At 44.5% G+C, this 60,948-nt stretch overlaps 2 protein-coding genes across 5 annotated transcripts; one reads left to right on the top strand and one right to left on the bottom strand.

Annotated features, from left to right (window-relative positions):
• Window positions 1-723: 723 nt before the first annotated feature.
• On the bottom strand, window positions 724-38,756 carry msi1b (musashi RNA binding protein 1b; the record flags this gene model as incomplete). Of its 4 annotated transcripts, none has more annotated exons than XM_083643942.1 (14): window positions 724-765; window positions 1,665-1,819; window positions 1,992-2,060; window positions 2,198-2,254; window positions 3,081-3,161; window positions 4,976-5,093; window positions 5,182-5,264; window positions 6,421-6,469; window positions 24,117-24,209; window positions 26,135-26,176; window positions 37,493-37,577; window positions 37,721-37,802; window positions 38,433-38,473; window positions 38,698-38,756. In XM_083643942.1, 14 exons carry the CDS (start codon window positions 38,754-38,756, stop codon window positions 724-726), a joined length of 1,056 nt encoding a protein of 351 aa, XP_083500068.1. The 4 variants fall into 4 exon arrangements, with proteins under 4 accessions (XP_083500068.1, XP_083500066.1, XP_083500069.1 ...); XM_083643940.1 differs by having other exon boundaries at window positions 1,665-1,864; window positions 1,998-2,060; XM_083643943.1 differs by lacking the exon at window positions 2,198-2,254.
• An 8,046-nt stretch (window positions 38,757-46,802) lies between these two features.
• hnf1a (HNF1 homeobox a) lies at window positions 46,803-55,577 on the top strand (the record flags this gene model as incomplete). The annotated part of the gene is made up of 10 exons (XM_083644721.1): window positions 46,803-47,101; window positions 48,371-48,570; window positions 49,129-49,309; window positions 49,934-50,103; window positions 51,652-51,791; window positions 51,887-52,028; window positions 53,283-53,468; window positions 54,090-54,205; window positions 55,272-55,356; window positions 55,447-55,577. The coding sequence occupies 10 exons, from the start codon at window positions 46,803-46,805 to the stop codon at window positions 55,575-55,577; spliced, it is 1,650 nt and encodes a 549-aa protein (XP_083500847.1).
• Window positions 55,578-60,948: the final 5,371 nt, after the last annotated feature.

Here is a 60,948-nt window from a genome sequence, read left to right as displayed (position 1 = left end):
TCATACAGCACACAAACTATGTGACTGCGACTGGGTTCATGATAACAATGACCGTTAGCATCTGATCATTATTAACGTAACAAATTCTTGTTAAAAACCTACCAAGATATACACTTTGTGACACCTTTTGAAAAAATAGTATTAATCAGAAATGTTCTGTTAAATTTCAGTAAGAACTAGTGACAAATATACACGTACTCAGAACAGATTACAGCTCCCGAGCTTCAGACGGAGATTGTTCTCCTTTGTCTCAATGTCAAATAAACCAATAAAACAGACCAAGAAAATAACACGACCATCACAAAAAAACAACAGCAAAGTGAAATTAAACAACAGAATAAGAAAAACAGCTAGAAATACAGTATGTGTTGCTATTACATGTACTGTAGTCATAAACATTTTCAAAGATTTTGCTCCTGCTTGTGAACTAAAATATATAATTTTTTTCTGACAGGAGGTGGAGTTTAGTGGGGGGGGGGGCATTAGTAGGGTTGGCTGGGTTCAAAGGTCAGCTGCCCCAGCCGGAGAGGTGGACTGGACAGAGTCAGGCCAGACCAGCTCCGAAGCAGCTTCGACTCCTTCCAGCTTTCAGCTGACAGCACTGCCCTGACACAAAGATCAGCAGGATTACTCACAGGGTAAATCAATCACACCCATTTTCTAGACAGATCGGCCTTCGGCCACGCCCTAAAAACAGGTAAGAAGATGGACTCACTCTCTCTCTCAATGGTAGCCGTTAGTGAAGGCAGTGGCGATCAAAGGGCCCTGAGGGAGAAAGCAGACAAAGTTAAACTTGACTATATTGTTCTCCATGTCTGTGGTTCCATCAGGACTCATGAGCTTATGGGCATCTGGGTAGTGCAGCGGTACATTCCCTGCCTACCAACACAAGGGTCGCAAGTTCGAGCAACCATGTTGCCTCCGGCTTGGTCGGGCGTCCATACAGGCTCGATAGATTACATGCACATGCAACTTCTTTACTTCCTGGAATTAGTACAGCTTCTTTATTTCCTGTCCTACACTATTGGATGAACTGATTAATCAGGTGTGCCTGATCATTGTTGTGACTGCAGCACACCTGACATTAATCAGTTCATCCAATAGTGATGACAGGAAATAAAGAAGCTGTACTAATTTCAGGAAGCAGTGGAGTTGTGCATGTAGCCCATTGGCCATGTCTGTGGGTGGGAAGCTGGATTAAGGGTATGTGTCCTGGTCGCTGCACTAGCAGCGCCCCCTCTGGTCGGTCGGAGCCGCCTGTTCGGGGGGGGGAAGGGGAACCGGGGGAATAGCGTGATCCTCCTGTGCGATACGTCCTGCTGGTGAAGCCCCTCACTGTCAGGTGAAAAAAAGCGGCTGGCAACGACTGCACGTGTCGGAGGAAGCGTGCACTAGTCTACAACTCTCGGCAGAGGGGGTGGAGCAACAGGGGGAATTGGCCAATTACAATTGGGGAGAAAAGGGGAGAAGAATCCGAAAAAACTTGATCAAGAAAAAAAAGGACTTATGAGTTGATAGGTTTTCATTCATGCGTTAGCAGTTGATTCGCGGCTCTAACTGTCAATCAATATTTCAACAGACACAAAGCTGCAGCTTTAACGACTGTAAGCCAAAACACAAACAAATGCTGCCTAGATACATCTTCATTAGAGGCGGAGTCTCACCCCCAAACTATGGCTGAATCCAGCGCTCGGGGCGGGGCTTGCAGCACTGAGGTAACTGCTGACAGCAGAGTCCTGACTGGCTGCTCCATAAAGGTCTGCCATTGGCCCGGGGCTGCTGGTACCTAAGAACCCAGCTGCGCTGCGCTGGTTGGAGCCTAAAGAGGTGGAAACAACAACGTCAATTTTGTGTGTGTATCTTACTAATCTTAGTATCCGCTTTGTCAAAATCAAGGTGTTGAACTGGGATATCACTAAGCCCACTATAAAAGATGCCCCAGCATGGTCAAATCAAAACCATGGAGTCAACCAATGACAGCTTTTCCACACGCATACCTCTAACTACTGCTGCTGCCGCCGCTGCTGCCGCCATTGGTCCGTACGCTGTGAGAGGAATGGCTACAGAGACAGAGAAGAGAGGAGGAGGTCCAGGTGAAACATCTCCAACACGCAGCGGAAAACACATCAGTTCAAAACTGGCTCCTCGTTCCAGTGACTTTGATAAGTTGTAAAGTAAAGAGGAGGGACTGACTGACCTGTGAGCTCAGGGGGGTGTGGTGAAGTCAGGAGGGGGGTCCTCTCTAAGTGGAACTCTAAAACACAAACATCAAAGTGGTGGTGAGACACACACCAACAACGTGCGCCAAGGAGAACGCACGCACACACAAACGCACGCACGCACACACGCGCGCGCACACACACACACACACACACACACACACACACACACACACACACACACACACACACACACACACGAGGAGGTGCACATGTTGGGACACACTGTCTGAGGAATGATAAGATGAAGGAATATGATATAGTCCTGTTAACTGAACTTTAGGGAGACAGGCGTACATTGAGGAGAGAATATTTTAACGTGTCGTCTTAAGAAATATGAATATCTGATTATCTGATACAACAGGCCAACCGTGTGAGAGGAGTATGAAAGATACTGTAAGAGCATCAACATGGTAAATAGTAAATGGACTGCATTTATATAGCGCTTTTATCCAAAGAGCTTTACAATATGCCTACATTCGCCCATTCACACACCGAAGGCGGCCAGCTGCCACACAGAGTGCTGGCACAGCCATCGGGAGCAATTTGGGGTTCAGTGGCTTGCACTTCGACATGCAGACTGGAGGAGCCGGGGATCGAACCACCGACCTTCTGGTACAACACTACTGTCTGTAATATAACATTTCTATCAAATTAAACATTGATGTAAGAAGTGGTGAAAGTAAACACTTTTCGCAGTATTTCTGAAGTGGAGCGACTGCATGGTCTTTCTAAGCAAATTACACAAGGCTTTATGAGGAGAGGAAAGTGTGGTGAGATTACCAGGGAACTGGTAGGTATATCCAGGGGTGACGCCAGCATAGCAGGCTTTATGAGGAGAGGAAAGTGTGGTGAGATTACCAGGGAACTGGTAGGTATAGCCAGGGGTGATGCCAGCATAGCTCCGGCTGGTGTAGGTGGCCGTCTGGAACCCAGGGTACCCTGCAGGGACAACAGCACCTTCAGACTCTCATCAGGATGTAGTCTTGGTGTGTTACAGGCACACATGGTACAAGACATGCAGACAGTGGAAAAACATACTATGGGTGGTAGACCAGCAGCACACTAGTCTAGAGCTGTAACAATTAATCAATTAGTTGTCCACCATTAAATTAATTGGCAACATTTTGATAATCGATTAATCAGTTTGAGTTTTTTTGTGTGTGAAAATACTCTGATTCCAGCTTGTTAAAGTTATTTACTCTTCTATGACAGTAAACTGAATATCTTTGGGTTGTGTGGACAAAACAAGACACACGTGGACATCATCTTGGGCTTTGGGAAACACTGATCAACATTTTTCATCATTTTCTAATATTTTATAGACCAAACCAATAATCGACAGATTCATCTGAAAATAACCGTCCGTTGCAGACCCTACACTAGTCCATTATAGCAAGTTATGGTGGATAAAGAAACACATAAACATCAAAAGGGATGAGGTCTATATTGGTTTAGAATCTGGTGAGTAAATATATATGTAACTAAAACCATTAAAATTGACAACCGGTCCGTGGCTTTTTTTTTTCATGTATCTACCGGTCCTTTGCACAAAAAAGGTTGGGAACCCCTGGTTTAGATAGAGCAAAGCTGCCCCCTGCCTGCGACGAGCGGTATGGTCAGTGACATGCAGGTGGGTGATATTCTACACCTGCGGTCTGGATTCCTTCACAAGCAGCACAGGACGGGGCTGTCTTTGTGTTGTTGGGAGAGTTTAGTCTCACTTTCCTGTCTTCAATCTGATCTGCTTACTTTCCTTGTCCCCCGTGTCTCTGTCTGCAAGGCATGTTACGCAGCCACGCCCTTTGTTAGCAGCCCCCTCCAGCAGCAACCAGCCATGGGAGGAGAACAATACTATTGTCCCACACAAGCAACTCCACGTAACAAACACAATTAAATTGTTTTTTTTCTTTTTGGGTGGGGTGGCATTTTATTTTCCCTTAATACCTGCAGGACATTTCACCAGTGCAACTAAGCACTGGATTACAAAGAGGTGTAGTTCTTAGACTGAACACTAGGTGGTGGCATTGAAGTGGTCAATTTTAGTCTCAGATGCACAAACAAGCCCTGCAGTAAGTACAGTAGAAAGTCTATTTAAGCCCAGGGGTTTTCAAAGTGGGGTCTGGGGACCTCCAGGGGTCTTTGAGGGGGCTCCCAAAATTTTCCATCCATAAGTAACACAATGACAGAATGCATGACTATGGGTTTCATACACCTTCTGTAATACATCTAAAAGCAAAAATCTTATCAGATGGGGGACCCTGGGACAAAAAAAAATCAAATCAAATGAGAGTCCGTGTTCTAATATTGGTCAGCGGGGTCCTTGACATGAAAAGGTTTGAGAACCACTGGGTTAGCTTTCTGTGTGGAGTTAGCATGTTCTCCCCGTGCTCCACTGGGGTTTCCTCCATTACATCAATATGAACCCCACCCCCCTCTGCTGTTTTTTTTGGACCGACTGAGTCAAAAGTTCTCTCATGATTCATCTCATAGGTGAATGGGTTGGTTTGTCCGTCATTGGAAAAATGAATGGTGAGTTTCACTTCCTAGGTCCCATGCGGAACCTGGAAGAGGGTGTGACTTATTAGGTGCCCTATAGTATGCCGGGGAGTTGATGAGGGTGTCGTCACCAGGCAGGCCTCAGTGCAGTGGTCAGCTTTCTCCACACGAGGCAGACATGACCTTTGAACAGGTGAGAGGAGCAGGTGGTGCGGGCCGGCCCAATGTCCTTCCTGTCCCGATCAATAGAAACTTACCCAGCATACCGATGCCCAGCATGAAGGCGTCCATCCCGTAGGGCATCACCCGAGAGCGCCCCCTGGCTGAGCCGGTGGGGGACATCACCTCCTTGGGCTGAGCCTTCTTACACTCCACCTGTTGGAGGCACAAGATGCATGAGGACCTTCTCTGCACAGTGACTGAAACTCAGCCCAGGAGCGACCGTTTCCAGATGGAGGCTCACCATCTTGCTGTTGATCTCGTGGAAGTGGATCTCGCAGACTTTCTCCACCACGTCCTCATTCTCAAACGTCACAAAGCCGAACCCTGGTGAACACAAGGCCGGCACATAGGTTGAATATCTTAACAGAGTTGTTATCAACACTTCTGGATTTAGACGGCGGGTGTTGTGCTTCCGTACTTTAATTAGGGATGCCCAATGTATGTGCAATCATATCGTATCTGGCCATTTTTTGGGCAGCGCAAGCGGGCCCTATATCTGGCTTTGTCCAGTCCAATTTGCATGCCGATTTGAGTGCCGATGCTCGTGAACGCTTTATCGCGCTGGCCATATTATGCTAGGTTCTGACCTAGCCTTGTTTATATATCGTATCGGTCTGATGAGCAAAATAACAACAATGTTAATATGGTTATCAGTATCGGCCAAAAATGTTCATATTGAGAAGTTAGAACAGAAGAAACAATGCGGTAAATCTATGATTTATGGGCTTTTCCAAATGTTTTGGAAATGAAGACGTGACGTTTTCAAATTCACAGTGTTTACATGTGTTTTTGAGTACCGGTATATACAAAATCTGATTATCATAGAAACTTGTTTTCATACAGATCATGTTGACATCGATAAAATATCGGTTATCAGCCACAACAGCAATGTTAATATCGGTATCTTCTAATTTTATCTGTCTAATTTTCATATTGGGCATCCCTACTGCTAATAGTCTCTCCAGTAATCTGTACTGTAATAGCCGCTTAACACATTTTGCCCCCTTCCCCCACCTCCATGCTGCTATTCTGCACTCATCCTACCCCCCCTCCTGGCCAGAAGGCCCGGGCAAAGCTGGTAGGCTGTCATAATCGATCAGTCCCAGGGTGAGGAGGAGGTGCTTAAGGAGGCTTTATCCTGATCCCGATTAACGGACTGGCTAATTAGCCTAGCCTCGTTAGCCTCGCCTCCTCCAGCTAAGCACACAGGAAGGAGGTCTGTGGGGGGGGGGGGATCGATAGAGAGATGGACAGGACTGGAGCAAGACTGGGGGGGGGGGGGCGGCAGAGTTGTGTGGAATAAAAGCTCTGGACAAAGAGACAGACAGAGAGAGAGACAGACAGACAGACAGAGAGAGACAGACAGACAGAGAGAGACACACAGAGAGAGAGAGAGAGACAGACAGACAGAGAGAGACAGAGAGACAGACAGAGAGACAGAGAGACAGAGAGAAAGAGAGAGAGGCCACTCAGGTCTCACCTCTGTGCCTGTTGGTGGTCTTGTCGAACATGAGCATGGCATCGTCGACCTGGAGGGAGACAAACACAGTTTTACATGCCGCTCTCTCTCTGTCTCCCTGTCTCTCTCTGTCTGTCTGTCTCTCTCTGTCTCCCTGTCTCTGTCTGTCTATCTGTCTGTCTGTCTGTCTCTCTGTCTCTGTGTGTGTGTGTGTGTGTGTCTCTCTCTCTCTGCCACGCGGCAGCTTGCCTGACCTCGCCCCTTCTCAAGTTCTGCAGGGAGCACCAGCAACAGATGGGACAGAAGGGGAGGGGGGGGGGGGGGGGGCAGTGAGACCGAGGGGGGAGTGACAGGTTACAAAAGGGGAGACAGTGAGACCGAGGGGGGGCGGAGAGACAAAATACATAGGAGAAAATACTAGCTGTGTGTTTTGTGTGTTATGCACATAAAAGAGCCCATTTAAAACATTGACGTTTGTGTCGTTGCTGCTGAACTGCCTGCCCAAAATGTCATAAATTGTATGTTTCTCCAATGCAGTGATACACAGAATATCATGTTTCTGAAGCACAAAGACAGCATACCACATGTCTACATACATACATGTAGATATCAATGTTATACAGCTCATAGAGTCTGCTAGTGAACGTGCACGGTGGTCAGTAAGGGTGTTGTGGGCTGGATGGATGGATGGAGGGCGTAAACACTTTGCCTTTCACAGCGGAGAGCCGTGTGTTCGATCCCCAGTCATGGTCACAGCGTGTCCAAAGTCCCCATTTCAACAGTGTGTGTCACATTGAATGTTTTTGTTATTAAGCCTAACCCAAACCCAAACCATCCTAACCTTAACTTTAACCTTAACCAAGCTGTTCTACTAAACCATCATCCTAACCTTAACGTGAACTTTTCCCCACAAAAACAGGCTCAGACAATAAAAACACAAACACAAAAACATACATTATATCATCAACATTCCAATGGTACCACTAACCAGCCGCGTCAAGTGCTTATATGCTTGCAAGAGTTGTGCGCGGGATCCCACGAAAAGTCAGCCGGGCGAGTCACCCGTCGCTCCCAACCTCGTCCAACTTAACTTTAACCATAACCAAGGTGTTTAAGCCTAACCCAAACCATCATCCTAACCTTAACCTTAACCTAGCTGTTTAAGCCTAACCCAAACCATCATCCTAACCTTAACCTAGCTGTTTTACTTAACAGAACCAAAGATGTGAAAGTTATTTTATTTGCGTTTTAATGTTGGAAAGGCAGCAAGGTTTTCAAATGATGGTTTTGCTTCATATTGACGTTGAGATGGTACAATGCTGTCATTCTATTGTGGCTTGATTGGGTTGGTTGGGGGACAGCCTGCATGGTCACAGTCCTTCTCACAGAGACAGCCCATAATCGGCCCCTGGCCTCTCCCCCCTGCTCTCCAAAGTTTGACGTTTCCATGGCAACTGTAGAAAAAGTCCCTCTAAAAGAGCTGGAGCCAACATCAAATATACTGGATGAATAGTGGAGAGACTGCCAGAGAGACCAAGAGGGCTGCAAAGAGACAAAACTACAGAGAGACCAAGAGGGCTGCAAAGAGACAAAACTACAGAGAGACCAAGAGGGCTGCAAAGAGAGAAAACTACAGAGAGACCAAGAGGGCTGCAAAGAGACAAAACTACAGAGAGACCAAGAGGGCTGCAAAGAGACAAAACTACAGAGAGACCAAGAGGGCTGCAAAGAGACAAAACTACAGAGAGACCAAGAGGGCTGCAAAGAGACAAAACTACAGAGAGACCAAGAGGGCTGCAAAGAGACAAAACTACAGGAGAGACCAAGAGGGCTGCAAAGAGACAAAACTACAGAGAGACCAAGAGGGCTGCAAAGAGAGAAAACTACAGAGAGACCAAGAGGGCTGCAAAGAGACAAAACTACAGAGAGACCAAGAGGGCTGCAAAGAGACAAAACTACAGAGAGACCAAGAGGGCTGCAAAGAGACAAAACTACAGAGAGACCAAGAGGGCTGCAAAGAGACAAAACTACAGCATCATCCACTTTTCTCAGTTCCGATCCCCTTCCGATACCTGAATTTGAATATCTGCCGATACCGATACCGATTCCGATGCGAGGGCTCTTGGTGTAAGAGCCATGAATTGATTTATAGCGAATTATAATGACTTGAGAAAATTGATTATTGAGCTTGTTTATATTTTGGTTATGTTGTTTGTTTGTTATTCTATTATGGCAGTGATTGATAGAGGTAATTTGGTCAAATGAATGGGGGCGGTGATATCCATCTACTCAGTTGATTATATGCACCTGTTCACCTGTTGCTGGGGAGGAAAGAGGGGAGTGAGTAGGTCGCTGTACTTTTTGTTGACCGCAATTTATAGTTTCTGATCGCTGTGATTACTTTGATATACTTTCCTGCACGTTGTATTGAGTTTATTAATTTTTCTTTGTAATAAAACTTCAAAACGTATTTTTTGATCTCAGCGAATTATTTTTGTTTAGCGCGTCAATTCATCTACCAACAAGACCTACCTCAGCCTCTCAGCGGCTTTTTGCTTTTGTGCAGTGTCGCTACACTTGGCAACTCCACCTTTACATAGTAGCCAGCTCCTTCTGTGACATCATGTAGCATTTGGTTTGAGCTCATAGCATTAGTTAGCTGGTTCGTAATACTCCACAAACCGACTGAATTAAACACTCCCCACATATTTACAAGACTGAAATATCTCCAAAACTAAGGACATGTTGTTGAGTTGGCTAACGGCTATGCTAACATTAGCTGTTACGACACGTCTTGGCTTAGGATCTACAGTATGTCGTTGAGGTCTAGGTGTAGGTGGAGATTTAGGACGCAGGGACTGACTGATGTTACATGGAGGATGGTTGACCTGCTTCCATATAGCATGGTGGTGTTTCCCGGTGACGGGTTCGAGGCACAGCTGACACACACCTGCCTTTGATGTTGTTCAATCCCATTTAACTCAACTTAAGTTGGTGTTAAATGCAGGCAAATCCAAATGTATGCTGTTTTCAAATGGCAAAGGGCTTCCATCTAATCTGCCAAAAATCTTCACTTCTCAAGGAGCTGAAATCGAGATGGTCACAACATATAAGTATTTAGGTATTATTGTTGATCAAAACTTGTCTTTTAAAGCACACATTGAAAATCTTGTTTCCAAATTGAAACTTAAATTAGGTTTCTTTTTTAGAAATAAAGCCTGTTTCTCGCTCCAGGCAAGGAAGCGCTTGCTCTCAGCAACATTTTTACCCTTATTGGACTATGGTGATCTACTTTTTATGAATGCACCTGAGCAGTACCTGAAGAAATTGGACACTGTTTACCACTGTGCTTTACATTTTATCACTGGTTGTGGCAATCTCATGCACCACTGTACTCTGTACACTACTGCCCAGTGTTCTTCCTTGTATGCCCGCAGACATACACATTGGTTGGCTTTTATATATAAATCTCTTCTTAGGCTAGTTCCTGCCTATTTGTCTGTTTACATGTGTAGAAAACAAAATCAATACGGTCTACGCTCTCACAATACTCTTCAGATGTTAGTCCCCAGAGCTAGAACCGAATTAGGCAAAAAGGCCTTCAAATATGCCGCCCCTTCGTCCTGGAATAATCTACAGAAGGACCTGAAGTTATCAGAGCTGGTAACTTTGGGGGAATTTAAGGCCATTTTGAAAGATCGAGAGGAAAATACTCTTGATCATTGTAACTGCCCCTAAATTGTTCTCCCATGTATGAATGTATTTCTCTGTTTGTATTGCTTGTGTTTTTGTTGTAACATTGTTTTTTATGCTGCCCTCTTGGCCAGGTCGCTCTTGAAAAAGAGATTTTAATCTCAATGAGACTTTACCTGGTTAAATAAAGGTTATTGATTGATTGATTGACACCTGGAGAGGTGGCATGGCGTTGATTGCCATGGCTGGGTGCATGATGCACGGAGGCGGGGCTAGCGAGGGGCGGCCGGCTACCTGAAAGTCTCCGACAGACACGAGTGTAACCGGAGCCAAGAGGATGAGACACGCCACTACAGCACATCAGCACCTCAACACTCCTAACTTTCCAACACAACACCATGTCAGCCGGTCACATTCCCAAAGCCAGGAAAACTATGTGAGGGAGTGTATGTGAGGGAGTGATGAGTAACCAATTGCCCCCTAGACAGACAACGTACACACACACAGTCAAGCGAGGCGTATGATACAAGATCAATGCATCACTTGAGGGAGAGACTGCAATGTTACTGAACGCTAACAGTAGGAGCTAGCTGTGCTAGCTAGGCCTACCGATTAGCTATAACTTAATAATTGTAATAGTAACGAGCCGTGGAAACCGTTATGGCTTAACACTAGCTCACTACTACTTACTACTTACTACTTTCTAGCACCTGTGCTGTTTCATGTTATGTTATTGTGGGTTTATGGTCCAGCACAAGCTATGAATGGAATCTGGATGGGAACGTGGATTGCAACATCAGTCCGATATCCAATATGTGAGTTACGTCAGGATTTGCCACACGATACCGATATCCCATCTCTAGAGAAAACACAGAGAAAAAAGAAAGTAGCCGCTCACAAGCAGAAAGGTGAACCCTGTGGGCAGGTGGAGCAACTCCATGAGAGGAGAGCTGATAGAGGGAGGGAGAGTGACAGGTGGAGATATCGTGAGACAGAGCACAGAGAGTACTCTGAAAGAGAGAGAGAGAGAGAGAGGTGGACACAGTGGAGAGAGAGAGAGAGAGGACACAGAGAGAGAGAGGACATAGAGAGAGAGAGAGGTGGACACAGTGGAGAGAGAGAGAGAGAGAGAGAGGAGGACACAGTGCAGAGAGAGAGAGAGAGGTGGACACAGTACAGAGAGAGAGAGAGATGTGTCAGTGCAGAGAGAGAGTGAGGTGGTCACAGTGCAGGGAGAGAGAGAGAGAGAGAGAGAGAGAGAGAGTGAAGTGGTCACAGTGCAGGGAGAGAGAGAGAGAGAGAGAGAGAGAGAGAGGACACAGAGAGAGAGAGAGAGGTGGACACAGTGGAGAGAGAGAGAGAGAGAGAGAGAGAGAGAGGAGGACACAGTGCAGAGAGAGAGAGAGGTGGACACAGTACACAGAGAGAGAGAGAGATGTGTCAGTGCAGAGAGAGAGTGAGGTGGTCACAGTGCAGGGAGAGAGAGAGAGAGAGAGAGAGAGAGAGAGAGAGACTCTCGTACCATTACCAAGCCCTGCAATGCCAAGAGCTGAGCAATAGGAGCACCCTTACCCAACTGATCCTGAGGCTGAGTCCACAAACCTGCTCTCTTAACACAGCCCAGGAACAGAACACATCACCAATCAGACTCAATCAAATTACAAAACAGTTCAAACTGAACTACCTCACCTATTGGCAAACACAAACAAAAGCACAGAGCAAAATGCAGTGCTATCTGGCTCTAAATCGACAGTACACCATAGCAGATTATTTGAGCATGGTGACTGATCAACAACTCAAAAGAACCTTGACAAAGTACAGACTGAGTGAGCACAGCCTTGCTATTGAAAAGGGGAGACACAGGAAAACCTGGCTCCCTGCAGAGCAAAGGCTTTGCAGTCATTGCACCCTCAGTGAACCTGAGACAGAGCTACACTTTCTCACCAAATGTGAAAAATATAAACATGTCAGAGAAGCACATTTTAAAAGATTTGAATTAATAACAAAAGGTTTCCTTAACCTATTAGACACAGAAAAACTACCAGTCCTACTAGGGGGGGACTCAAAGAGCTGTGCGTTAGCAGCAGTCTATGTTGCTGCCTGCCATAGACTGAGGGACAGTGAGTGACAGTCACCTGACACACGTTGCTGTTAGAGCATATCTGACAACAGACCATCTTTAATGTTCTTTGTTCCTTGTTGTTGCTACATCTGACAACACATCACCTGTTTGTCTTGTAGTTTGTTTCTTTGTTATCCTTTGTTCTTTTGATTGCCTCTCTATGGCCTATATGACAACACATCATTAATTTGTCTGGTAGTTTGCTATTCAAAGGATGTTGCTGCTATATCTGACAACAGATCATTTTTTCTTGTAGTTTCTTTGCTATTCAAAGAATGTTATTTGATGTTGCTACTATATCTGACAACAGATCATTCGTTAGTCCTGTAGTATGTTAGTATATAGTATATAGTAAGTTTTCTAATTAATGTTTAGCTGTTCATATCTAATCGCTTGCTTTGGCAATATGTACAGTGTACGTCATGCTAATAAAGCCAATTGAATTGAATTGAATTGAATTGAGAGAGAGAGAGAGAGAGAGAGTGAGGTGGTCACAGTGCAGGGAGAGAGAGAGAGAGAGAGAGAGAGAGAGAGAGAGAGAGAGGTGGTCACAGTGCAGGGAGAGAGAGAGAGAGAGAGAGAGAGAGGAGGACACAGTGCAGAGAGAGAGAGAGAGAGGTGGACAGTGCAGAAAGAGAGAGGTGGACAGTGCAGAGAGAGAGAGAGAGAGGTGGACAGTGCAGAGAGAGGTGGACACAGTGCAGAGAGAGAGAGAGAGAGGTGGACAGTGCAGAGAGAGAGAGGTGGACAGTGCAGAGAGAGAGAGAGAGAGAGAGAGAGAGAGAGAGGTGGACAGTGCAGAGAGAGAGAGAGAGAGAGAGAGAGAGAGAGAGAGAGAGAGAGAGAGAGAGAGAGGTGGACAGTGCAGAGAGAGAGACAGAGAGAGGTGGATACGGATAGTGCAGAGAGAGAGAGAGGTGGACAGTGCAGAGAGAGAGAGAGGTGGACAGTGCAGAGAGAGAGAGAGAGGTGGACACAGTGCAGAGAGAGAGAGAGAGGGAGGGAGCGAGGTGGACACAGTGCAGAGAGAGAGAGAGGGAGGGAGCGAGGTGGACACAGTGCAGAGAGAGAGAGAGAGAGAGAGAGAGAGAGAGAGGTGGACACAGTGCAGAGAGAGAGAGAGAGAGAGAGAGAGAGAGAGAGGTGGACACAGTGCAGAGAGAGAGAGAGAGAGAGAGAGAGAGAGAGGTGGACAGTGCAGAGAGAGAGAGAGGGAGAGAGAGAGAGAGAGAGAGGTGGACAGTGCAGAGAGAGAGAGAGAGAGAGAGAGAGAAAGAGAGAGGTGGACACAGTGCAGAGAGAGAGAGAGAGAGAGAGAGGTGGACACAGTGCAGGGAGAGAGAGAGAGAGAGAGAGAGAGAGAGAGAGAGAGAGAGAGGTGGACAGACAAAGGCAGAGGAGAACAAAGTAGCCTGGAGGCTTTTGTTTGTTGGCACAGTCGGCCATGTTGCTCCTCCTCTGCTCCTCTGCTCCTCTGACCTCCTCTGTCCTGCCCTCCACAGACACAGGTGTCTGTTCTACACACACACCCATAGCTTCTTATGTCAAGGTTGACCTACTCTCGTAAGGCTGGGCCAATCACATCTCTCCATACTGAATGACAATACATGATATATACAGTATCTCCACTATTGGTGCTTTCACTAAAGAGTCACAAAATGAGATTTGTGATCAATAATCATCAGTAAAGTGGATATAATGACTATTAGCGGGTAAATGCAAATAACAGAACAGCTAGAACAGTCTAATATGTGAAAATTACATCACTTTACTGTAATACAGCCTTTAAAATAAATCCAGGAAAAGACAACACTTATGCCGGACGATATCTAGTCTCTAGGGCTGTGGCGATTCACTTATCTCCCGATTCGATACTATCACGATTCTTGGGTGCCGATTCGATTTATATTGCGATTCTTAAGTATTGCGATTCTACGATTATTGCGATTCGATATTACGATTTATTGCGATTTTTGTTAATTTTTTTCTTTTCTTTTTTCAGTTTGTTTGCTTTTTACACTAGATTAGAACATGGGAAAAGTTGAATCATACACTAGAGACTGTATATTATATATCATGAGTAGGGCTGGGCGATATAGTTAAAAACAGGGGCAGACTGGGATCATAATTCAGGCCGGGCATTAGATACCAAGCAGGTCAGGCCGATATGGGCCGACACGCGTGAAATTTGGGCCGTTTGAAGCCCAATTTGGGCCGTTTGAAGCCAGATTTGGGCCGTTTGAAGTCCAATTTTACAATGAGATGCACCCACTTTAACCCTGAAGTGTAATTATTACTTCAGACTAACTAATAAAGTAATAAAACCACTAGTAAACCAGTAGGCGGCGCCTGGCCTGCTGTTCAGTGAGTGGCCTGACTGCAAGCACCAAAAAAAAAAAAAAAAATTTGTTGCGATTATCGATTCTGGAATAAAAGATCGATCCAAAAAATCGTGACATTAAAAATCGCGATACTTAGGTGAATCGATTTTTTCCCCCACCCCTACTAGTCTCATATCACGATATCGATAGAATATCGATATAATGCCCAGCCCTATCTCATTCTGTCTGTGTCTGTCTGTCAGTGTCTCTCTCCCTCCCTCCCTCTCTGTCACACACACAGACGTGTACACTCGTCTGCACACATAGGCCCAAATAAACATTTGGTAAGTTCATCTTTGCTCTTGGTCTATAATAAGTGTATTGGCAAGCAGAGTTGATATGGTCTGGAACACAGTGTGTGCATGTGTGTGTGTGTGTGTGTGTGTGGACCCCCAGGGCAGTTTGCCTACAGAAAGGTCAAGGGTGACAGAGGAGTGCCTCTGGCAGGGGGAAAGGGGACCTGTTGGTCTCGAGCCTCTCAAGTCGCTGCCTCCTGCCAGCCTGACATTTCGCTCACGCCCCCCCCCTCGCACACGCAGCACTCCCCTCGCCTCCCGAGCAGCCGCGCGCTCTGCGTCACAGCCGCACACGCAGCACTCCACCACAACACACATGAATATTCATGACAGACGTTTAGCTGACGCCGCCGACCCGAGGTCGGCAGAATAACCTTTCACTTCCTAGATGGCTAAAGCAAGCGGTTGTAAAGAGCGCGAGGGGGCGACGCCTCCTGGGAAACAGTTGGTGATAATCAAAATTTGAGCTGACTCGTATCAACTTTTTTTTGTTATCAAGTTCTTTTGGATTTCGCCCACGTTTTCTCTCCCCAATCGTACTTGGCCAATTGTCCTGCTGTCCCGCTCAATGCTGCACCCCCTCTGCTGATCTGTGGAGAGGAGGAGCACATTCTTCCTCTGATACATGTGCAGTCGCAAGACGCTTCTTTTCACCTGACACTTCATATTAATAATGAGTGTCAATAAGTGTCAATAATAATAATTAACCAACTCCCTTAGAACATTTCTAACGATCTGGGACCTGTTTCTAGCCTACCTCGATGAGTTTAGGGACGATCAGTGACTCGCCTGGCTGGTTTCTCACTGGATCCCATGTATATTATATTTCTTTTAAGCACATATGCACCTTATGTGACTGGTAGAACCACGTTGTGATATTGAATGTTGATGATGTTTGTATGTTTTTTCTTTCTTTTCTTGTCCTGCCTGAGCCTGTTTGTTTTGTTTGTGTACTGCTCTATTAAACAAATTGGAGAAAAAAAACAAAAAAACAATCCCACCCCTGAACAGACGCTCCGACCGACCAGAGGAGGCAGCAGAGCAGCGACTCAGGACACATACCCATAATCCGGCTTCCCACCCACAGACACGGCCAATATTGTGCCTGTATGGACGCCCGACCAAGCCGGAGGTAACAACGGGGCCTCGAACCTGCGACCCTCACTCTATAAACGTGACCTAACAAGGCAAAAGGCACATAAAGCTCTCAGAGTTACGATCAGGATGTGAGCTGAAACGCAGTCCCCCTGGAGGAGGACGTCCTCGAAACAAGGCAACAATGCGTGCAGTTCAAGTCAAAGTGACTTAATCGCACGTTAATGCGCCATCATTCAAACACTGGGCATTTTAATGGCGTCCGATATTCCCCCTTCTTCTTTGTGTCTGCCTCTCATCTTGCCTGTTATCGCCTGCCCATCCCTCTCTCCAGCCCTTTGTCCCCAACAAAAGCTCCAGTGAGGCAGTCTAATCAGGAACTTCCATGGATGGCTGGAGCCTACATGTCCCCTTCTATCCCTCCACATCTCTCTCTCTCTCTCTCTCTCAAATTCAAACTTTCAAACTTGGGAGAGAGTCCAGGCAAAACCTTTGCCGGTGAAAATGAAGAACCACGAGGTCGGAAACACGCGGCCCAGAAAACAAATTGATCCCGCATTCGACTTTCTAAAGGTTCATGGGTTGGCTGTGCGGACCGTCCTCGTGTAACTCGCTGGAAAAGTTTGGATTTGTTTGGATTGACTGTATTTCTCCATATCTGTGGTCCAGCAAACCTCATGGCGCCTGATTCACACTAATTAGAGGGTCCATTTGTGCACGGCTCATACTGGAAGACATGTTTCAGAGCACGAGTAATGCACAGATCTGCAGCATCGCATGCACCTAACTAACGAACTCCATGAGTAATACACAGACCTGCAGCATCTCATGCACCTAACTAACTTCATGAGTAATGCACAGACCTGCAGCATCGCATGCACCTAACTAACTAACTTCATGAGTAATGCACAGACCTGCAGCATCTCATGCACCTAACTAACTAACTTCATGAGCAATACACAGACCTGCAGCATCTCATGCACCTAACTAACTAACTTCATGAGTAATACACAGACCTGCAGCATCTCATGCACCTAACTAACTTCATGAGTAATGCACAGACCTGCAGCATCGCATGCACCTAACTAACTAACTTCATGAGTAATGCACAGACCTGCAGCATCGCATGCACCTAACTAACTAACTTCATGAGCAATACACAGACCTGCAGCATCTCATGCACCTAACTAACTAACTTCATGAGTAATACACAGACCTGCAGCATCTCATGCACCTAACTAACTAACTTCATGAGCAATACACAGACCTGCAGCATCTCATGCACCTAACTAACTAACTTCATGAGTAATACACAGACCTGCAGCATCTCATGCACCTAACTAACTAACTTCATGAGCAATACACAGACCTGCAGCATCTCATGCACCTAACTAACTAACTTCATGAGCAATACACAGACCTGCAGCATCTCATGCACCTAACTAACTAACTTCATGAGTAATACACAGACCTGCAGCATCTCATGCACCTAACTAACTTCATGAGTAATGCACAGACCTGCAGCATCTCATGCACCTAACTAACTAACTTCATGAGTAATACACAGACCTGCAGCATCTCATGCACCTAACTAACTAACTTCATGAGTAATGCACAGACCTGCAGCATCTCATGCACCTAACTAACGACCTTCATGAGTAATACACAGACCTGCAGCATCTCATGCACCTAACTAACTAACTTCATGAGTAATGCACAGACCTGCAGCATCTCATGCACCTAACTAACTAACTTCATGAGCAATACACAGACCTGCAGCATCTCATGCACCTAACTAACTAACTTCATGAGTAATACACAGACCTGCAGCATCTCATGCACCTAACTAACTTCATGAGTAATGCACAGACCTGCAGCATCGCATGCACCTAACTAACTAACTTCATGAGTAATACACAGACCTGCAGCATCTCATGCACCTAACTAACTAACTTCATGAGTAATGCACAGACCTGCAGCATCTCATGCACCTAACTAACGACCTTCATGAGTAATACACAGACCTGCAGCATCTCATGCACCTAACTAACTAACTTCATGAGTAATGCACAGACCTGCAGCATCTCATGCACCTAACTAACTAACTTCATGAGCAATACACAGACCTGCAGCATCTCATGCACCTAACTAACTAACTTCATGAGTAATACACAGACCTGCAGCATCTCATGCACCTAACTAACTAACTTCATGAGTAATACACAGACCTGCAGCATCTCATGCACCTAACTAACTAACTTCATGAGTAATGCACAGACCTGCAGCATCTCATGCACCTAACTAACGACCTTCATGAGTAATACACAGACCTGCACCATCTCATGCACCTAACTAACTAACTTCATGAGTAATGCACAGACCTGCAGCATCTCATGCACCTAACTAACTAACTTCATGAGTAATACACAGACCTGCAGCATCTCATGCACCTAACTAACTAACTTCATGAGTAATGCACAGACCTGCAGCATCTCATGCACCTAACTAACGACCTTCATGAGTAATACACAGACCTGCAGCATCTCATGCACCTAACTAACTAACTTCATGAGTAATACACAGACCTGCAGCATCTCATGCACCTAACTAACTTCATGAGTAATACACAGACCTGCAGCATCTCATGCACCTAACTAACGACCTTCATGAGTAATACACAGACCTGCAGCATCTCATGCACCTAACTAACTAACTTCATGAGTAATACACAGACCTGCAGCATCTCATGCACCTAACTAACTAACTTCATGAGTAATACACAGACCTGCACCATCTCATGCACCTAACTAACTAACTTCATGAGTAATACACAGACCTGCAGCATCTCATGCACCTAACTAACTAACTTCATGAGTAATACACAGACCTGCAGCATCTCATGCACCTAACTAACGACCTTCATGAGTAATGCACAGACCTGCAGCATCTCATGCACCTAACTAACTTCATGAGTAATACACAGACCTGCAGCATCTCATGCACCTAACTAACTAACTTCATGAGTAATACACAGACCTGCAGCATCTCATGCACCTAACTAACTTCATGAGTAATGCACAGACCTGCAGCATCTCATGCACCTACTAACTAACGACCTTCATGAGTAATGCACAGACCTGCAGCATCGCATGCACCTAACTAACTAACTTCATGAGTAATACACAGACCTGCAGCATCTCATGCACCTAACTAACTTCATGAGTAATACACAGACCTGCAGCATCTCATGCACCTAACTAACGACCTTCATGAGTAATACACAGACCTGCAGCATCTCATGCACCTAACTAACTTCATGAGTAATACACAGACCTGCAGCATCTCATGCACCTAACTAACGACCTCCATGAGTAATACACAGACCTGCAGCATCTCATGCACCTAACTAACTAACTTCATGAGTAATACACAGACCTGCAGCATCGCATGCACCTAACTAACTAACTTCATGAGTAATACACAGACCTGCAGCATCGCATGCACCTAACTAACTAACTTCATGAGTAATACACAGACCTGCAGCATCTCATGCACCTAACTAACTAGCTTCATGAGTAATACACAGACCTGCAGCATCTCATGCACCTAACTAACTTCATGAGTAATACACAGACCTGCAGCATCTCATGCACCTAACTAACTTCATGAGTAATACACAGACCTGCAGCATCTCATGCACCTAACTAACTAACTTCATGAGTAATACACAGACCTGCACCATCTCATGCACCTAACTAACTTCATGAGTAATGCACAGACCTGCAGCATCGCATGCACCTAACTAACTAACTTCATGAGTAATACACAGACCTGCAGCATCTCATGCACCTAACTAACTAACTTCATGAGTAATACACAGACCTGCACCATCTCATGCACCTAACTAACTTCATGAGTAATACACAGACCTGCAGCATCTCATGCACCTAACTAACTAACTTCATGAGTAATACACAGACCTGCAGCATCTCATGCACCTAACTAACTAAATTCATGAGTAATACACAGACCTGCAGCATCTCATGCACCTAACTAACTAACTTCATGAGTAATACACAGACCTGCAGCATCTCATGCACCTAACTAACTAACTTCATGAGTAATACACAGACCTGCAGCATCTCATGCACCTAACTAACTAACTTCATGAGTAATACACAGACCTGCACCATCTCATGCACCTAACTAACTAACTTCATGAGTAATACACAGACCTGCAGCATCTCATGCACCTAACTAACTAACTTCATGAGTAATACACAGACCTGCACCATCTCATGCACCTAACTAACTAACTTCATGAGTAATACACAGACCTGCACCATCTCATGCACCTAACTAACTAACTTCATGAGTAATACACATACCTGCACCATCTCATGCACCTAACTAACTAACTTCATGAGTAATACACAGACCTGCACCATCTCATGCACCTAACTAACTAACTTCATGAGTAATACACATACCTGCACCATCTCATGCACCTAACTAACTAACTTCATGAGTAATACACAGACCTGCACCATCTCATGCACCTAACTAACTAACTTCATGAGTAATACACAGACCTGCAGCATCTCATGCACCTAACTAACTAACTTCATGAGTAATACACAGACCTGCAGCATCTCATGCACCTAACTAACTAACTTCATGAGTAATACACAGACCTGCAGCATCGCATGCACCTAACTAACTAACTTCATGAGTAATACACAGACCTGCAGCATCTCATGCACCTAACTAACTAACTTCATGAGTAATACACAGACCTGCAGCATCGTATGCACCTAACTAACTAACTTCATGAGTAATACACAGACCTGCAGCATCGTATGCACCTAACTAACTAACTTCATGAGTAATACACAGACCTGCAGCATCTCATGCACCTAACTAACTAACTTCATGAGTAATACACAGACCTGCAGCATCGTATGCACCTAACTAACTAACTTCATGAGTAATACACAGACCTGCAGCATCGTATGCACCTAACTAACTAACTTCATGAGTAATACACAGACCTGCAGCATCTCATGCACCTAACTAACTAACTTCATGAGTAATACACAGACCTGCAGCATCTCATGCACCTAACTAACTAACTTCATGAGTAATACACAGACCTGCAGCATCTCATGCACCTAACTAACTTCATGAGTAATACACAGACCTGCAGCATCTCATGCACCTAACTAACTAACTTCATGAGTAATGCACAGACCTGCAGCATCTCATGCACCTAACTAACTAACTTCATGAGTAATACACAGACCTGCAGCATCTCATGCACCTAACTAACTAACTTCATGAGTAATACACAGACCTGCAGCATCTCATGCACCTAACTAACTTCATGAGTAATACACAGACCTGCAGCATCTCATGCACCTAACTAACTTCATGAGTAATACACAGACCTGCAGCATCGCATGCACCTAACTAACTTCATGAGTAATACACAGCCTGCAGCATTGCATGCACCTAACTAACTTCTGGACAAACTAACACAATATTTGTTTAGCTTTGTACCGGGGCATAATGGCCCCAGTAAATCCCCCCAAACCACGTCTTTGCTCCAGTTCCCCCCTCTTGTGCCTCCACAACCCTACCCTCTCTCTCTCTCTCTCTTTCTCTGTCAGGCCTTCCCTCTCTCGCCCGGGCTTTTGTCAGCCCATCATCTATTCTCTGCCCGACGCCTTTCAGACTCCAGAAACGAAAAACTTGGGGCAACGTACGGATGAGGGGGAAAAAAACGTACATTTGTTAAAAGAAAATGGCCGACGATGAACACTAAGTAACACGTTTACTTGTTGTGGTGTTTTTTGAGCGCTGGTGATCTAGTATTATTGCCGCCCTCCACCCCCCCCCCCCCAAACACCACCTCATCCCTCCTCCTTCAACACAAAGCCCCCTCACCACAACCCCTTAACTTAGCCGCTGAATTACTTAGGGACAATGGGCAAGCCAGGTCACCACGGTAACGGGCCAGGAGGGGGTTGTGGGTAGGAGCAGCTGTTACATCAGATTAATTCAGATTCTGATAATCCCTCCTTCCTCCTCACCATCACCACACACACACACACACTCACTAAACTTTTCTACCCCTCCCTCTCTCACTCCCTCCCTCTCTCCCTCCCTCCCTCTCTCTCTCTCTCATCCCTCACTCCGCAGGCTGCTGCTCCGGGCAGCTCCATACCTCCCCCAGCCTCATTACTCTTTCCCCTGCACCCCTTTTCTCTCCCTCCTTTCTCGCCCTCCGATGAGTAACTCCTTCGCTTCCAAGTTTGCCGCTCGACTCTGGGGAGTATCGCTCGAAAATGTTCAATACCAGTACCAATACCACTACCCTTAAAGTGATATCGATACCAATCGATCTTTTTTAGCTGTACTTTTTATTTTAGTTTTGCCAGATTTTTCTCCCCAATTGTACTTGGCCAATTCCCCCTGCTGTCCTGGTCGTTAGTTACTCCACCCACTCTGCCCATCTGGGGAGAGTTGTAGACTAGCACATGCTTCCACCGATACATGTGCAGTCGCCAGCTGCTTCTTTTCACCTGACAGTGAGGAGTTTCAATGGTAGGACGTAGCACGTGGAAGGATCATGTTATTCCCCCCAGTTCCCCTCCCCCCGAACAGGCGCCCCGACCGACCAGAGGAGGCACTAGTGCAGCGACCAGGACACATACCCCACCAATCGTGTCTGTAGGAATGTCTGAGCAAGCAGGAAGTACCGCTGGCAGGAATTGAACCCGGGTCTCTGTGGTGGTACCTCTACTACATTACACAGACAGCCCTTTTTTTTAGCCATACATGTTTTGGTGGCATCTCTGCACGCTGTACTTCCAACTCCGTCACATACACTGTGCTCGACTTCACCACCACAGCCTGTATGGGTTGGCCAATCACACGCCGCATTAAATTGAAGAACGCTTGCTTTGATTGGCTGTGCGCAAAACCATACAAATAGTAATTTTTTTCCTAGATCTGTGTAGAAAAAGGATGGAATGCAGGTATTGTTTGACTGGAGAACTTTTGATGCTACTTGGTACTGGGTTATTTCAGTCGATACCTTCAAGGTATTGAGTACCGATACCCAGCCCTACTCGACTCCATGTGAAGTTTCTCTCAAAGTAACAATGTGCTGTGAATCAGATTGGGCTTGGGGATGGAATACTCTTCTGATCTCTTCGAGATCAGTCTCTCACACTTTTTCATATCAAGGACCCCGAATTTCAGCCACATTAGAGCCACAGACCCCCATTTGGTGAGGTGTTGTCTCTCTGACCCTGATCTGAGAATATGTTTATTGTTAAATATGATTTTGTCCCGCAGAGTAGCGCAGGAATGAATCCGGACGTAGCACTTCTAGCTCGTACGTGTAAAAGCCAACAGCAAAGTTTGTGTTCAGCAAGAATAATTTTCACAAACGGGGACCACTTTTATGACTTTTGAAGCGTTTTCTGAAAATCCTGTTTAAAAAAACTCATTTACACTTCAAAAGTCATAAAAGCGGTCCTGGTTTGTGAAGATGATCTTACTGAACACAAACTTTGCTGTTTCATAGACTTTTGTTAACCACATTATTAAATGCATTTAACCAAAATCCCCTTGCAAAAATCCCACTGCCTTTTCCCCCTACGAACCAGGAGTGCAGGGACTTCTGGGGTAAGCCTTCAAGAACACATCATTGTTGGTAGAGAGATAACAGAGAAACTGATGAAAACACTCATTCTCCTGCATTCTCTAACTGTGTTCACGTCTTGTCAATTAAATAATGGAGAAGATGAACAGATCATCAGGATGCTGGGTGGGGACCACCTGGTGGTCCCCCCGGAGCACACGCTGAGTGTGGGATTGTTGTGTGTTAAATTGTGGATATGTCTCTGCACCGATGCCACCAAGACTATTTCTAACTGACAAAGATGGCCCCACCAACAGCAGCCTAGGTGCAGAGCTCTCGCATACTTGTTCTGTGTGTGAGTACTTTGAGCGCAATGCAAACCGGAGTCAAACTGCTTGTATGTGTACATACTTAGCCAATAAAGATGATTCTGAAAACAAAAAGTGATTCAGTCTCTGCAACGCCGCTATTTTACTCACCTTTCCAAACTGGTCAAAATACTGCTTGACGTCCTCTATGGTGGTGGTCACAGACAGGCCTCCCACAAAGATCTTCTTGGTCCGAGTTACTAACTGTGAAAAAGAGGAAACTCAAATTTTCTACTGCAGATTTTAAAAGAGGTCAACAGTGTTTTTGATGACACAACAGACCATCCTCTGTCATATTATTTCTCATTAGTTAATAAGATGGCATTTGGAAATGGCAGGCTTTTCAAGTCTCTATATTTCCCCTAAGCTCCAAAAAGGCACTGAAATGAAAGTTTACAATATTTACATTTGTACATGAATGGGTCAACAACATCTATATTTAGCTCAGTGTAACTACTTTTCTATTATTAGTAACAAGTTATATTTAGCTCAGTGTAACTACTTTTCTATTATTAGTAACAAGTTACTCAGCAACACTGCAGTAACATCATTGCTGTTCCAAGTAAACAGGTAGTGTGTCAAAGAAAACAGTACTAGCATTACAGCTTGAGTTTTTGTACTGTAACATTGCATTTACACAGCAGATTAGCCCTGCCAGTCATCAGCCTATCAGAACACTTTGAGTTTGATGAAACATAAATACTGTTGCAAATGAGCACTGTATCCGTTTTTTAGTATCGACACTTATCAATAGCTGTTGTAAATGAGTATTGTATCATTTACAAATTTTAAGTATTGATACTTATCATACATATATTATACTTTTGACAACCTCGCAATTCAGATACTTGGATTTTGGTGCCACATGTGGTTTGGATTGGAATCTATGCATCATTAGGATGCAGGTAGTCTCAACGCCAGACCCATGAGAGTTCTTACGCTGATACACTACGTCACTGCATGCTGCAGAGCTCTCTCTGGGTCTGATACACTACATCACTGCATGCTGCAGAGCTCTCTCTGGGTCTGATACACTATGTCACTGCATGCTGCAGAGCTCTCTCTGGGTCTGATACACTACATCACTGCATGCTGCAGAGCTCTCTCTGGGTCTGATACACTATGTCACTGCATGCTGCAGAGCTCTCTCTGGGTCTGATACACTATGTCACTGCATGCTGCAGAGCTCTCTCTGGGTCTGATACACTACGTTACTGCATGCTGCAGAGCTCTCTCTGGGTCTGATACACTATGTTACTGCATGCTGCAGAGCTCTCTCTGGGTCTGATACACTATGTCACTGCATGCTGCAGAGCTCTCTCTGGGTCTGATACACTACGTTACTGCATGCTGCAGAGCTCTCTCTGGGTCTGATACACTACATCACTGCATGCTGCAGAGCTCTCTCTGGGTCTGATACACTATGTCACTGCATGCTGCAGAGCTCTCTCTGGGTCTGATACACTATGTCACTGCATGCTGCAGAGCTCTCTCTGGGTCTGATACACTACGTCACTGCATGCTGCAGAGCTCTCTCTGGGTCTGATACACTACATCACTGCATGCTGCAGAGCTCTCTCTGGGTCTGATACACTACGTTACTGCATGCTGCAGAGCTCCCTCTGGGTCTGATACACTACGTCACTGCATGCTGCAGAGCTCTCTCTGGGTCTGGGACACTTTCCCTCAGCCAGCTGGGGTCGGAAGTGAACCGTTCACTTGGCCAGTGATTGGTTAGTGGTGGATTCAGCCTTCCCCAATCAGGAACGACTGGCATGGGAGGCGCAGCCCGTTTTTCGAACCGCTCTCTCATTGGTGCTACGACCTGTCACTCATTCACTGTCACCCCCCTAGACACACCCTCAAACCGCAGTAGTGGCTGTGAAGTAGCACAGACTCACTACAGTATGTAGCGCAGCGATTCCACGTAATATTTGAGTCTGGGTCGAGACTAAGACGCATCGTTAAGATGTGTGTATAAAGCTGTGAAGGTTTGCGTGAACACATGGTCACACAGCAGTTGAGTGATGTCAGGATCAGTCACGTTCATCAGATTAGCAGGCATTAGCCCAGATAGAGTGTGTGAAACAACCAGCCTGCTCCAAACAATGAACAGAGGTAAGACTCACCTTGGGCTGAGCTCTGCGAGGGAACGCAACTTTTGGGTCAATCTACAGGAAAGAATACAGAGAGAGAGAGACTTCTGGTTAGGAGCACATCATGACAATCTACAGGAGAGAGTACAGAGAGAGAAACGTCCGGTTAGGAGCACATCATGATAATCTACAGGAGAGAGTACAGAGAGAGACATCCGGTTAGGAGCACGTCATGATAATCTACAGGAGAGAGTACAGAGAGAGACGTCCGGTTAAGAGCACATCATGATAATCTACAGGAGAGAGTACAGAGAGAGACATCCGGTTAGGAGCACGTCATGATAATCTACAGGAGAGAGTACAGAGAGAGACGTCTGGTTAGGAGCACATCATGATAATCTACAGGAAAGAGTACAGAGAGAGACTTCTGGTTAGGAGCACGTCATGATAATCTACAGGAGAGAGTACAGAGAGAGACATCCGGTTAGGAGCACGTCATGATAATCTACAGGAAAGAGTACAGAGAGAGACTTCTGGTTAGGAGCACGTCATGATAATCTACAGGAGAGAGTACAGAGAGAGACTTCTGGTTAGGAGCACGTCATGATAATCTACAGGAGAGAGTACAGAGAGAGACATCCGGTTAGGAGCACGTCATGATAATCTACAGGAGAGAGTACAGAGAGAGACGTCTGGTTAGGAGCACATCATGATAATCTACAGGAGAGAGTACAGAGAGAGAGACGTCTGGTTAGGAGCACGTCATGATAATCTACAGGAGAGAGTACACAGAGAGAGACGTCCGGTTAGGAGCACGTCATGATAATCTACAGGAGAGAGTACAGAGAGAGAGACGTCTGGTTAGGAGCACATCATGATAATCTACAGGAGAGAGTACAGAGAGAGACGTCTGGTTAGGAGCACGTCATGATAATCTACAGGAGAGAGTACAGAGAGAGACGTCTGGTTAGGAGCACGTCATGATAATCTACAGGAGAGAGTACACAGAGAGAGACGTCTGGTTAGGAGCACGTCATGATAATCTACAGGAGAGAGTACAGAGAGAGAGAGACGTCCGGTTAGGAGCACGTCATGATAATCTACAGGAGAGAGTACAGAGAGAGAGACGTCTGGTTAGGAGCACGTCATGATAATCTACAGGAGAGAGTACAGAGAGAGAGACGTCTGGTTAGGAGCACGTCATGATAATCTACAGGAGAGAGTACAGAGAGAGACGTCCGGTTAGGAGCACGTCATGATAATCTACAGGAGAGAGTACAGAGAGAGACGTCTGGTTAGGAGCACGTCATGATAATCTACAGGAGAGAGTACAGAGAGAGAGACGTCCGGTTAGGAGCACGTCATGATAATCTACAGGAGAGAGTACAGAGAGAGAGAGACGTCTGGTTAGGAGCACGTCATGATAATCTACAGGAGAGAGTACAGAGAGAGACATCCGGTTAGGAGCACATCATGATAATCTACAGGAGAGAGTACAGAGAGAGAGACGTCTGGTTAGGAGCACATCATGATAATCTACAGGAGAGAGTACAGAGAGAGACGTCTGGTTAGGAGCACGTCATGATAATCTACAGGAGAGAGTACAGAGAGAGAGACGTCTGGTTAGGAGCACGTCATGATAATCTACAGGAGAGAGTACAGAGAGAGACGTCTGGTTAGGAGCACATCATGATAATCTACAGGAGAGAGTACAGAGAGAGAGACGTCTGGTTAGGAGCACATCATGATAATCTACAGGAGAGAGTACAGAGAGAGAGACGTCTGGTTAGGAGCACGTCATGATAATCTACAGGAGAGAGTACAGAGAGAGAGACGTCTGGTTAGGAGCACATCATGATAATCTACAGGAGAGAGTACAGAGAGAGAGACGTCTGGTTAGGAGCACGTCATGATAATCTACAGGAGAGAGTACAGAGAGAGAGACGTCTGGTTAGGAGCACGTCATGATAATCTACAGGAGAGAGTACAGAGAGAGACGTCTGGTTAGGAGCACATCATGATAATCTACAGGAGAGAGAGACGTCCGGTTAGGAGCACGTCATAATACAGACAAACCAGCAACCTCTCCTGTTTCCTTGGTGTACTCTGAAATTAGGGGTGTCACAAAATATTGGAATATCGTGATACTTCCTCTTGCGATACGTCATCGATACACTGGTGACAAATAATATTTGCCAAATATTTTTATTTTTATTAAAACATGCAGGCACTAAAATGCGTCCAGGTTTACGTGTGTGTGTGTGCGCGTGCGTGTGTTAGGGCTGGGTTAAAAAATCGGTATATCGATATTCATTTGAAGGAACTGATATCGATTCATAAATCCCAATATCAATATTTTAATATAATGTCTTTTCCCGTGGATGCTTGACGCTTTAACCCCATTAGAGTCACCTGGTTTGGTTCTTAGCGCAACGAGATCTTGTAAACGTCTGCAAACATTAATATTTTTAATAACGCACCAGGTTAGAGGGTTCCTTGCACAATTTACAGCATTAGTTCTTTGAGAATCTCTTTCATAAAAAGTGGTATTGTAACTGAAATATCGATATCGAATCGGAAATCGTTTCGAATCAGGGCCTTGTGTATCGGAATCGAATGGGGAAATGAGTGGCGATACCCAGTCCTAGTGTGTAGGTGTTAAAGAGGCACTTTGTTGTACATAGTTTAATCTCAGTTGTCAAATTCTGCGAAACTGACACCACAATGCAGTGAATACATACATGATTTTGTTAGAGCAGGTCACAAATGTAAAAATTAATATCTTCAAAGTGACAGTAGCTATCAACAACCTGCATGTGTTTGTTTGCATATATGTAAGCATGTGTTTGTATTAAAGCTTATGTATTGTGTGTGAGTGGGCAGTAAGTTGTGCGCAGGCCAGGGGGGAATGTCTGGGAATGTCCAGCGATCGCCTGCCCCTCGTCACTAACATGTGACATGTGATCTCCTGGAATCTCACACAGGCACTGCAATCACCAACGCATCTCACCTCCGCAAGAAAACACAGAGACAAGTGTGGCGGACACGCCGGGCAGAGACAGCACAGAGAGAGAGACAGAGAGAGAGAGAGAGAGAGAGAGAGAGAGAGAGACCTTGACTGAAGAGGGAGAGTGGACAGGACAGAGGAGAGAGAGAGAGGGAGAGAGAGAGAGAGACCTTGACTGAAGAGGGAGAGTGGACAGGACAGAGGAGAGAGAGAGAGGGAGAGCTGTCAATCACACACACTGACAGCAGATCCACCTCATTTTGTTTGTGTTTGTTCGTTTGTTTGTTTGTGCTTGTTTGTAGGTGAGGATGACAGAGACCATGACACTGGACAGCTTTAGGTGACAGGTGATTTTCCTCCATCTGGATCATCCTCTTCTTCACTTTCACGGCTCGTTTTTAGCAGTCTAACTAACATGATAATGATCACTACAACCAGTGTTGGGCAGTAACTTAGTTACTGTAATTTCATTACTTTCCCCCAGTAACGTTGAGGAGTATAAAGCATTACAATTTCCAAAACAGTAGTTATATTACAGTTACTAATCTAAGTATAACTTCAAGTTACTGCATTACTTTCTCCAGCACTGGCACAGCTCTAAAACACGAGTGTGGAGAGATAGGTCTGGCTATGTGAGACTACTGCGTTGCCAGAACATGATTAGTTGTTGTTTGTCCTCGTCAGACAAATAAATAAAAAGTCTGCAGTTTGGCTCATTGTTGACTCGTTAATGAGGTTAATTAAGGTTAATTAATTGTTCCAATAAAGTGGATTCAGTTCTAAAAGGAGATGGCTAATAAACACGTGTGTCACTTTTTCGGAAGGGGGGTAGCGAAAGTAATAAGTAATATACTAATAATAACCAAGTAATAAGTAAAGCAATGTTATGACTTTTTGAAGGAGTAATAAGTAACTTATTACACTTCCTGAGAGTAACTTGCCCAACACTGACTACAACTACAAAAAAAGAACAATGCAATTTGTTACACAACCCAATGCATTCTACATGTGCTACAAGTCACCGAGGTTCAGATTGGATAGAGAAGCAGACCATGCCATGAAGATGCAATCACAGGCAGGCTGCAGAACAGAAGAACCATCTCAGCCTCTATATTAGTCTATACTGGTCTAATAGAGCTAGAGAACAACTAGACTACGACACTGCACACTGTACTGCTGTTAACGCTACGAGACGGAAGGTACAGCCAGACAGCACAGCGCTAAGATTAGTCCATAACCATGAGAGGGTAGAGTTGAACTACAGTAAAGAGAGCTACAGCCTCTATGGTAAAACGCATGCGTTTACCAGAGTAGGGTACAGTGTTGTTTCTACTCCAGTAAGAGTCGACATCATCACCGCACGCAGGTGAGAAGACTAGGCTAGACTGGAGGATCAGATGCAGAGTCTACTGTTTAGTTTCTATGGTGGCTAGACTACTCTGATAGTCACCTCCGGTCACCAACCCTCCTGATGTCCAACACTCCTGTGCACATTCAAAAACAAACAAACAAACAAACAAACAGACAGACAAAATCAACACACAGCAGCACACAACCATGGGGAGGAAAGTGTGGGTATTAAACAGATAAAGTAGCTCCCTATTATCGAAATCTTGTTTGTTTCTTGGGTGAGAATGAAATGTTGAGCATCCAAAATCTGAGAACACACTGGAGATGCATTTCAACAGAATATACTGTAAGTGAAATAGAGTAAAATATTGCAAATGCTCCCACATTGTATTCAACATCAATTAGTAGAGCTGCAAATAATGATTTCATTATCGATTCATCCGTCGATTATTTTCTCGGCAAATCGATGATAAAATGTCACAAAATGGTGAAAAATGTCGATCACTTTTCCCCCAAAGCCCAAGATGACATCTTCAACTGTCTTCTTTTGTCCTGACCAACATTCCACAACAACCCGAAGATAATCAGTTTACTGTGATAGAAGACTAAAGAAACCTATGTAAGAAGCTTAAGAAGTTGGAACCAGAGAATTTTAGCATTTCTTTTCTCTTAAAAATTAGTCTATTATTAATCGATTAACCGATTATTTAAAAAGAAAAGTTGTAATTTTCTGTCGATGGACTAATTGATTAATTGACTAAATCGTTGCAGCTCTATCAATTAGCAGGCGGATAGCTAATCTAGTTATTAAGTCTAAGTTATTTTGAGATGTCAGAGGCGAGTGTGTTTTAACGAGAGGCCCACGCTCCCTGCGCTCCTCAGAGCGAGGTAACCGAGAAGCTGAACATAATCCCAAGAGAGCTTTATCAAATCAGGACAATCCCCTTTGACCAACCGCATCCAGCTATGCAACAGTTGGCCGAGCGCGCTGCCTGTCACAGCCTCACCCGGGAAGGCCCTCCTCCCAACCACGCCCACCGGGGGCAGCGCTCAACATATCTGTGACTCAGAGGAACAGCCCAAGCTTGTTGACTCCAATCCATGCTATGCTAATCACAGATGGGGTTAGCTTAGCCAGCCTGCCTGCCATCCCTCCTCCTCTACCCCCCAGTACCTCGGGGCAGGAGAGGGTTAACGACAGAGCCGGTTGTCACTATTATAGCCCTCCAAACGACCGTTGTTTTTGAGGCGGTTAAAGCAGGAAGTAAAGCAGGTGTAACCAATACCATTAACAACGGTTCCATTCCATTTCGGTGTTTCCGGTGCCAGGGCCCCTCATTAATGTTATTGGGTTACACACCTGCTTTACTCCCTGCTTTACCAACCTCAAAACGGTTGCTGTGAAAAGGGCCTATTGTGTGACTTGGTTGTAAAAACACCTCAGAGTCTTTCTATTTGAATGGAAAGTCTGTTCTGTGATCCTGCGGCTCCACACTCACTTTACAGATAGCAGGAAACTGGGAAGGCAAACCCAGAGGGGCAACTAGTCTCCTCGCTCCACTCCCTCAAGAAGGCAAACCCAGAGGGGCAACTAGTCGCCTCGCTCGCCTCCCTCAAGAGGCTGCATCGCTCCTAAAACACAACCCACAGTAATAAGTTGCTGTGCGGCACCCAGCCTGTCCAGCCTGTCCTGTCCGCTGTGCAAAGCTCTGTTCATTCCAGTGTCGGGGCGCTTCAGTCGCTCACAGCATGGCACATTCTTTCTGTTGCCACTGGAGAACTTTTCTCTCCCCTCTCTCACAGGATAACCTGTGTGTGTGTGTGGGTGTGTGTGTGTGTGTGTGTGTGTCTGTGTGTGTGTGTGTGTGTGTGTGTGTGTGTGTGTGTGTGTGTGAGAGAGAGAGAGGGGGGGGGGCACTCTCTAAAAGGCTTACTCTACTCACCATCCAACCCCTGTGGCCGATCACTGAGCCCTCTCCACACCAAGCGCGCACGCGCACACACACACACACACACACACACACACACACACACACACAGACAGACACACACACACACACACACACATGAACACACACACACACACACACACACACGAACACACACAAACACACACACTCTCTCTCTTTTTCTCCCCAATTGTACTTGGTCAAATTCCCCCTGCTGTCCTGGTCGTTGCTCCACCCCCTCTGCCGATCTGGGAAGAGTTGTAGACTAGCACCATGCTTCCTCTGATACATGTGCAGTCAAGCAGTCGCTTCTTTTCACCTGACAGTGAGGAGTTTCACCGGCAGGAGGAAATGACCGGCCAAAGGAGGCGCTAGTGCAGCGCCCGGGACTCATACCCCGCTGGCTTCCCACCCGCAGACACGGCCAATTGTGTCGGAAGTAGCGCTGCAGGGAATTGAACCCGAGCCTTTACACTACCCAGACCGATTCCTCTCTCTCTCTCTCACACACACACACACACACACACACACACACACACACACACACACACACACACACACACACACACACACACACACACACTCTCTTTTTCTCTCTCTGAGGCAAATGAGCTTATGAGCCACGTTTGTGCTGTCTAAAGTCCATGGCACACCACTCAAACATTCTACAACAAACACACATGTTTGTTTGGTGCCATGGCTGTCTGTCCTTGTTTGGAGACGTTTGGTCAGATTCCACATCTTCAATCCTTTAGCTCACGGCTAAATCATCCATCAAACATTATCCAACAACTGCCAAGTTGCGATTAATTAACAATCTTAATAAGTGTCTTTTGGTCAGTTGAGTCTCTGTTGGGCGGCAGCTTGATTACTTACTGGCCTCCAAGAAATGATTGTAAATGATGTGCATTGTTATCTTCCTCTTTTCCCCCCTTTTGTGTCACAGCCATTCTTCAGAGTGTGTGTGTGTGTGTGTGTGTGTGTGTGTGTGTGTGTGTGTGTGTGTGTGTGTGTGTGTGTGTGTGTGTGGGTGTGTGTGTGTGGGAGAGGGGGGGGGTGTCGCTATGGAAACAAACCCCATGGTGAGTTAGTGGCGTCCAACCATGATGGCCCTACTTGTCATGGCTGTCGTGCCTGCAAGTGACACTGGCAGCGGGACACAAGTGGGGGGAAACTAAAAACCCCAAACAAAAAAACAGAATATTCGTTTGACCGCTCTATCACACAGAACCTCCACCTTTACGGTGCTGGATCTCTCCATCAGACAGAACCTCCACCTCTACGGTGCTGGACCTCTCTATCACGCAGAACCTCCACCTTTACGTTGCTGGAACAGAAGTTTCTCCTTTCTCCTCTGATCTCTCGTTTCTATTCTAAATCTTTTCCCCCGTCCCCCCTCTACACTGCCTGTGCTCTCCCGTCCCCCCTCTATTCTCCACTGCCTGTGCAGGACACTCCCGTCCCCCCTCTATTCTACACTGCCTGTGCAGGACACTCCCGTCCTCTTCGGCCGCTCCACTTATCTCCTAAGACTTGAGAAGGTGTATCGCTCAGAGAACAAAAGAGCCTCCCCACATTTCAATACAGTGACTATGACCCACAGCCATCGAGCAGGGGAGGGGGGGGGGGGGGGGGTAACTGGGGTAGCGGTCCCTATGGTGACCAACGGGCCACATTGTTCAGCGTCCAGCACACATTCATTACCGACAAAAGACACACACACACACACACACTCACACTCTAAAACACTGACGATTAATACACTGTCGCCCAAACACACAGGTACAATTCATACAGGTAAGAAAAGGGGCGATTCAGTCTGATTTAGGCTTTTCTCCTCTCGACGCTGGGAGTTTTCTCCTTCCTGAGATCAACAGGAAGATGGCAGGAATGAATCTGTTGTTTTGGTGTGTATGCGGCTTCTCATACACCCTTGGTGGTTTCAGGTTGCAAACGCTCTCATGTTGCTGCCACGAAAAACGTCTTTTTCAGGTCATTTGTACCCTTGGGACTTAGCCACTTTGCAAAAAGGCAGAAAGAAAAGTTTGTGTTCCGTCTTCCTAGAAACCAAATCAGAGGCTGGCAGTGAAAGCCTGTTTCTATGGAAATTGACACTGGGAAACATTTTCTTTGCCTGTTCGGCTGGAGAGCCAAGCCAGGGGAGATCCTAGTCTCCCATGTCTCTCAACTGTCCACTATTAGCATATGGACGGATGCATGATGCGGGACAATGTGGTGGACGAATCACGCTCACAGCAGGTCATGTGGTAACAACTAAGGTGCAGCAGTCAATCTTAGAACCAATAACACAAATTATAGGTTTGGGTTGAGAATGGGGAAAAAACATTAGCACAGTAGGCCTTAGTAAAGGTAATAAAATGCAGTGGTGTTACACCTCTCTGATAGTAAAGGTAATAAAATGCAGTGGTGTTACACCTCTCTGATTAGTAAAGGTAATAAAATGCAGTGGTGTTACACCTCTCTGATTAGTAATGGTAATAAAATGCAGTGGTGTTACACCTCTCTGATAGTAAAGGTAATAAAATGCAGTGGTGTTACACCTCTCTGATTAGTAAAGGTAATAAAATGCAGTGGTGTTACACCTCTCTGATTAGTAATGGTAATAAAATGCAGTGGTGTTACACCTCTCTGATAGTAACGGTAATAAAATGCAGTGGTGTTACACCTCTCTGATAGTAAAGGTAATAAAATGCAGTGGTGTTACACCTCTCTGATAGTAACGGTAATAAAATGCAGTGGTGTTACACCTCTCTGATAGTAAAGGTAATAAAATGCAGTGGTGTTACACCTCTCTGATAGTAAAGGTAATAAAATGCAGTGGTGTTACACCTCTCTGATAGTAAAGGTAATAAAATGCAGTGGTGTTACACCTCTCTGATAGTAAAGGTAATAAAATGCAGTGGTGTTACACCTCTCTGATAGTAAAGATAATAAAATGCAGTGGTGTTACACCTCTCTGATAGTAAAGGTAATAAAATGCAGTGGTGTTACACCTCTCTGATTAGTAGAAATAATAAAATGCAGTGGTGTTACACCTCTCTGATAGTAAAGGTAATAAAATGCAGTGGTGTTACACCTCTCTGATAGTAAAGGTAATAAAATGCAGTGGTGTTACACCTCTCTGATAGTAAAGATAATAAAATGCAGTGGTGTTACACCTCTCTGATAGTAAAGGTAATAAAATGCAGTGGTGTTACACCTCTCTGATTAGTAGAAATAATAAAATGCAGTGGTGTTACACCTCTCTGATAGTAAAGGTAATAAAATGCAGTGGTGTTACACCTCTCTGATAGTAAAGGTAATAAAATGCAGTGGTGTTACACCTCTCTGATAGTAAAGGTAATAAAATGCAGTGGTGTTACACCTCTCTGATAGTAAAGGTAATAAAATGCAGTGGTGTTACACCTCTCTGATAGTAAAGGTAATAAAATGCAGTGGTGTTACACCTCTCTGATTAGTAAAGATAATAAAATGCAGTGGTGTTACACCTCTCTGATAGTAAAGATAATAAAATGCAGTGGTGTTACACCTCTCTGATTAGTAAAGGTAATAAAATGCAGTGGTGTTACACCTCTCTGATTAGTAAAGGTAATAAAATGCAGTGGTGTTACACCTCTCTGATTAGTAATGGTAATAAAATGCAGTGGTGTTACACCTCTCTGATAGTAACGGTAATAAAATGCAGTGGTGTTACACCTCTCTGATAGTAAAGGTAATAAAATGCAGTGGTGTTACACCTCTCTGATAGTAACGGTAATAAAATGCAGTGGTGTTACACCTCTCTGATAGTAAAGGTAATAAAATGCAGTGGTGTTACACCTCTCTGATAGTAAAGGTAATAAAATGCAGTGGTGTTACACCTCTCTGATAGTAAAGGTAATAAAATGCAGTGGTGTTACACCTCTCTGATAGTAAAGGTAATAAAATGCAGTGGTGTTACACCTCTCTGATAGTAAAGATAATAAAATGCAGTGGTGTTACACCTCTCTGATAGTAAAGGTAATAAAATGCAGTGGTGTTACACCTCTCTGATTAGTAGAAATAATAAAATGCAGTGGTGTTACACCTCTCTGATAGTAAAGGTAATAAAATGCAGTGGTGTTACACCTCTCTGATAGTAAAGGTAATAAAATGCAGTGGTGTTACACCTCTCTGATAGTAAAGATAATAAAATGCAGTGGTGTTACACCTCTCTGATAGTAAAGGTAATAAAATGCAGTGGTGTTACACCTCTCTGATTAGTAGAAATAATAAAATGCAGTGGTGTTACACCTCTCTGATAGTAAAGGTAATAAAATGCAGTGGTGTTACACCTCTCTGATAGTAAAGGTAATAAAATGCAGTGGTGTTACACCTCTCTGATAGTAAAGGTAATAAAATGCAGTGGTGTTACACCTCTCTGATAGTAAAGGTAATAAAATGCAGTGGTGTTACACCTCTCTGATAGTAAAGGTAATAAAATGCAGTGGTGTTACACCTCTCTGATTAGTAAAGATAATAAAATGCAGTGGTGTTACACCTCTCTGATAGCAAAGATAATAAAATGCAGTGGTGTTACACCTCTCTGATTAGTAAAGGTAATAAAATGCAGTGGTGTTACACCTCTCTGATAGTAAAGGTAATAAAATGCAGTGGTGTTACACCTCTCTGATTAGTAAAGGTAATAAAATACAGTGGTGTTACACCTCTCTGATTAGTAAAGGTAATAAAATGCAGTGGTGTTACACCTCTCTGATAGTAAAGGTAATAAAATGCAGTGGTGTTACACCTCTCTGATTAGTAAAGGTAATAAAATGCAGTGGTGTTACACCTCTCTGATAGTAAAGGTAATAAAATGCAGTGGTGTTACACCTCTCTGATAGTAAAGGTAATAAAATGCAGTGGTGTTACACCTCTCTGATAGTAAAGGTAATAAAATGCAGTGGTGTTACACCTCTCTGATAGTAAAGGTAATAAAATGCAGTGGGGTTACACCTCTCTGATGAGCTATTTGGAAATCCACTAAGCAAACAGTGAGCAATGGGCTAAGGCGCTGGTGGTGGGAAGTAAACACAGAGAACTCACTGTCTTTGAATCCAACTCGTGCCTGGTTTGAGCCAGAACTTTGTCCACGCCGGCCTGATCCACGAAGGTGACGAACCCAAAGCCTCTGCAGACATCAGGGGAAGGGATTATTGAAACAGGAGCTTGAGGTGACATGTCGTCATGATATGTTATGAGCAGCGGCCAGGATTCATAGCGCTCAGATAAACTTTCAGTCGGCCCTGATGGGCACATGCACGGCTCCCTCACCTCGAGCGCTTGGTAACTGGATCCCGCATCACCATACACTCCTTCACCTCGCCATACTTGCAGAAGTACTCCTTCAGTCCCTCTGAAACACACGGCAAGGTGCACACGCTCAATACATCTAAACACACGGCAAGGTGCACACGCTCAATACATCTACTTGTATGAGAAAGGACCTGACTACAGAACTGGAGTGTAGCTCGGCAACAACTGACAGCTTGTTATTCACAGGTTGGCAAGGCTGCTGAGCTACAGCGTCAAAACTTTTTTCCAGGCTATTCAGATTTAGCCAAACAGAGCTCTCAGTTTAGTGTGTGTCAAAGTGAACGAAAAGAAAACCTTGAAATTACAAAGTTTATCATAATCAGGTCCTCTCATCATTATTTACAATCTGGTTCATTTACTTGAATGCTTTTTCTTTCGACTTTTAAGACTTTCCTAACCTATTCTACTGCAATGTTGAAGCCTTTACAAATAAGCCAGCTCTGAATGGGCTCTTTCATTCAGGAACAAGTTTCAGATTTAAAACTCGCCGAGAGAAAAACTAATGAAGAAAATGAAGAAAATCAGACACAAGCATTAAGAAAAATCCCTGGGAAGAAATAAAGCTTCTCAAAGGACTTTCTATTGGCTCACTCAAATCCCATGCCAGGGTTTGTGAAGACAGTGGCATAGTGTCTTTTATGAGAACTAGTGGTGGAAAAAGCGTTTTTACCTTGTGTCGTTTGCCAGCTGAGTCCACCTATGAACATTTTGCTGTGGAAAAAAACAAACAGGGGAAAAAAACAAGACATTTACATAGTCAGAGGCAAGTTTCAGTGACTTTTGACACAGTAAACAGTTGTTATTGAGAGTTTAAAAGTCTATTCCTGTATGTAGAGACAGACCATCCTTCATGTTGGATGAAGGAGGGTCTCTGTCCCTGGGCTGAGGTGAGAGCAGAGGTAGACTAAGTTAGAAGAAGTTTGTTTTTGTTTTACCAGGGGTCGTGAGGGGAGTCCGTGCTGGACAGGCTACTCTGGCTCCCTTCCGTCTCCATGTCCTCGCTGGGTGTGTGTGTGTGGGGGTGTGTGTGTGTGTGTATATGTGTGTGAGTGTGTGCTCTCTCTCCTGGCCGAAACAGGCAGAGAGTGGCCGGGGTGAGAGAGAGAGGGGAGCAGAGAGGCGGGACAGACAGACTCCGCCTCCTCCTCTCAGTCTGTCCCACACACAGCACAGACTCTCATCCACTTCAACTACACAACTTCTGCTCAAGCTTTTCAAAATAAAAGCCTGATGAACGGCTATCAGTGACAATGCAACAGGTAGGCCTACTGTAGGGGGTCCCAGCAAATTAATAATAATAATAATAATAATAATAATAATAATAATAATAATAATAATAATAATAATAATAATAATAATAATAATAATAATAATAATAATAATTTGGATTTTAAAGCACCTTTCTCAAACTCAAGGTACATGTACAATGTAGTGAAAATGAAAAGAAAAGAATTGGGGTATTTCCACTACAATTCAATCTATAATAAGTAACACAATGACAGAATATATGACTTTTCGGTCATGGGTTTCATACACTTTCTGTACTAAAACATCTAAGCAAAAATCTTATCAGATGGGGACCCTGGACAAAATCTTACTAAATGGTCTAATTTGTGTGCATTTAGGGGTCCTACTACACTGGATTAGAGAGGCAGCTGCTTGCCGCAGAAGATGAAAACTGTTTCAAGAAAACACCCAAGAAACCCAAAATAGTGGAAAATTCAATGTCTTGGACCAAGATTTCTAGAGCAAGAACAGTGCGTACTAATATTCTAATTCGTTTTTATTTGTAGGATATAGTAAAAACAAGTTTTACAAAGTGCTTTACGAATGAATTAAATAAAAGCAAATATACTCATAAAAGAATAAAACAAGTGAAAAAAGGCAAATAAATATATGGTACAATAATAATCATAATCATGCACATACTCATAACAATAATAATAATAATATGGGTTAAGGACAAGTCATCATAATAATATATAGTCAATTTCCTTAAGAAGTGATTGTGCTAGTAGTCTGAGCCCCTTCAACACTGTACTTCTTCAAAATTTTAGTTTTTATTATGAAGGCAAAATCCCCTAACTTCCGGTCATATTCTGCCAAACTATGACTGACTTGATGCAGTTTCCATCCTAGTCCCCCACATCATAAATTGTTCACATTTTACGCACACTGGAGTTTGCAGTAACAAGGACTAGGCTATAATGATCCCACAATCACTCACTCACTCTCTCACACACACACACACGCACGCACGCACGCACGCACGCACGCACACACACACACACACACACACACACACACACACACACACACACACACACACACATCAAATCAAATATAATAAATATATACATGTATATAATTTATGCATGTATGTATGTATGTATGTGTATACACACACACAATATATATATATATATATATATATTTATATATATATATATATATATATATATATATATATATATATATATATATATATATATATATATATATATATATACATATAAACAAAACCTCCAAACATAACATAAAGGAAGTTAATACACTCCCAATAGGTGGCTAGTTGGCTACATTGTAAGAATAGGCTATTATAGTGATGTTGTTTGTTTTAAAATTAAGACTCTTAATACACCTTCCATACTGCAAACTGCCTTCTGCAGTGTGGTATAACAGGAGGTTTGTGTACTGTGCTCTGCTCATTCATTGCTGGGTTTTAAGTATTTAATTAGTACTAAAGCAGCTCCAGCTAATCTTCTCAACACTGACTCAACATGTGACCTAGTAGCCAATGTTAAGGCCGATCAATGTGTAGCCCGAGCATTCCAAACAAAGACAATGACAGCTTTGACTTATGGTGTGTGTCAAATAAATGTCGTCCGACCCATAGGTTAGGTTTTGGTGCAAAGTCTGAACCATGAACTCTGGAGCGCAAGAGTCTTTTTGTTGTTGTTGTTTTGCATTTCATGTCCTAGTCTGCAGACGACACAGATGAAGCTCTGAGAGTGGCTCTACTCTGTCCTAGTCTGTAGAAGAAACAGATGAAGGTCTGACAGTGGCTCTACTCTGTCCTAGTCTGCAGAAGAAACAGATGAAGGTCTGACAGTGGCTCTACTCTGTCCTAGTCTGCAGAAGAAACAGATGAAGCTCTGAGAGTGGCTCCACTCTGTCCTAGTCTGCAGAAGAAACAGATGAAGCTCTGAGAGTGGCTCCACTCTGTCCTAGTCTGCAGAAGAAACAGATGAAGGTCTGAGAGTGGCTCTACTCTGTCCTAGTCTGCAGAAGAAACAGATGAAGCTTGGAGAGTGGCTCCACTCTGTCCTAGTCTGCAGAAGAAACAGATGAAGCTCTGAGAGTGGCTCCACTCTGTCCTAGTCTGCAGAAGAAACAGATGAAGCTTGGAGAGTGGCTCTACTCTGTCCTAGTCTGCAGAAGAAACAGATGAAGCTTGGAGAGTGGCTCTACTCTGTCCTAGTCTGCAGAAGAAACAGATGAAGCTCTGAGAGTGGCTCTACTCTGTCCTAGTCTGCAGAAGAAACAGATGAAGCTCTGAGAGTGGCTCTACTCTGTCCTAGTCTGCAGAAGAAACAGATGAAGCTCTGAGAGTGGCTCCACTCTATCCTAGTCTGCAGAGTCTGCAGAAGAAACAAATGAAGCTCTGAGAGTGGCTCCACTCTGTCCTAGTCTGCAGAAAACACAGATGAAGCTCTGAGAGTGGCTCCACTCTATCCTAGTCTGCAGAGTCTGCAGAAGAAACAGATGAAGCTCTGAGAGTGGCTCCACTCTGTCCTAGTCTGCAGAGTCTGCAGAAGAAACAGATGAAGCTCTGAGAGTGGCTCCACTCTGTCCTAGTCTGCAGAGTCTGCAGAAGAAACAGATGAAGCTCTGAGAGTGGCTCCACTCTGTCCTAGTCTGCAGACGACACAGATGAAGCTCTGAGAGTGGCTCCACTCTGTCCTAGTCTGCAGAAGAAACAGATGAAGCTCTGAGAGTGGCTCTACTCTGTCCTAGTCTGCAGACGACACAGATGAAGCTCTGAGAGTGGCTCTACTCTGTCCTAGTCTGCAGACGACACAGATGAAGCTCTGAGAGTGGCTCCACTCTGTCCTAGTCTGCAGAAGAAACAGATGAAGCTCTGAGAGTGGCTCTACTCTGTCCTAGTCTGCAGAAGAAACAGATGAAGCTCTGAGAGTGGCTCTACTCTGTCCTAGTCTGCAGAAGAAACAGATGAAGCTCTGAGAGTGGCTCTACTCTGTCCTAGTCTGCAGACGACACAGATGAAGCTCTGAGAGTGGCTCCACTCTGTCCTAGTCTGCAGAAGAAACAGATGAAGCTCTGAGAGTGGCTCTACTCTGTCCTAGTCTGCAGACGAAACAGATGAAGCTCTGAGAGTGGCTCTACTCTGTCCTAGTCTGCAGACGACACAGATGAAGCTCTGAGAGTGGCTCCACTCTGTCCTAGTCTGCAGAAGAAACAGATGAAGCTCTGAGAGTGGCTCTACTCTGTCCTAGTCTGCAGAAGAAACAGATGAAGCTCTGAGAGTGGCTCTACTCTGTCCTAGTCTGCAGAAGAAACAGATGAAGCTCTGAGAGTGGCTCTACTCTGTCCTAGTCTGCAGAAGAAACAGATGAAGCTCTGAGAGTGGCTCTACTCTGTCCTCGTCTGCAGAAGAAACAGATGAAGCTCTGAGAGTGGCTCTACTCTGTCCTAGTCTGCAGAAGAAACAGATGAAGCTCTGAGAGTGGCTCTACTCTGTCCTAGTCTGCAGAAGAAACAGATGAAGCTCTGAGAGTGGCTCTACTCTGTCCTAGTCTGCAGAAGAAACAGATGAAGCTCTGAGAGTGGCTCTACTCTGTCCTAGTCTGCAGAAGAAACAGATGAAGCTCTGAGAGTGGCTCTACTCTGTCCTAGTCTGCAGAAGAAACAGATGAAGCTCTGAGAGTGGCTCTACTCTGTCCTAGTCTGCAGAAGAAACAGATGAAGCTCTGAGAGTGGCTCTACTCTGTCCTAGTCTGCAGACGAAACAGATGAAGCTCTGAGAGTGGCTCTACTCTGTCCTAGTCTGCAGACGACACAGATGAAGCTCTGAGAGTGGCTCCACTCTGTCCTAGTCTGCAGAAGAAACAGATGAAGCTCTGAGAGTGGCTCTACTCTGTCCTAGTCTGCAGAAGAAACAGATGAAGCTCTGAGAGTGGCTCTACTCTGTCCTAGTCTGCAGAAGAAACAGATGAAGCTCTGAGAGTGGCTCTACTCTGTCCTAGTCTGCAGAAGAAACAGATGAAGCTCTGAGAGTGGCTCTACTCTGTCCTCGTCTGCAGAAGAAACAGATGAAGCTCTGAGAGTGGCTCTACTCTGTCCTAGTCTGCAGAAGAAACAGATGAAGCTCTGAGAGTGGCTCTACTCTGTCCTAGTCTGCAGAAGAAACAGATGAAGCTCTGAGAGTGGCTCTACTCTGTCCTAGTCTGCAGAAGAAACAGATGAAGCTCTGAGAGTGGCTCTACTCTGTCCTAGTCTGCAGAAGAAACAGATGAAGCTCTGAGAGTGGCTCTACTCTGTCCTAGTCTGCAGAAGAAACAGATGAAGCTCTGAGAGTGGCTCTACTCTGTCCTAGTCTGCAGAAGAAACAGATGAAGCTCTGAGAGTGGCTCTACTCTGTCCTAGTCTGCAGAAGAAACAGATGAAGCTCTGAGAGTGGCTCTACTCTGTCCTAGTCTGCAGAAGAAACAGATGAAGCTCTGAGAGTGGCTCTACTCTGTCCTAGTCTGCAGAAGAAACAGATGAAGCTCTGAGAGTGGCTCTACTCTGTCCTAGTCTGCAGAAGAAACAGATGAAGCTCTGAGAGTGGCTCCACTCTGTCCTAGTCTGCAGAAGAAACAGATGAAGGTCTGAGAGTGGCTCTACTCTGTCCTAGTCTGCAGAAGAAACAGATGAAGCTCTGAGAGTGGCTCTACTCTGTCCTAGTCTGCAGAAGAAACAGATGAAGGCCTGAGAGTGGCATGCGGGCTATTTGGACAGGAATTAAGGGGCGTGTTAAATTTCTGCATGCATGATCAATGGGGTTGAATGGCGGGGAAGGGGTGGGTGGGGTGGGGAAGGGGTGGGTGGGGTGGGGAATGGGTGGGTGGGTGGGGTGGGCTGTTTGGGGTGGGGAAGGGTTTTTTGCGGTGGGCACACTGTGGGCTGAGGCAAGGAGAGACACAGAAAGCGAGAGAGAGAGCCAGGCACTAATGAGAGAAGGACAATCCGGATTGTATCTCATTATCGACGTAGCTCCTCTGAGTTCTTTGCGCGCTCTTCTTCTGTGTGCGCCGCATGTGGCCCTTTTCGATAAAGCCCGCCTGTGTTTGAGCATCAGTCACAACAGTATCTGTACTGTTGAGAGTGCGCACACTGCCCCCTGTCCCTTTTGGCGAGGATGTGTCCTCTGAATAGTACAATGGGACTTAATTACAGGTCAGTGGTATGTCTCAGGGAGATAGAGGGAGCTCTGTTTCCCGTCCAAATACAGTACAATGCCATCTTCCCAAGGGTGGGGCGGGGTAACACGAGCTCCACACAAAAAGGTGGTGATAGGCTGAACCTGAGAATGGTACAAGGTGATCCACAGAGAGAGAGAGAGAGAGAGAGAGAGAGAGAGAGAGAGAGAGAGAGAGAGAGAGAGACACACACACACACACACACACAAAGAGAGGGAGAGAGAGAGAGAGAGAGAGCAGGTTTCACTGAGAGAGAGAGAAAAGGTAAAAGACTATTGACTCTCGAAAGCTTTTCTTCCATTCATTTTGCCCCCCTCACCTTTCCAGATCTCTTCTAACTGATCATCCCTGCCAACTTTCTTTGTGAAAGAAAACACAAGAGGGCTAAACCAAACTAAAGGCATGGGGGAAATCTTGAATTTGCTAATATTTGTTAATTTGTTAATATATACAATATATATATATATATATATATAAGCAATATAGCATGAGAGCCAGTGTGTTGTGGCAAGTGAAAACAATAGAGAGCCAAAGTGAACGTCACTTCCTGCTTCAGCACTGTACCAGAGATTTTCATCCGCCATTTATTTTCCCATAGACATTTCATCAAATGCTTATAAAAATAGTTTTACTTACTTTGATCTGAACCAAACGGGTCAGATATATTTAGAAAGAGGAGAGACTGCATAACATTTCCCGCGCACCAAAACGTAAGAAATTGTGGGTTTAAAGAAAATAGTTAATAGAAAGTTTTGGTCTGAGTGAAATGTTCTATGGTCTCTCCCGATTCTAAATATATCTGAACTGTCTGAACTGGTTTGAACCAGTAAAACTATTTTTATAAGCATTTTACGAAATGTCTATGGGAAAATAAATGACAGATGAAAATCTCTGGTAGGCTACAGCAGGAAGTGACGTTCATTTTGCTTCTCTATATCATATCTTATTCGGCACAGAAGTCTATCAAAACAGACTTTACAGTTTAACACCACCTGTCGGAGCTGTTGAGACTGTGTTCAAGCATGTTGGATGCATCTCATACAATGAAAACATTCAGACTGCTTGAATAACATTAAGATTCAATCACGTCAAAGAGGTTTTAAGTTCACCCAAAAATGAAAATTCTCTACTCCACACCCCACGCCGATGAAGGTTTTCAGTCCACAAAACATTCTTGGAGATTCTCCTAAACAATTGAAGTGAATGAGGTCCAACTTTCAAATTTAAAAAAAATAAACTTTCATGCTGCTCATGTGGCGTAATCCATGTCTCCACAATCCCTGAGATGCCAAGTTGACTTGAACGTCGTTACACCCTGTTTTTTTTTTACAATGAAGTTTACAGCTAAAAACACGATTAGCTACACCATGTGAGCAGCATGGAAGCATTTTGTTTGTTGTTTTGTTTGGAAGTTAGACGCTGTCCACTGCCATTGGTTCTGAGAATTCTGCAACAGCAATTGCTGTGAAACTCCATGAACGTTTTGTGGACTCAACAACTCTACCCGACCTTCCATCGGCATAGGGGTGAGTAGATAACGACTGAATTTTCATTTTTGGGTGAACTCGTCCTTTAAAGGCGATATGAGAGGAGTATGTTATAATAAACCATCAGGGCTTTTGGGGACTTTGTTCTGATAGTGAGATCCAGTCAGAGACTTGAGAGTAACAGCAAGGGGAACATCTCAACAGGTGCTTTTCCACCATGCTGACCACTTACTTGTGCATAATGGAACTAACACTACCTATCAATAAGGGTCAACCATGTTTAGTAACGTGTGTGCTGAGACAACCTGACACTGAGAAGTTCTGATATTTAGACCAGCTGCTCTCGATCCGCATCCTGTTCCAGAGGTTATACAACAGCGCTCTCTAGTGGCAGGCAGGGCAGTTCAGCTCTTGTTTTTGCTCCTCGGTTAATCTAGTTCTGTGCCTAACCTTAAAGTTGAGCCTATATTAGGCATTTTGTTTTGCCACGCGCACCAATATCATTTGGAATATCCAGAATTCAAAGAAACTTCACTGTCTGTCCCAAAAGTTGAATTTCACTGTGAAATCAGAAATCATCTACATAGAAATGGACTTTCCACTCAATAATGTTAGGAACTTCACTCTTATCTTTTCCATACCTGACTTCTATGTTGCCCTTGCTTCTGCAGCTCCACATGCGACTGTTACATTGCTGCATTTTTATGTCTCGTTTTCGACTGCACTTTGTTCACCGTTCGAGATGGAGGGAGCCAGGACAAAGTTCATGTGAGGAGGAGGGGGTGAAGAGGAGGAGGGGGTGAAGAGGAGGTAGGCAACAAAAAAAAAAAGAAAAAAGAAAATTGACCTTTGAAAGCAAAACAGCAGGTGGAGAGCTGAAAGCAGGCAGCTAACCAACACATCGAGAGGAGAGTCAAACAGGCAAAATGAAAGTATACCGTCTCTAGTCTGGAGCTGAAGTGGGACTACAGGTAATCATGAGGCTGTAGTTTGCGTGTGCTAGTTGCACATGAGAGCGGCCAGCTTGTTTGCGCGGGCGGTAGCGAGGGATCGGGCGTCATCGGTGTAATAATGGAGGGAGAGGACCAGAGCGGGGCCATCAGGGGAGGGCCGTCCCGCCTGTCTGCCCTGCAGGAGCAGCTGATCTGGGCCCTGCTGGGGTCCGGACTGTCCCGGGACGTCCTGGTCCAAGCCATGGGGGAGCTGGAGCGAGAGAGGCCCGCCGCCGCCGGGGCCGACAAGGGAGAGAGGGGGGATGGAGAGAGCTCCGAGGAGGGCGAGATGGACCCACCGCCCATCTTCCGGGAGCTGGAGGCGCTTCCGCCCGAGGAAGCGGCGAGACAGAGGGCTGAGGTCGACCAGCTGCTGCAGTGAGTAGATCCGAAGTCCTCAGGAAACAAACTTCACCAGAACCTCTCTCACTAATGGTTATTCTTAGTCACCAGAAACCTCTCACTAATGCTTATTCTTAGTCGTCTGCTCCTTCTAATAGGTAATAATCACGCGAGATTTCTGTGTAGCGTTTGAAAAAGCTTCTACCCGATCGTCGGCACTTTCCCCTGCTCTCCTGTGGATTCCGTCCCACATGGTCAAACCTGAGCACGGGAGAGTTGAAACAGTTTACCTCATATCTCTTCTATTCCTTTATTCTTGGTTACTTCTAAAGTTTAGTTCTCCCTCCCTCTCTCTCTCTCTCCAATTCCTCCCTTCTTCTCCTGCTCTCAGTCCGTCTCTCTCTCTCTGCAATCTCTCCTGGCCTCTGAGGTGAATTTAAGGAGGGTTCCTCCTTTGCTAGTTACTAATTACCCACCCCATCATTATTCTCTTCTTAATAAATAAGCTATATGCATAGGTGAAGATACATGGAGCAGGGCTGGGCATGCCAGGCTGTGTTTACATAAAGCATGAGTGAGATTTCCCACTCAATTATTGATATAGATTTTTTTTCCTCATATCTGGAATCATATTCCTGTGTATTTGTCATCGCATTATTTCAAATAAGGTCAAAACATTGATATGGAAATAAGAAATGTACTGAAATAGTCAACAATGATTTATCACAGATTAAAAAAAGTTTGTATGGTGAGTTTAATCTGGTCAATTGGGAGTTTTTTAGTCAATGTATATATGTTTTGTGTATTTAGCTCACTCCTGGTCTTAAAGTTAGGAAGCATCAAATGAGGCATTATAAACTGTTAAGGTTTTTTTTTTTACTCTCCAGTGATGTGGAAGGCTTGGACTTTGGCCCGGTGTGCTTTCCCCTTATCTCTCTGTGTCAATAAGCCTCTCTGTTTCCCCCTGAGTAGTCTGCATTTTCTCTTTGTGCCTTTTACGTGTACATGCTGGCAAATATGTGTGATTTATACTCAATGTCATTGTAATGAGAAGCTTTTTCTATTTAGCTCATTTCTAAAAACGGTGAGAAAGTGGGAACCATAAACTGTGATAAGCAGCATTTAAATAAAAATAAATAACGGCCATAAAGCAACGAGAATAAAAGGTCAGAAAGATTCAATGAACGTCTGAAAAATAAAATAAAATCAGAAGTTACTTCAAATTTGATTCCTCAATCATGCATAATGTACGTACACACACACAAAGATGGCGTCTTTGTCATTTCGGGCGTCTGCGTCTAACAGGAGAGACCCGTGGAGTGTGGCCAAGATGGTGAAAAGCTACATGCAGCAGCACAACCTGCCCCAGAGAGAGGTGGTGGAGTCCACAGGACTCAACCAGTCCCACCTGTCCCAGCACCTCAACAAAGGCACGCCTATGAAGAGCCAGAAGAGAGCTTCTCTGTACGCCTGGTATGTGAAGAAGCAGGGCGAGATCAGCCAGCGTGAGTATACAGCCAAACCTGCCACACGCACCTTACCTTCCATCACTTCTGCTTTCTGTCATCAAACTAGTGAGAAGTTCCCGTATCAAACATCACTTCACTATATATATATATATATATATATACGGTATATAATGTATATATATATATACGGTATCTATATATATATATATATACGGTATATATATATATATGGTGTATATATATATATATATATATCGTATATATATATATATATTGGAGTGTATGTATGTTTTTTCTTTCTTTTCTTTTCCTGTATCTGAGTTTGTTCGTTTTTCTGATGTTCTGAAACATTTAAATTGCAAAAATAATAATAAAAAAAAAAAACACACTTCAGTTGTACTGTACCGAAGTCAATGGTGAGTGCTTTTGTGTGGAAAGCTCCCTGTGTGCTGTATGGACAAACTTCACCTGTGTGTTTACACTGGCACCAGGGTGAGTAGGTGGTGAGAGAACTGTATTATTTTGGGGTGAACTGTTCCTTGAAAGACAACAATGATTAAAAGACATGTAAGATTCACTGACCATTCCCTTCAGAATTTACCAACGCCAGACACGGCCTTGGATCTGCTGAGGACCAAGGAGAGGACACCAAGAAAGGACGTAGGAACCGGTTCAAATGGGGCCCGGCATCCCAGCAGATCCTCTTCCACGCCTACGATCGACAGAAGAACCCCAGCAAGGAGGAGAGAGAGGGCTTGGTGGAGGAGTGTAACAGGTGAGACATACAGATGTGATACCAAGCCAAGATCCCATGTGACGAGAGGACTGGATCCAAAACCATCTGTCTCCAGTTAGCTAGCTGTCTGGTGCACAACACTAACACGTTAGCTACAGCATGTAAAGGAATCATAGGCCTTCTGTAGCATTAAGTATGAGGATAAACCTTTAAATCATTCAATCAAGGGTATTGATTTTTACTCTATTGGATGTTGGTTCATCAAAAGTGCTAGTTGAATTTTTTTACTCAAACAAATAGCAGCTGAGTAGAATATGGCATCATTCGCGCTGTGAAATTTTGCTTCATTCGCACCAGCCGTGACGAAATAGCGCCTCCTCATGTGTTTGCATTGACTTTGTATGTGATCTTGTCACATAAATTTGCAAAATCGCATTTGGTCTGAACGGAGCATTAGAGCTGCAAAAGTTAACATTTTCTCACTTTTAGGATAATACGAGTCGCCGTAAGGTACTCTATGCTAACGTGTTAGCCTGTGCACCATACAGAGCTAGCTACAAAATCACAGAAATTATTTTGCAGCCAGTCCTGTCGACAGCCAAACTCAGTTTAATATTCTAAAGCAATGTTTATGTCAAAATGTGTGTGCTGTTCCTCCCTCAGGGCAGAGTGTCACCAGAGAGGGGTGTCTCCCTCCCAGCTGGCTGGCCTGGGCTCGAACCTGGTGACTGAGGTCCGGGTCTACAACTGGTTCGCCAACCGCCGCAAAGAGGAAGCTTTCCGCCACAAACTGGCCCTGGATACGCCTTTTGGCCCACCTAGTCCTGGACAGGGTAATAACAAACAATCACACCCTCCCACCTAGTCCTGGGCAGGGTAATAACAAACAATCACACCCTCCCACCTAGTCCTGGACAGGGTAATAACAAACAACCACACCCTCCCACCTAGTCCTGGGCAGGGTAATAACAAACAATCACACCCTCCCACCTAGTCCTGGTCAGGGTAATAACAAACAACCACACCCTCCCACCTAGTCCTGGGCAGGGTAATAACAAACAACCACACCCTCCCACCTAGTCCTGGGCAGGGTAATAACAAACAATCACACCCTCCCACCTAGTCCTGGTCAGGGTAATAACAAACAACCACACCCTCCCACCTAGTCCTGGGCAGGGTAATAACAAACAACCACACCCTCCCACCTAGTCCTGGGCAGGGTAATAACAAATGGTTGCTAAGCCAGGCCAGGGTGAATGTCAGGACACGTATTCACTCACTTATGGACGTTTAATTAAGGGGGCCTGGATAGGGAAGAAGGGCTGAAGCTAGAGATAGGTAGGTCCTAGAGAGTCGGGGTTTGAGGGGTAGCGTGAGTGGCTAGGTAGGGGGATGTGGGTGGCTGGAGGAGGCGTGGTCAGGAAGGGAGGCGGGGCTAGGGAAGAGGGGCCGAAGCTAGCCTAGGGATAGGAAGGGCGGCGTAGAGAGTCAGGATTCAAAGGGTGGGTAGGGGGAGTGGCTAGGGGGATGCGGGTGGTGGGGGTTCAAGGGAGGGGGAGGGGCTAGGGAAAAGTGGCCATAGCTAGGTAGAGCTGCAACGATTAGTTGATTAATCAATTAGTCAATCGACAGAAAAATTATCGCCAACAATTTTTTATAATCGATTGATCGTTTAGACTTAAATGTGAATATTTTCTGGTTTCTTTAGTCTTGTATGACAGTAAAGTGATTATCTTTGGGTTGTGGACTGTTGCTCAGGACAAAAGAAGACAGTTAAGGATGTCTACTTCGGGGGGGGGGGAAGTGATTGACATCTTTTTACCATTTTGTGACATTTTATAGACCAAACGACTAATCGATTTGTCAAGAAAACAATCAACAGATTAATCGATAATGAAAAGAATCATTATAGTTGCAGCCCTATAGCTGGAAAGTCATATGAGAGTCTGGGTTTTTCCATGTTGAAAACGATTAGTTGTGTTGTTGAGGTGCCCACAAAACATTGCCTAAAGTGCCATAAGGCTGAATGGCCACACCACGGCGCTGTGGGCTTGGCTCAGGCAACCAGAACTGAGGGCCAGAGCTACCTGCCAATACCTCCTCAACCCAACTACCTCCCAGATAACGAGCTGGGCTTTCACTCCAATATGGACTTTTTCTGACTAATGGGTTTTCTGAATAATGGGCAGTCGCCATGTTAAGTTTGCATAGTGCAACTTTCAGTTACAGTGATGTTAAGTTTGCATAGTGCACCTTTCAGTTACAGTGATGTTAAGTTTGCATAGTGCAACTTTCAGTTACAGTGATGTTAAGTTTGCATAGTGCAACTTTCAGTTACAGTGATGGAGGAAGAATGGCTCCTGATTTCCTTTGTTTTCCAGGTATGAAGTATAGCCAGCTATTGCAATGCGACAACCTGGGCCCAGTCAGAGGGGACAGGGGTTTAGGGTGCCGCCCGCTCGTCAGCCCAGTCCAACTGGAGCCCAGCCACACACTCCTGGAGATACATCATCCCAAAACGGTGAGAGCTCATATCACATATATCACATAGCGCTCCTTAGTTATTATACACATGGCTGCCATCACTCACCATCCTCATGTTGTGCTCTGGTGCAGGTGTCCAGCGGTGGCCCCCTGCCCCCTGTAAGCACTCTGACCTCACTGCACAGTCTGTCTGCCTCCCCCGCCCCCCCACAGGGACTCATCATGGCGTCGCTGCCCAGTGTCATGACCCTGGGGGAGTCCTCTCTCCTCATCGGTAACCTTACTCTACACAAAAGAAAAGTGCTATATATTATTATCAGTATTTTCACATTTTTATTTTTTCCAGTAATTTTTTTCTTCTTCTAACTACTACCTAATGGCAACTTTTCTCAAAACCTACAATGGCTGAGTTTCCCAACAAAGAAGCTTCTTAAGAGTTAAGAAGCTTCTTAAGGAGTTAAGAAGGCTCCAAAGAAGTGTTTCCCAAACGCCTTCTTAACAGCCTTCTTAACACATCGCTAAAGAAGGCTCTTAAGAAGCAGCTTAACTGGAGCTGTCCACCATCTCGATGTGAGAGGTCCTCTGCGGCCCACTAGATGGCACTCTGAGCCCACCAGTGGGCCACGACCCAGTGGTTGAGAAACACTGTTGTAGAATAACCTAATCGTGGTCATGTTAAACAAGAACTTCTTCTATTAAACATTATTTATTTCAGACATGGACTGCAGTTCAAATTGCTTTATATACATAGCATACAACAAAATTGCGAGAAACACTACAGAATTTAAGCGACCTTGGGTTCTGTGAAAGGTGCTATATAAATCCACAACATTCTTATTATAAAAGGAATCCATTCTCATTAGAGGAACATAGCATACGGTAAAACATTTAAAACACAAGTAACCATACATAGAGGGGAGATTTTCAAGTATCTCCTTTTGCCTGACGCGGCTGGATCTGCCAATGTTTCGTCATTAAGAAGGTGTTAAGAATGCCCCAGACCCTTCTTACAAAACCTTCTTAACGAAAGATCATCTTAGCGCTAAGAAGCTTTTGGGAAACGCAGCCTTCTTAACAAAAGATACTTTTAGGCTAAGAAGCAATCGGGAAACGCATTGGCTTCTTACGGGAGCCTTAAGAAGGGTCAAAGAAGCTTCTTAGCGCTAAGAAGCTTTTGGGAAACGCATGCCTTCGTAACGAAAGATCATCTTAGGCTAAGAAGCAATTGGGAAACACGTTTGCTTCTTAAGGGGGCCTTAAGAAGGGTTAAAGAAGCTTCTTAGCGCTAAGAAGCCTTTGGGAAACGCAGCCAATGCAATTTGCAAAGTTTTCTATGTATTGTTTTTCCCCCCGGTAAAATTGCAAGTTGACAAACCTGTTTTGCCATTTCTTTTGGCAGAGAAATCACAGGAATTTTGAAAAATTGCAAGCCCCCGTAAATATTAGTTGGTTGAATTTGCATTAGGCTAATTATTGTGATAGCAGAGGGAAGGATGTCTCTGCCTGATGTTTTGTCATTGGTCCACAGGTTTAACCTCCACCCAACCTCAGACCGTACCTGTTATCAACAACGTGGGCGGCGCTTTCACCACTCTTCAGCCAATCTCATTCCAGCAGCAACTGCACGGCTCTCCCCAGCACCCAATAGCACAGCAGTTCTCGGGTCACATGGGTCACAGTCCGTTCATGACAATGACCCAACTGCCGTGTCACAGTAAGGCTGCAGCAATAAAACATAAATTTAATGATGTAAAAGGAATACTTTTTTTTTTTTTACAATGTTTAAACTTTAAACTTTACACACACAAAAATCATCTACTCACCCTCATACCAAATGAAACCCAGGTGAAATGTGTTAGTCCATATAACACACAGGGAGGATGTGTTAGTCCATATACCACACAGGGAGGATGTGTTAGTCCATATACCACACAGGGAGGATGTGTTAGTCCATATAACACACAGGGAGGATGTGTTAGTCCATATAACACACAGGGAGGATGTGTTAGTCCATATAACACACAGGGAGGATGTGTTAGTCCATATAACACACAGGGAGGATGTGTTAGTCCATATAACACACAGGGAGGATGTGTTAGTCCATATACCACACAGGGAGGTGAAATGTGTTAGTCCATATAACAGCTGTTAAGATCTGCACTAAATGATGGTGTAAAATAAGTTGTGCTGGAAGCCTCCCTGTGTCTGTGAGGTATGGAGAAACGTCACCTGTGTTTCAACTGGCATGAGGATGAGTGGATGAGAGATTTTTTGGGTGAACTGTTCCTTTAATGATATATTGTGTAAAGCAACAGTCATCTGTTCCCCATTGCAGTGTACAACAAGTGTGACATGGCACAGTACTCCTCGTCCAGCCTGCTGTCCCAGGCCATGGTCATCGCTGACGGCACCAGCCTGGGCACCCTGACCAGCCTCGCTGCTGTCAGACAGGTACCGCCCAGTGGGCAGTGTTGGGGGTAACTTGTTACAAAAGTAACATATTACATGTAATATATTACTTTTAGCAGTAACTCAGTAATATAACTTATTACTATAGGATTTCAGTAATATTATACCAGTTACTTCTATTATATTAATATATTTCTATATTTTCTATATTTCTTTATCAATTGTTCAATGTGTTATCATTACTACTGTAATTATTTGCTACTGTTGTGTCAGCTAGAATTAGCTTGACATATTTTCTGTGAAGCCCTCTGGGACATGCTTGTGAATTAGGGCTATACAAATAAACTTGACTTGACAACTTTGTCAAGTGACACAAGTTACAATTTGAGTTACATTTGTTTTATCAAAGCACATATTTAAATAAGGATACAATCATTTCCTAATCAAATTGTGTGTTTTTATGCAAATAACCATTATATATGACAATAACAAAGGAAAAGGATAACATTTAGAATATTGGACTGTTTATACTGACCTCAAGACAGTGTTTTTTTAGTGGTTGGAGGGCGGCGATGTCATTCTGCTACTGCTGTTATTTTGGTGAAAATAATGCAAAAGTAGTGTAATAAGTAACTAGTGACTCTACACAGGCAGTCATTTTGTAAAGTAACATTACTTTCAAATGAAAGTAACTAGTAATATGTAGTATATTACATTTTGAAAGTAACTTGCCCAACACTGCCAGTGGGCTTTGTGTCATTATAGGCAAACTAATCAGTGTAGGAAATTTAAAAATGTATATTTTGGGGGCACGTTTTCCCCCACCGTCTAAAAAGATGAGAAAAAATTCCAGGGGGGCACTTTAAAAAATAGTATATGGGCATATTCTTTTGTTTTGATTGGCGGTTGGCAACCAGCTTGCACATGCTGAGTGTGTGTTACAGATGGAAATGGGAATTAAATGAATTGAATGAAAATAAAGTAATTGAAATCCTGGGGGGCAATTTTTGTCCCTTGAATCATTGTTTTTAGGGGCATCCCCCCCAATTTCCAACACTGAACCTAATCTAGTAATAAAAACATGCTCCTGAATTGTTGTGTTGGACAGATTCTAACAGCAGATCCAGAGGAACAGACAGAGCCGCCCCTACAGGAAGAGTCTCTCCATCTGCAGCCACACACACCTGGACCAGGTATGGTCATGGTCACTATTATCAACATTTAAAAAAAAATGTTGCCTGGAGCTTTCCAGTCCTCCGTAAATGCCTGTTCTCTTTTGACAGGTTCCTCGGAGAGCCTAGAGCTGTACCCAGCATCTCAGACCACAGAGAGTCACCAGTCTCACCTGCTGTCACCGTCACCAACAGACATCAGCTCCTACATGCCTACACAGTTGGTCTCCACTGCACAGTAGCAACAACAGACATCAGCTCCTACATACACAGTTGGTCTCCACTGCACAGTAGCACCAACAGACATCAGATCCTACATGCCTACACAGTTGGTCTCCACTGCACAGTAGCAACAACAGACATCAGCTCCTACATGCCTACACAGTTGGTCTCCACTGCACAGTAGCAACAACAGACATCAGCTCCTACATGCCTACACGGTTGAGCTCCACTGCACAGTAGCACCAACAGACATCAGCTCCTACATGCCTACACAGTTGGTCTCCACTGCACAGTAGCACCAACAGACATCAGCTCCTACATGCCTACACAGTTGGTCTCCACTGCACAGTAGCACCAACAGACATCAGCTCCTACATGCCTACACAGTTGGTCTCCACTGCACAGTAGCACCAACAGACATCAGCTCCTACATGCCTACACAGTTGAGCTCCACTGCACAGTAGCACCAACAGACATCAGCTCCTACATGCCTACACAGTTGAGCTCCACTGCACAGTAGCATTGCTCCAATGCATCGTCACCACAGTGTCAGCTGAACTTGGGGGGTGGATCAAATGACTTTGAATGGGACGGACAACTACCTCTGGTGAAACTTTCCAGAGAAACCACTGACCGTTTGGATGAGGAACTCTGGAGTCACTGACCACAGCAGCTGTCTGGACCTGCTGGGGGGATTCAGCCTTGGATGTTTGAAAGACCTTCTCTCCACACCGCTGTAATAGAATATGAACAAGGACCAACATCTGAGTAGATTCACTTTGAGACTTTTGATAAGACGGAGAGAAAAAAATAAGAAAAGAATCAATGGAAAATCAGCACCAAAATGCATTTTTATTCAAAATAAATGTTGTAATGTATATTCATAAATTGTACATGCTGCACAAACTTGGTGTAAACTGCTTCTTTATACAGTGCGAAACCACCTTGAAAACACAAGAATTAAATGAAATAAGAGGAGTCACCAGTGAGCGAGAAGTAGTTTTTTTCCACTTTTTTTAATCTATTATGATCTCTTATTATAAAGTTTATTTCGAGATGAATCATGGATGACACATTTGACACCTTTTCTGTCTCGTAACAGGACCGCTGGAACTGTTTAGATGATGTAAAACATGGCATCCTAAAATATTCTCAAAAAGATTTTTTTATGATCATGCATGTTTCATTTATCAACGGAGTTGTGGCTGGGAGGTCATGTCCCCATTGAGTTATCACACAGCCATAACACACACACACACACACACACGCGCGCGCGCGCACACACACGCACACACAGGCGCACACACACACACACACACACACACACACACACGCGCGCGCACGCACACACACACACACACACACACACACACACACACACACACAGCTGAATGTGAGAGTAATTACGTAAGGGTTAATGCACGACGAGGTGTCCATTATCACTTTTTAAGGGATGACGTGGAGGCGTGAACCGTCCGAGGCGAAGCCGAGGATGGTTGCCTCCGCGAAGTCCCTTAAAAAGTGATAATGTACACCTCGAAGTGCATTAACCCGCTTAGAACACGGCTCTCTCGAATACTCGATTCTGATTGGTCAATCAACAATATTCACCGGTCATTATTTCTCGACAACCGACCGCTGCTCTGCCACACCTGGATTAATCAGTTGATAAGAGCATTTTGTCCGCAGACGCTACTAATTAGGCCAACCAGTTGCAGCTGTGGTGTCTTGTGTGTCAATTACGAATGAAACCGCTTTGTGTTGAAAACGCTATTAAAAAATCTATTTAAATAATTATTTTTGTCAGATTATTGAATGATTTAGTTGTAGGCCGTGTTCTAAGCGGGATAATGTATACTGAGCCGGTGATTACTGTGGAAATAATGACCTTCAGGTGAATATTAAGCCCTCCGCTGCGCGTCGGGCTAAATCATTCACCTGTCGGTCATTATTTCCACAGTAATCACCGGCTCAGTATACATTATCCCTTACTTATACCATGGTCACTTGCCAACAAAACAATAAGACCAGTCATTTATATTTCCATGTGTAATAAATAAAGCAATCTAAATGGCTAAATGTCTGTAAATCAGTCTTCCACGAAATAAAATAGTCCCTCCCACCTGCACCACCCTCCGTTTTAAAGCCGACTCAAACGTTAACTTTATCACAGGAATGCAGGTTTAACGATGTTTTGCGTTCTACATTAAATGAAGACATTACCGTTTGGCTGCTTGCTTTATTTTGTATGATAGATACGTATTGGCCAAGTATATTAACATTTAAGAGCGAAGAGTTTCAGGAAGTGAAACAGTGCAGCGGGGGCTCGCACTGCGTGCTGTATGTGGTGAAATGCAGCTCTCTCTCTCTCTCTCTCAAAGGGCTCGCCCCCGCTCGTGCACGAGCCGAGGGAAATCTGCTCTTTGTCGCCGAGAAGAGCCTGGTGACGCGAGGTTAAAAATCTCCAAAACGAAAATCGAAATTGTAAATAAGAGTTATTTTTGATAAACTGAGCACACAGGGGTGATTTAAATACTTACTTTGACCGAGTCAATTTTTTTCTCAACATCCAAAATTGTCATATTAACCCTTAACGGGGGGTATAGAGCTCAAACAGCTCTCTTGATACCACTGTGAAACTATGGCGCATTGATATGAACGGTGAACAGACCATTTAGCTAGGTGTCCATTATCACTGTACAATATCACAAAATAATGGACACCTTGCAGCCAATCAGAATCGAGTATTCACCCAGACCATGGTATAAATTTACATAAAAACTTGGCATAATAGTGCTCATTTGATTTCTCAATCCTGGTTGCTACTCCATCCTCTGCCGATCTGGGGAGAGCCGAGACTGGCTCCATGCTTCCTCCGAGACATGGGCAGTCAGTCAGCCGCTTCTTTTCACCTGACAGAGGAAGCTTCACCGGTAGGACATAGCACGTGGGAGGTTCACGCTATTCCAACCAGTTACCCTCCCTCTGAACAGGCGCCCTTAATGACCAGAGGAGGAACCACACTAGCAACCAGGATATTGCATGTTTTTGGTGAAGGGGGTTCCTATATGAAGGAAACCCCCGGGAGGCACGGGGAGAACATGCAAACTCCACACAGAAAGGCCCTTTTGCCGACCCCACCCGGGCGGTGGGGACTCGAGGACATGCGGACGGGCACTTCAGCGCTCCCCTCGTCCCCAGGTGGGAATCGAACCCACGACCTTCGAGCTGTGAGGCGATAGTGCTTACCACTGCACCACCGTACCTCCCCTATCTTACTATTTTAATCCATGCGTTTTTATATTCTAATTTTTTATCCTAGTTTCTGGTGATTTTATTGTTTTTATGAGTGCTTTTATGAGTGCATAGCTGCATTTTCTTGTCAAAACTATTGGTTGTGGTAACCAACTATGCTCTTTCATGTCCTGAGTGTCTTGTCTTCACTGTCGTATACGTATGTATGTTTATTTGTATCTTGTCGAGTGTGCTGATTCACCAGAATGAATTCCTGTGTCCTTGTGATGCATTTGGCAATAAAGTGTTTCTGATTCTGATTCTGATTCTGATTAATTCCTGTCCACTGGGGTTGGAACTGGGGAGATTGTGTGTTTAGAAAGCATGATCTGCTTTTCTTCTATGCTCTAGACTAGAGGAAGTCACCACATCAGAACGTCACCAAATATGACATCTACTGAAAGTCCCCATCCACCCCCCTCCACCCCCCTCCTTGAACACTGAAGACTGCCTTCTACAGAGCGCAATGCGGACATCCACGGACAGCGTGCCCATCTACAGGTGCTGCTTTGGAAAGCTGCAGACTGACCTGATATTAAATCCTTCTATAAGCATCAAGAAGCTCCTTTTTTCTATTTAAGGTTTATATTGGCCTGCTGAGCTATCTTGCCGCCACTTTTTTGACTTTTCCTGACTGACCTGATCCACCAGCTGTGGACATCACCAAGTTTGGACAAGGAAGAGAAGGAAGGTGAGCAGCCTCAATAACACCCGCCCCCCCCCCACAAATAAAGAAATTATATGTATATATCAATATATGTGTGTGTGTGTGTGAGTGAGAGAGAGAGAGAGAGAGAGAGAGAGAGAGAGAGAGAGAGAGAGAGAGAGAGAGAGAGAGACCTGCTCTGACCAAATCAGTCGAATGTTGCACTGCCGTAATCCTCCCGTCCCGCACTGGATACGGTTGTTTCCTTTTTTTGTACCCGTCTACGTTCGGCGGTTTATAAAAAAAATTTTTTATTTGTAATTGAATGTATTTCCGGTTTTGACTGTATTTAACCGTCATGTCCGCCTACTGTGGCACAACACTGAAGAAGACCTACGCGCCGAAACTTGTTTGTTGCATGTGCTGCTGCCCCAGACTAAGGTATTAAAACCTCTAAAATGACTTTTTTTGTGTGCTGGCTTTTCTGTTGTGACTTAATCTATAATATAGCCTACCTACCATTTAGTACTTACAAACCCGTTTAACTTAAGTGGCAATGTGAGAGCTGCATGAGGCAGCAGCAGTCAGAGTGAGAACACAGAGAGCAGCAGGCTGTCAGGCTTTTCTGTTGTGACTTGATATTACATGTGCCCTGTGTGTGAAGTCACATAATTTTTTGGAGTGTGCTCGCTTTTCACTTTTTTCCTTATTATTATAGATTACCCTGCTCATACTGAGCATTAGCGCCCGGGGACCCACTTAGCATTTCCAGACCAGCGCGCCGCTCTCGCGGCTACGTCTTTAAAGATTATTTATCTGAGCCAGAAACTTGAAGTGAAGACCCTATCTGATGTGCAACAGTTGTGATGTCATTATTCAGTCTGAAACACCAATATTTGATCATTTTCTCACTCACTCCTATCCTATGTTACCACTTGCTCTCCCTGCAAGGCTTTATTGCCCACAATTCATTAACCGGTCAATTACAACTACTGCTGCTACTACTGCTACCACTCCCACTACTACCAACACTACTACTACTACTATTACTACTACTTCTACTACTACTACTACTACTGTATTACTACTGCTTGGAAACCATCAGGTCACCGGATCTCAACCAAACTTTGTTTACTTGTGCACATACCAACTCAATAAATGTGCACTATTTGGTGTTTATTATGTCACTTGCGGCTATATTTCTATTTGAAATAGCTATTTGTAATTGCTTTTCAAATTGCAATTTGAAAATGGATTTGAAAAAAAAGTCAAATCCATTTTTAAATCGTAATTTCAAATCCCAATGCCATTTAGCCATTGCATGTGTGTGTGTGTGTGTGTGTGTGTGTGTGTGTGTGTGTGTGTGTGTGTGTGTGTGCGCGCTTGCAAGCACACAATGGGGGAGAGGTGGGCAATAGGAAGCAGAGGGTGAAACATAATACAAATGTAAT

The sequence above is a fragment of the Poromitra crassiceps genome (genome assembly GCF_964638095.1).
Source record: "Poromitra crassiceps genome assembly, chromosome: 10".
Classification (NCBI taxonomy): Eukaryota; Metazoa; Chordata; class Actinopteri; order Beryciformes; family Melamphaidae; genus Poromitra; species Poromitra crassiceps.
The sequence above is the reverse complement of the archived record's forward strand: the minus strand, read 5'-3'. Positions and strand labels throughout refer to the sequence as shown.